Source organism: Sceloporus occidentalis, unplaced genomic scaffold (genome assembly GCF_023333645.1).
Source record: "Sceloporus occidentalis isolate IW3139 unplaced genomic scaffold, rSceOcc1.0.p SCAF_224, whole genome shotgun sequence".
Classification (NCBI taxonomy): domain Eukaryota; kingdom Metazoa; phylum Chordata; class Lepidosauria; order Squamata; family Phrynosomatidae; genus Sceloporus; species Sceloporus occidentalis.
This window is the reverse complement of record NW_028317204.1, coordinates 54,959-127,047: the sequence shown is the minus strand read 5'-3', so window position 1 is coordinate 127,047 and position 72,089 is coordinate 54,959. Positions and strand designations below refer to the sequence as shown.

General features: G+C 44.2%; 4 protein-coding genes across 4 annotated transcripts; 2 read left to right on the top strand and 2 right to left on the bottom strand.

Annotated features, from left to right (window-relative positions):
• Positions 1-11,083: 11,083 nt before the first annotated feature.
• Positions 11,084-12,619, bottom strand: CYP8B1 (cytochrome P450 family 8 subfamily B member 1). The gene has a single exon (XM_089503269.1). The coding sequence runs from the start codon at positions 12,617-12,619 to the stop codon at positions 11,084-11,086; it is 1,536 nt and encodes a 511-aa protein (XP_089359395.1).
• A 21,355-nt stretch (positions 12,620-33,974) lies between these two features.
• On the top strand, positions 33,975-38,391 carry LOC149276795 (HIG1 domain family member 1A, mitochondrial-like). Its single transcript, XM_089503250.1, has 4 exons — positions 33,975-33,993; positions 37,223-37,330; positions 37,661-37,795; positions 38,342-38,391. Exons 2-4 carry the CDS (start codon positions 37,228-37,230, stop codon positions 38,389-38,391), a joined length of 288 nt encoding a protein of 95 aa, XP_089359376.1. The 5' UTR covers positions 33,975-33,993; positions 37,223-37,227.
• A 4,080-nt stretch (positions 38,392-42,471) lies between these two features.
• LOC149276794 (coiled-coil domain-containing protein 13-like) lies at positions 42,472-54,163 on the top strand. The gene is made up of 14 exons (XM_089503248.1): positions 42,472-42,680; positions 45,923-46,071; positions 46,474-46,616; positions 47,121-47,183; positions 47,776-47,886; positions 48,095-48,199; positions 48,665-48,829; positions 49,415-49,591; positions 50,216-50,436; positions 50,695-50,822; positions 52,057-52,207; positions 53,190-53,344; positions 53,428-53,533; positions 53,998-54,163. Exons 1-14 carry the CDS (start codon positions 42,472-42,474, stop codon positions 54,161-54,163), a joined length of 2,049 nt encoding a protein of 682 aa, XP_089359374.1.
• A 4,594-nt stretch (positions 54,164-58,757) lies between these two features.
• LOC149276793 (cryptochrome DASH) lies at positions 58,758-69,118 on the bottom strand. The gene is made up of 14 exons (XM_089503270.1): positions 69,053-69,118; positions 67,685-67,857; positions 67,110-67,203; positions 66,157-66,287; positions 65,105-65,253; positions 64,672-64,760; positions 64,168-64,241; positions 61,682-61,771; positions 61,035-61,114; positions 60,827-60,886; positions 60,142-60,299; positions 59,733-59,852; positions 59,215-59,391; positions 58,758-58,865 (listed from the first exon to the last, which is right to left on the bottom strand). Exons 1-14 carry the CDS (start codon positions 69,116-69,118, stop codon positions 58,758-58,760), a joined length of 1,569 nt encoding a protein of 522 aa, XP_089359396.1.
• Positions 69,119-72,089: the final 2,971 nt, after the last annotated feature.

The window sequence follows — 72,089 nt, the reverse complement described above, 5'->3', positions numbered from 1 at the left end:
CTCCTCTTCTTCCAAGGTCAACGTCCCAAGGACAATAAAAGGAGCTAAGCACCTTTAAGAAACGGAGCACCGGGCTATGACATCATATTATATTTAATATGTTTATAATATATTTTTATTAATGTATATATTATAAATATGTCTGTAGTGTATATCTGCCAGGTGGGCGCTGATACAGATGAGCCCCTCGACTTTAGAAACAAGCCACCATCAGCATTTAGGAAAAGAGACCTGAGAGCCTCCTGATCCAGTGGCACCTCGCGGTCTGACAACATCTGGAGCCTGGGAAAGGCAGAACAGGAGGGGGTGGTTTGTGGCACTTGGACTCTCTATTAAAGGGCAAATAAAATATGCAGAAATAGCACTTTATATTGTGGTTTTGGTTTTTAGGAATGACGGCAACAAAGTAACCCAGAGCCACAGAAACGCAGACTCTGCCGGCAGATCGGCCCCATCCGGCCCCCGTCTAGTCGCCCGTTTCTCCTGCTGTAAAGACTCAAACCTTATTCAGTCGTTTCAGGAGCCGTATGTCTATCCCATGCATGTTTAATCCCCTCACTGTATTACCCTCTACCACTTCTGCTGAGAGGCTGTTCCACTTATCTACCACCCTCTCAGTAAAGTAAAATGTATTTCTTTACCATCTTGTGAATCCAGTAACTGTAATACTGATACTTTTTATATAAACTTTGTATATTTATCTCTCAAGAGTTTGGCCGGCTCGCTGGTGTGACTATACATTATGCAGGGCATCTCACTGATTTAACTATACATTATGCAGGGCATCTCACTGATTTAACTATACATTATGCAGGGCATCTCACTGATTTAACTATACATTATGCAGGGCATCTCACTGATTTAACTATACATTATGTAGGGACAGCCGGGCCTTTGCTGAATCAGTTCTGACTCCACTTCCAGACGGGGCATTAGTGTTATGGAGGCCATGCAGAGGGAGCTGCTGCGAGGGGTAAATTGGCTGATTTTTAGGACATGCGTTTGGCCTCCTGGAAGCACCTGGTGCCGCAGAGGGTGACGGGCGGCCGCTGACAATCCCAGTTCCTCCCCGGGGGCTAATAACCAACGAGTGACCCTGAAACGGCCCACATGCACTAAGCAGAGGGTCACTTCCTGCAACTGCCCTGCGTCTGGAAAACGGGTTTCATGTCGGATCCTCTGCATTAACCGTTTCAGTCACTGCCCGGCGTGTGTAAAATCGCTGCTATGTGATTTATATTAAGTGTTACAATAAAGTAATGACACATCCTGACCAGTTTATCCCTATTATAGCATGACGGTAAAAGTGGGTCCTGTACCTTTAACTATACAGTGACATCATTAGTGTTGCCGTATCAGCCATTTTTTCAGCTGTATGTAAAGTGCTGCCCCCCGCAGTGTGTGCGGTGTATGAACTCGCAGACACTGATCAGTCGCTATTATTATTTATTGATCATATTCTGCGAATAAACATCTAAAATATGACAAAAGTCAACGGTCCTCGTATTTATATCATGACATCATAGCCTTTCCATTCCTTCATCATTCCAACGGCAACAAATACTGAACATCGCATCATTGTAATAAATTAATAAAATCCATAAGAGGAAAAAGCCTCATCTTAGATTCAGGAGCCGTATGTCTATCCCATGCATGTTTAATACCCTCACTGTATTACTCTCTACCACTTCTGCTGGGAGGCTGCTCCACTTATCTACCACCCTCTCAGTAAATTAAAACGTCCTTACATGAAAGCGGTATAATTTGACTCTTTTTGATCCGGCCACTGTGTTGGGAAAATGGGGCAAATCTGGTTAATCTAAAATTACAAACGTTTGTAGAACCCACAATTTTGATAAAATAAAGGGTTTTAGAATTTCAATCCCTGCTCAGTAATCAAACCAGATAATTCAAGATTTTTATGCTACAAATTGAATTTAAACTGCGTGTGATAATAAGTACGATAAATTGTTCCTTATATTCTGACACCCTGGATCGCCTCATCAAAGAATGTATATTAAAGCACTTTATGTGCACTTTTTATGCATTATTTCAAATATATTATTATTATTAATAATAATAAATTAATTATTATTAATAATAATAACAATAATAATAATGTATTATCTTAGGGAGAAGCTGCAGTTTGGCAACTAGTTGGGGAGGTGGAGGGGCAAATGCATATGTAGAATCCCCCCCCCCCACGCATTTACAAAGGAGACAGGATGGAAATTTAAAGGGACCTCTCAGCTACGAAATGCATTAAAGTGCGTATGACGGCTGGACTGTCCCTTTAAGAAGACGTCGCACCGAACAGCTGATCTCCAAGCTTTAAACCAGGGAGTATCATGGGAAATGTAGTCCAAACAAGGAGCAAGGGATGGGGAGCTTCTGATACTCCCGGCACTGTGAACTACAACACCGATGATGCTCAGCCAGCCACCAGTGCCATACTAAATGAGCGTCTTTAAATATTAACCATTTAATAACCTATGGCAAGGACTCGCTAATGGCGGCAGCTAAATGGTTCTAATAATGGTCGTTACAGAAACGGTGACTTGTCCAGAGGTAAAGATATTCTGAATGGGGTCACCTGTGTGCAAGCAGGAATTCCAGATGTGATGTAGCAGGGAGAAAAGCTCCAATCGGGACGCTCAGATATCATTAAATCAGAGGAGAATGTGAAGGAATCAACTCCGCACTGTGTGACCCCAGAATCTGCCCTATTCACCCCAAAGACCCTGACACTGGGGTAAAGACCCTGAGAATCTGCCCACTTACCCTGAGATTGGGGTAAAACCCTTGAGATCTGGGGCAAACCAAAATAGTTGCCGGGAATGAACACAACCAATCTATATTCTTGCCCAGGATGCACAATTCTTAAATAAATATTTAAAACATTGTCAAAACTTTGCAGAATTTAAAGTTCCAACATTAACCCTCGAGCACCAGAACGTAAATGCTGCGCTCGCAATAACCGCAAAACAATCAAATGTGGAATTATCTTACAAATCAATAAATCTCTAAATATTCCAAGAAAAAAACAAAACTCATACATTATGAAAATACCAAATATATAACAAATCAAATATTTGCAAGCAGATTGTGTTCAAAATAACAAAGTAATTTAAGTTTAAAAAAGATCAAAGCCAATCAAGTTCAACCCTGCTATGATCCTGCTTTTCATCCAAAACAAGGCAGAAAAAAATAAATGGGAAAAAAACAATTAACCAATTTTGCCACTTTGGGGTGAAAAAATCCTTCTTGACTCCAAAAGGCGATCAGGTTTCTCCTCGGATGGAGAAGCTCTAAAATATTACTGTTTATTCTGTCATTTATACCCCGGAATGTTCTGCGCGTGATATAAACGTTATTATATTTATAATTATATTTATTTTTTATTTTATATAATGATTTTTTTATTTATGTATTTAGTTATTTTTAGAAATAGATTATTTTCTATTCATTTTTTAAATCTATTTAAACGACGTGCTGAGGGTTATTTTGCGTTGCTGGGCGAGTCGGGGCCGTGAATATTCGTTGGTACTTACGCGTCGGAGCCGAGCAGGACCCGCGTGTGATGTGAGGACGCCAGGCAGCCTACTCCGGGTTTAAATGCCGTCGCCTCCTGGCTCTGTTCCACTCTCCACACCCCTGTGATCATCCTGTTTCAAGAGGAAAGACCCTTCATCCATTCCCCACCTCTCCCTCCTCACTACCAGACGCCTCTCGGGGGTACCCTACCCAGGTCATTTCATTTTGTGATGCCACCCAAAACCGTGTGGACCTAAGGTCCCGTAAACTGTATGATGTAACAAGGTGTGTGATGTCATCATGTCACCTAATGGCTATTATGGAAAGGCGTTGATGTCCTTCTGCTCTGAAAAGTACTGGAACATCGTCATCCTCCTACACCCCTCCCCAAAATCAGCACTCGCTGCGCTGAGCTCAGCATTATTTTGTTAATAAAATAAAACAAACATTTTTGGTGGGGGGTTACCAAAAATCAGCAGTTACCACCTATTGTTTATACAGTAATAACCCCCCCAGTAATAAAACCCCCAGCGCTGTATACAGTAATATAACCCCCCAGTGCGGTATACAGTAATATAACCCCCAGTGCTGTATACAGTAATATAACCCCCAGCACTGTATACAGTAATATAACCCCCAGCGCTGTATACAGTAATAACCCCCCAGCGCTGTATACAGTAATATAACCCCCCAGCACTGTATACAGTAATATAACCCCCAGCGCTGTATACAGTAATATAACCCCCAGCTCTGTATACAGTAATATAACCCCCAGCGCTGTATACAGTAATAACCCCCAACGCTGTATACAGTAATATAACCCCCAGCGCTGTATACAGTAATATAACCCCCCAGCGCTGTATACAGTAATATAACCCCCCCAGCGCTGTATACAGTAACATAACCCCCAGCGCTGTATAACGTAATATAACCCCCAGCGCTGTATACAGTAATATAACCCCCCCAGCACTGTATACAGTAATAACCCCCAGTGCTGTATACAGTAATATAACCCCCAGCCCTGTATACAGTAATATAACCCCCCAGCGCTGTATACAGTAATATAACCCCAGCGCTATATACAGTAATAACCCCCAGCGCTGTATACAGTAATATAACCCCCAGCACTGTATACAGTAATATAACCCCCAGCGCTGTATACAGTAATAACCACCCAACGCTGTATACAGTAATATAACCCCCCAGCACTGTATACAGTAATATAACCCCCAGCGCTGTATACAGTAATATAACCCCCAGCTCTGTATACAGTAATATAACCCCCAGCACTGTATACAGTAATATAACCCCCAGCGCTGTATACAGTAATATAACCCCCCAGCGCTGTATACAGTAATATAAACCCCCAGCGCTGTATACAGTAATATAACTCCCAGCGCTGTATACAGTAATATAACCCCAGCGCTGTATACAGTAATATAACCCCCAGCTCTGTATACAGTAATATAACCCCCAGCGCTGTATACAGTAATAACCCCCAACGCTGTATACAGTAATATAACCCCCCCAGCGCTGTATACAGTAACATAACCCCCAGCGCTGTATAACGTAATATAACCCCCAGCGCTGTATACAGTAATATAACCCCCCCAGCACTGTATACAGTAATAACCCCCAGTGCTGTATACAGTAATATAACCCCCAGCCCTGTATACAGTAATATAACCCCCCAGCGCTGTATACAGTAATATAACCCCAGCGCTATATACAGTAATAACCCCCAGCGCTGTATACAGTAATATAACCCCCAGCACTGTATACAGTAATATAACCCCCAGCGCTGTATACAGTAATATAACCCCCAGCGCTGTATACAGTAATAACCACCCAACGCTGTATACAGTAATATAACCCCCCAGCACTGTATACAGTAATATAACCCCCAGCGCTGTATACAGTAATATAACCCCCAGCTCTGTATACAGTAATATAACCCCCAGCGCTGTATACAGTAATATAACCCCCCAGCGCTGTATACAGTAATATAACCCCCCCAGCGCTGTATACAGTAACATAACCCCCAGCGCTGTATAACGTAATATAACCCCCAGCGCTGTATACAGTAATGTCGGTCGGTGACTATAAACTCCCTTTATCTGCAGACCTGGAGCCGCCGTTGCTGTCAGTCATGTGATATTTTGGGTGACTTTCCCGGCTCAAACACCGCACTGAGCTGATGCTTTATGGCGATGCTAATGAAGAAAGCTGAATAAATGTTTCATATTTTTAGGTATTCGTACAGAACGTTCCTTTTACCGTTTGTTTGAGAGGTTCTAGGTTCTTGGATCGTGGCTGATGATCATGGGAGTTGTGGCAGCTGCAGAAAGTCTTATAATTGTGGCCGGTTTTTATTTTGAATTGAATAAAGCATAAAATTCCAGATGTTAAAACGTTTTCTGCCATCTAGTGGTACTTGCGTGGAACAGCATAAAATACAAATCGGATGGATTTAATAAAACATCAAAATTCAGGGAGAGAAAATCCAGTCTTCAGAGGCATTGATTAATATAAGAAGATTTGAAGTTTATCTAGAAGAGCTTCACCGGCTTTCATATCAATCTTAAAGGAGATCATCTACGTAGAAAAAACAATAATTGCACTCTCGCTATCATTTTATTGTTTCCTCTGAAGGGTTAATCACCATACCTGGGAACTTGTGGGCTCTTCGCTCCCGCGACCCTGAGGAAGCTGCGCTTCTCCTAGAGTTCTCGGGGGCAAAACCCAGAGAGTTCCCAGATATGTTAATCGCATCAAAACAACACAGAGATTATTTTTACCAGCTTCTATGACAACCAATCACTGCTTGCTTTTATTATTATTATTATTATTTATTGTTTTATATAGTGCCATCAAATTCCATAGCGCTGTACAATGCGTTTAGCTCACATGACAGTTTAGCATTTCCTGGGGGGTTACCAAGGTTACATTATATCATTATATACATATACATTTCTAATGCGGACAATGGGCGGTCCCTAAATCCATTGAAAACAATGCATTTTGTCATTAAGGGGTTAAGTTGGAACAGCAGTAAGTGGACAACAGCTTTAATAGCTTCAGTTTCTCCACTAATTGCAATACCCATTGAGTGCCACCAGGTGGAGCCTTCTAGGTTCTGGGTAGGAAATCCTAATTTATAAAATGTATGAAGATTTTCTGGGGTTAGATACAAAACTAAACGCTTACTGCGCATGTCCAAAGGCGTATTCATCAAACACGGAGGTGGGGAAGGGTACGCAGGGTTATTGGACGTTAGCTGGGCTCAGGATTGCGCAGATAACCCACACTGATAAATTGTTACAATGTTTCTATATAGACATCACATATGAACACGTTACTACGATGTTATATGTTACTGGAACACGTGGAAGGTCGATCACCCTCAGACCAATGCCTCCTTTCTGCCTGTTCCAAGGACTACGTAGAGATAAGACTATTCTTTTAATGACTCGCTAATGGCGGCAGCCAAATTGTTCTAATAACGGTCTTTATGGAAACCATGACTCTTCAGGAAGTAAAGATATTCTGAACGAAATCACCTGAATTCAAGCAGGTGAAGAGCCCTGGTCTGAATTGAGCCAGGTAGCTCACAAAAGTGAGGCTGAGTGGGGTCAGGTAATGCAAGTGTATGTGTTAGATTATGGGTGTTAGAATGAGTGTGTGTTAGAGAGTGGCTGTATGAGTGTGTGTGGCTGTATGTCTGCTTGTTTGTTTATAAGTTTATGTGTTTGTTATATACAGTTAGTAGGGTTGGGGTCCACTTGGCTTTAATTTACCTCCCCAGGCCAGAATCTGGCAGCCCTCCCCTGGATGAAGGTAATTAATACCCTTACCAGGTAACTACAAAGATTTGCCCCGTACAGGGACAGTTAGCTCTGATCTTACAAAAAGTAACCCTCCTATATCTGCCCCTCTTCTAATAATTATTCTCAAAGAAAACCAATGTTTCTATAAATATAAAAAATGCTCAAAAAATGCATTTTAATGAATAAAATGGTGATTTAACCCTTGCTGTTCTGCAGAGGCAATGCACTGAGAGTAACCTATAGTTATATAGCTATAGCGAGATAAGCGTGATTGTGGTCTCGTGACCTTTAGCATGCTATGTGTATGTATGTATGTATGTTACAGATAAAGCCCGGTCACTGATTACAGAGCAAACACCAAATCCTTGGGGTAACTGCAGGTCACACATGGCCAGCCTGTGGTGTCGAGCGTCCTAAGGGGGTAATAACATCTCATGCCACCTGCGCCTTCTTAAAGAATCTTATGATGGCAACAAAGAAAGACACAGTATCCATAATTTTATTATTCCATGTAAATGTTACCACAACCAAGGGGATGTTTGGATCACTCTAGTGAATGCGTGCGCCACGGGGGCCCCTAAGGCTCTTTGGAGCCCTTGAATGCTGTTATTAATCAGTAATTTATTATTGGATGATTGCCATGTAGTGTTTATTATCAATTTATTATTCTCATTCATCCACACGCGCCGAGATCCATACCAGGGTACATGCATGAAGAGAGGCTTGCAGGGGGCGCCACTGATGCCAACCACGGGGTAACGCAGCTTTGGGGGGGGGGGGGGCTGGAAAATGTGCAGGAAACATCCAGATTATCATAAATTGTCCAGAACTGTTAACTCTCATGAAATCTGAAGATACTTTTGGTTCGGTCATTTCAGCTAATGCTGGGTGAAAACATAGTAACCTGGTGATTTAGGTAAGAAAAAGACACAAATCCATTACTTACCCCGCCGTATACCGACCCTTCCTGCTTTTGATCCAAAAAAAGGAGCAAAAAAATTTAAATTAAGCTATTTTTCCAAATTGTAACCCTTTGTGCTCCAAAAGGAGATCAGATTTCTCCTCAAATCAAGAAGCTCTAAAATGTTGTTCAATCATTTACACCCCTGTATGTTCTGCTTGTACCCTTGTTGGTGGCATCCGGTGTATCTGATAGAACCTCCTCTCTCGGCAGTGGATTCCGTACCTTTACTGCCCTCGCTGTAAAGAATCCCTTCCTCTGTTGTGTATGAAATCTTCGCTCTTCCCGTCTCAGAGGACGACCTCTTGTTCTTTGTACGTTTCTGTTAATGAACAGGTCACTGAAGAGCTCTTTATTTCGGCCCCGCACATATTTCTACAACGTTATCATATCCCCTCTAAGGCGCCATTTTTCTGGGGTATATAGAGGCAACTTTTTTTTAGTCTGTCTTCGTTACTAAGATCTTCCAAAACATTTAACCACAAAAATGGCAGAAAATTAGACTTTTGCCAAAAAAATGCCTTTAATACCCAGGTCTATTTCTTGCTTTTCCTGATTATCTGTATTTCGTTCCCAAGTGCCTGTTAAGAAGACCAGACCCGGCTTACCGTCTGCTGCTACGTTCATAGTTAAAGTCAATTTACACGCAAAAGGTTGACTTCATCCCATCAACTAAAACCTCGATATCAGGTTATGGAACAGGAGAGGATTCCCCCTTGTACTCATTAGCTGCTTGAAGTAGCCAATCAGTGGCAGAAAAGCACCCAATGGGACAGCTTTCCATGCCAATGTTTATCTCTAATAAAGCCAGCAAAGATTGGTGCTTCCTGTATGAACAAGAAAACACGAGGGGATCAAATGAAAGCAGCCAATAGGCTTTGGATTTCTTGGCAGTAGGTGTTCAGGGTTTGTAGTGTGTCTAGGCTTAGCAGCATCAGCTGATAATAGATGTAAATTCACCGGGGTTTGACCCGGAGTCTCCGGGTGAAGCGCTTCCTCCCCGGGTCTCTGAGTCACTCTGCTCCTTCTCCTGGGAAGGGGAGTGGTGTTAAGCCGCACCCACTCCCCACCAAATCCCTTTCTATTGCCAACCAAGTCAATGCAATCTGGGGTTAGCCCTCTGTCACATGTCTACCACACCCCCTTATTCAAATGTGTGGCTATCCCCGCCCCTTCATGAAGCTACTCCCCCATAAGAGGGAGAGCGTCGAGTAGCCCAAGCCTGTGAAGCGCCGGTTCTCCGGTTCACCATGGGTTTGCAGGTGCGCCGTTGCCCCACTCCCCGCCCACTTCCCCTCCCACCACGTGCAATATAATTATTGCTTATATTTAGATTATACCAAAAAAATCTGAATACAAAACAATACTCCAAATATATTTTTTATGTATTATATATTAATACTCACAAACAACAATTCCATTATAATTACAGATATTACACGGGGCGCGCTGGGTGCTACTTTGAAGATGACACAGAAAGGATACTACATCTGGGATGAAAAATATACTTTGATCTATACATTGTGCACAATCGCTCAGGTGTTAATGCAGGTTAATGTCGGGTTTATCCAACGTGGTCTGACCTACAGCTTTCTTTCAGTCTGGCATACGGACCGCCGCTTAGGGACCTCATTCTTGTCTGTGATCAAAAATAAAAAATAAAATAGTTAAATGAGCAATTTTACAATGTCTGATTTCCAACCAATAAACCAAATGAGCATTTGAACATTTAAAAAAAAAATAATAATAATTCACATCAACCATATGAGTAACAGCAAAACACTAAGCAATAGAATAGCTTGAAATAATAAGTAATAATAATAATAAGTATATCTAGTAGAACAAATGAAAGAAGATGGTGGAGCTGCGACCCCTAGTGGTGTAATACATTGTTGCAGGCGGTGCATCTCCTTGTGGTTTTGTTAGCATGGAGGAAAGCATTCTCATTATATTGCGAGCACGTTTCTACCGCAGGACCATTGGAGTAGGGTGACTACATGGGCCGTTTTATTCCAAGACGCACATATAGTTCACATGTTGCTTTACATATGGACCCCCTGATGGAGTCTCCCTAAGACCACACTCCCTTGACCACAATGTAACAATCTTCACAGTATATCTAAGGATTATTTCCAATGTAACTTTTGTGATTACGTCACATTTAGCTCATAGAAACGTAGAACCTGACGGCAGATCGGCCCCATCCGGCCCCCGTCTAGTCTCCCCGTTTCTCCTGCTGTAAAGCCTCAACCCTTAATCAGTCGTTGGTCTCGTCTTAGATTCAGGAGCCGTATGTCTATCCCATGCATGTTTAATACCCTCCCTTTATTAGCCTCTACCAATTCTGCTGGGAGGGTCTTCCACTTGTCTACCACCCTCTCAGTAGAGTAAAAATAATAATAAAAAAGCTTAGCCTTAATAGTCAAAACCAGAAAACAGAATGAGGTATCTTAAATGAGTGTCTAGATTGATCCCTTAAAATATTATTAATTATTATTTTAATAATCCTATTAATATATTATTATTATTATATTATTTTTGCTCGTAGACCTATATTTTTTTCTTGTATTATTTTATTATTTGGTCCATACATTTTTTAATTTAATTTTTTACTAATTTTTTAACGCTAAATGCTCTTCTTATAAACAGTTTGCTTTTTCCAGAGGCTGTGGAAAGAAAAGGCTCCATAATTTATATTCAAAATAATCTTAAAAAAATTTTTTTTTTAAAAAGAAACCAACCGTAGGTTATTTTTCTCCGGCTAGTAACGAAGTCGGTATTTAAACCGAACATCGCGGGTCGGCTGCATTGATCCAAAACCCCATCTGTTTGGATCGATATCTGGATTCTCCTCATCTGGGTTAAGAAGCTCGAACTCAAAGTAGCTCAACATCAAGAAAACAAACTGTTTCAGTTCGTTTATGGCAAAGAAACGTCCGGGGCATATTGTGGACCCTGCACCCCAGGGCATCGTGAAATATTTCAACCTCTTGCCGTTCTTGTAGAACTCGTTTTTCTTGGTTCCGTCTTCATTAAGGAAGCGATCGTACTTAAACTTCTCTGGTTCGGGGTGGACCTCTGGGTCCATCTGAACAGCAATGTATGGAAAAAGGGCCACCCTATCTCCTTTCCTCATGGCGTATTCCTTTCCGTTTGCCATCTTGATGTTCATGTTCTCCTTGACGGCTCTAATGAGGACGGGAGCGGCCGTCAACCTCAAGGTCTCTTCCACCGCACTGTCCAGAGTGGGAGTCTTGAGGAGCATGTCTCTGGTCAGGTTCAGAAGAGGGCCTCCAGCCTTTATTTCTTGCCCTGTTTCCTTAATAATGCTTTGAACCTCGGCGTACACTGCTTTCATGGCTTTGGGATCCTTCATTAGGTAAAGCAGAAGCCAAAAACAAGCCGGCCCTGTGTTGCCTTGAGACGCCCAGAGAAGAAGGAACATAAACCTATCTTGCATCTGCTCCGAGACCCCGTTTTCTTTATGGTGTTGATATTGGTCGGTGATCCACCCACTGATATTCTCTTTCTGCAAGGTGTTCTTTACAGACAACATGTTCCAGAAGAGCCTCTTTAGTCTCTCAGCTTCTAGTTTGTCTTTTGGAGGAAGAACAGCATAGGCCAGACGCGGGAACAAGCGGTCATACTTCCTGAACTCGTGAAACAGCTCCTCGGAATGATCACGATCAAATTTCTTGGCCAGTTCTGGATTTCCCTTACTTTTCGCAGGCTCGTTGCCAAATAACGCTAGGTAACCAGCCCTGAAGACAATGTTGTAGCTGTAGTTAAATAGACCATCTTCGTGCCACTTCCTTTCACCGTTTCCAGACCCGACATCGTGGAGCATGAGGTTCTGCAAATTTTCCATCATGGCTTGAGTCATAACTACTAATCCGTCGCCCATGAGATGCTTTGTGCTGGTTTTTTCTAGCACCTTGTGGTCGTTATTAATGGAATGGTAGCCAAAAACTCTGGCCACCAGTTCCTGGGCAAATTGTTCAAAGTCCAGCTTTGACCGGGCCTCCTTGACAATTGGTGCAAAAGATAGCGGATCCATTATGAATGTGAAATAGTAGCCGGCAATCTGGACCGTGAATATGTCTCCGTGTTTTTTCTGCATTTTCTGTAAAAATACCGCGCTATTGTTTCGGAAATCTAAGGCGTATCCAAGCCACGGGATGGTGCCTTTATCCAATGGTGGCTCATTGGGTCTTCTTTTACGGAACATCCCCAACATGTAAAGACCGGTGATGGCACAAATGACCAACGCCGCGAGGATGGAAAAAAGCAGAGCCATTTTGGATACTGGAAAAAAAAAACAAAAAAAAACATGTAAATGTAATATTACAGCGTTAATTTAATATTCATTTTACACCCAGATCAACCCTGCGGTCATCTAATGGGGGTCCTAGGGTAGGTGATAAGCATAGGACAGGATTATTAGGGTCAAAAGCATCATGACAAACGCCTGTGATGTCATAACACAAGACTAATGGGGAAAAAAAAATGGTGGTTTCTGCTGGACTTCACTCTTATCAACACTCCCACATGAGCGTTTTCCAAAGTTTTTTTTATAGCTCCAGTCTTGATGGAATCCCCTCAGATCTCCAGCTGATCGGTGGGCAGCGAGAGAGACTGCTCTGTATCTCATTCTTTTTTTTTTTTTTGTATGGCATTTCACCCATCGGGGATCTCTTAAGGTTCACCCAAAGTGTAAAGGCGAGTCCAGACGTGGTCCTCCCTGATGTTTTGTGCCTTGAGAGATACCAACCGTGCCCCACCGACCAGGCCAGCGAAGGCTGAAACTACGTCTGGCGTTGTTGGTTCCCTCGTGCAGAGAACATTTGCTTCACATTTTGGTTCTGGGCTGCCAAAGATTTTTCCTCTCTAACAGCACAAGATCTAAAACTAGAGACGCTCCCAAGAGGGGGACGCACCGTAGGACAGGCTATGAAACGGCCGTCAGTTCTTGGTGAGCGTCTAATGCCCTTTTTGTACGGCATCTCAAAAGATATACCTTATTTTATTGATAATTAACATAGCAAGGTGGACACAGGTCCACCAACATTAACCTTGCTGTTGATCTCGAAGAAAGCAATTCAAAGCATCTTAAGAGAAACTTTGGCTTCTTCTTCCCAGGTTTTATCCAAAAACTTTAATAATTATTTCACCTACGTATTTGTATCTATTTATATAGCTTAAAACGATGCCCGTTGGTGGGCTATGAATGCAGCCACGGTATACTATCCACAGGGCTTTATCGGTGGGAATGTCATCTCATCCGAAGGGATAAAAGTTTTTAATAATCCACCACGGTCAGGACTGCTAAATACCCAGAATCTACAGCCCTGACTGCCTATAATATCCGATACAAACCATAAACACCTATATGATCAGTATTTGTCTTAATAATGGCTGATGAAGTGGGTAATATTATGGATAATAAAGCGGGTGATAAGAGAATTCTATAGATATATATATATTCTCCCGGCGGAAAATGGACTCTAAACTTTAAAAGTACGGACTAATCTTTAGGTTGGAAAATGATTAACAACATGATTTAGTAAGGAAACATAGCAGGTAATATTAGGGGGGCAGTTATTTGCCCCATACAGCCGCCAGTCGGAAGAGTGCCCACGGTGCTCAAAGCCTCATAAGCAGAAGGTGGAAATCTTTATTGCCAATATCTTAGTTTGTGTGAAGATCCTAATTAACGTTTGGGTGCAGAGAGGATTTCGCTGTCAGATTCACTAAACAGTTGTGTAATATTTTTGGTTTTTTCTGCACACCCCGCCAAGTGTTGCTTCATCCCCTCGTTTTGGGTACACGTGTTTTTTTGGGGTGGGGGGGGTTTGGGTTGTAATTATTATTTATTGTTTTATATAGCGCCGTCATATTCCATAGCGCTGTAATAGACCGTTCCTCCACCCTCACATATTTAGACCGAATCTTAGTGCCTGGGTGTAGGAACAGGTCACTGCGCATGTACGAAATGAATAATCTCCACTAGACTCTGGATTTTACTACAGTTCTGTTAATAAACACGGAAATATAACTAATTTATGAATGTGTTGTGGCAAAAATATCAACATTTCAGTAACATATCAAAACAACAGAACTTTATTTTCTTGTTTTTTTAATAGTTACAATATTTATTAATTATTTCAAAATGAACCATTTTTAATATATGAATATAATATTAAATATTTATAATTTATGTGTAATTATAATTGAAAAGTAATGGCTATTAATTTTTTTTCTTTTAAAAATGTCTAAGTAATAAGACAGATATAAACCAGATTATCAGATCTGAACATATTTAAAATAATACTCAGTCAATGAGGGAATCTAAACATGCAGAGGATAAGCATAGGAATATATACAGGGTGGTAGTTAAATGGAACAGACTCCCAGCAGAAGTGGTAGAGGGTAATACAGTGAGGGTATTAAACATGCGCGGGATAGACATACGGCTCCTGAATCTAAGACGAGACCAACGACTGATTAAGGTTTGAGTCTTTACAGCAGGAGAAACGGGCGACTAGACGGGGGCCGGATGGGGCCGATCTGACGACAAATTTTATGTTTCTATTCCATTTTTTCAAAACAAACTAGACTAGACGGGGCAATTGGGGCAGATTGTGTATTGCTATGCTACAAAACCAGATATTAAAGATTCTGTGTAATGCATCTCTTGAGTATAGAAGAACATCAGAAAATGACTAAACAACATAAGTGATTTTCCAGAATTTAGGTTTTCAGTATTTTTAGGCTGTTTGATATTGTCCTCCAAAATTAAAATTATACATATATATATATAAATAATAAAATGAAATAATAATTATAATACATTTACTTTTCTAATAGTTGTTCTTCTGCGTCAGAACCTCTGTGCGGATTCAGAACAGGGTTTTTTGGCTTAAGGCAAGAATTTGGGATAAAATTGTCAGTATAGGCGATTGGTCGCTTATATGTTATAGGTGGCGGCGGGGGGCTCTGCACTTACCCGCTCTGCTCGGTAGAAGCTGCAGCTTAGAGAGCCCGGCGTCTCTGACGGTCTCGTGGACAGAGTGCTTATTATTGACATCTGGATGTCTCCACCTTCTGGGCTGCTCGAGCTTATCGCTGCTTTTAACCCATACTCAGCTGTTTTGTCGAATGATACGAATTACTGTAAAAAAAGCTCACAGCCACGGAATTCCACCAAGAAACATATCACGTTCCGTTTATTAATAGAGCGTCACGGGATTCCGCTATTACAACATGGGGGGGGTCTGCGAAAACTAACAATAACGTGAAAACGGCCAATAGAAAATTGGAAAAAACATGTTAGTGTTGGTAGGGAAGGAGAGGATAGCTCTAGTTTTGGGAGCTTGCAATCTATTAGGACTGTTTGGGCGAGGATGAATTGATAGTACCGAGGTGGGATGTGAAGCAGTTTTGTACATCGCCACTGCTCGTGTTTCTAGCTACTGTAAGAACGCAAACCTTCCTTAGTCCTCCGATCAGGATGGTCCTGAAACCATCACAGCCCTTAACGGCTCCTTTAAGCGCCACCAGAAATTTGCCCTCCAAGTCCCAGCTTCCCCCCCCCCCATCCTTTCTTGTTCTTTACACCTTTAATCTTTTTTTCTTTTGTAACCTCCACACCGTACCATCTCATACTTTTCTCCCCGATCTCCGGATCATTGTTCTCCCCGCACCCCAAACCTTTTCGCCATCACCATTTTTACGCCTCTTCCCATCTTCACACTCAGGTTTCCCCCCCCCCCCATCTCCTACAATAATGTAGCAAGCAGAAAGCCTCATCGGGCTCCGGTATCCATCGCAACTACGCCGCCAGAGTATCTGCCAGAATGTGGGTCAACATAATATACATTAAAAATACAACTTCCACTTTTCCAAATCCTATATTTTACTAAATAAACCAGCCCCGTGTTGTTTTGCAGATTAAAATAAAATTTTTATAGTAAACGGCGTATGTGTATAACAGGGTCTGCATGATTATTCCTCCCCATTAAGTTATCTCTCCCTATTGTTATGTTACTGGTTGTGGTTGATTGGCTCAGGCAGCCTTTGAAAGGTTTGGGGTAAAATTATTATTTATTTTTATGTCGAATAACCAGACAATTATTTTTACTCCTCTTACCAATTATTAGCAAAGTGGGATCTCTAGACTAATAAAGAAGAAAGTAACAAGTTTAAGATAAAAAGTGTTCCAGTTGATTTCAATGGCAGCGCTTTCCTGCTGGACCATAGAGGGGATGGGAAGCTGCAGCTTCTCCACAAGTTCATTTTTTTGAAATTACTCATATCATGAATAAAGTAAGAATATTGTCATATATTGCAGAATGCCAAAAGACAGCGCATGCTGAAAGCCATGTGGAACCCTGACCTATGGACTCGGGCTTATGCCACGGAGCGTGTATACAGACACAGATCCCTAGAATGCAGATCTATGGCTCCTATAATCTTCATTTATTTCCTTATCCTTTAGGTTTTTTTAGACCTGCTATTTAGGAGATTCCCATTTGGGTTCTTTGCTGGCCATTACAGAATAATGGTAGCCACCTGCAGCACATCCACGTAGAGACACCCTGCCGACCAGCCCGCTTTCCCGGCAGCTGCCTCCTGACATCGCTGTACGTGTTCCTGTGTAACAATAAGAGCCTCGCCAACCTAGACCTCGATCTGGTAAACCTGGACCAAATCTACGTAAATGAGGGATGAACACGACCTGCGCGGAGACAGCAGACAAGTTCTTCCTCCTATGAGACATCCGTGTGACGCCGGAACCCTACGGACCTACCCATTCTCTACAGAACCCAGAGGTCCTGAACAGACCAAAGGTGTTATTGGACTGGACGAGATTCATTTCAGATTTGGTTCAACATCAGCTGATTGGCTGTTCCTAATTAACAAAAATAAGCACGCAGGTTTTTCCCCTAAACCCTGAGATTCTGTGATTTTTCTTAAACACACCGACAGATAATTCACAGACATATTGGAGACCTTAAAAAATGATGCCTATGCGAGTGCTCTGATGTGCTTTCTTTAAATCTGCCAAAAATCATAAAAAAATATCCTCGGGAGAAGCTGCAGCTCCACGGCTCACTGAGCCAGTGCTGCAGCTGATTAACTCTAAGTCTGTGTGTTCAGCGCTCCAAATAGCTGAGGGGAAAGGGGCAGATTTATCTTTTCAGGGGGGGGATTCTGCAGAATCCCCCATGTATTTGCAGGGGGGGGGCACCATAAAAATTTAAAGGGACCCCGCAGCTGTCATATGCATCAAAGTACCTATGTTGGTTGGAGTCCCTTTAAATGTCTCATTTTACAAAAACTCCAGGCTTGCTAAAGAAATTACAAATATTTCAAACTCCGTCTATAATCTTTTTTTACGATCTGAGTTATTCAGGCAAAATCCATTAGAAAAAAAAGCCCCTTGTTAATAGTTAACCCCCCCCAGGGTTTAGTTTTCAAGTTTCTGTCCTTGACCGCAAGTAAATACTGGAACGGCATTGAACCTTCATCCCGAGTTGGATTTAGTTATCCCCGAGCTTCCCATAATGCCCCGGGGCGGGTAACTACTGGCCGTCTGATAACGCATGGAATCATTACACCTTATAGCCCCATAAAACCAAGGCTTGCTCTCCGACCTTCATACCGTCGCTGCGAAGTAAACGTAAATATTCTGATTGCTAAATTGACAAGGAACACCAGAAATACATAGTATATATATATATATATATATATGATGGCGCTATATAAAAAAGACATAAGTAATAACGTTGTGTTAAGAAGCAAGTAAATATTTAAAAAAATGTCCTCTCTGAATTTTCAGATGAGGTTCGTTCGCCATCACATACACTCTATGGACAAAAAGAGTCTGTAACCTCCTGACCATCACACCTATAAGAGCTTGTTGGACATCCTATTCCAAAACCATGGACATTAATCTGGAGTGGCCCCCCCCCCTCTTCACGGAGGAAACGGCCTCCACTCTTCTGGGAAGGATTTCCACGAGATTTTGGGGAGTTTCTGTGGGATTTTTGCCCGTTCATCCAGTAGAGCGTCTGTGAGGTCAGGCGCTGATGTTGGACGAGACGCCCGGCTCGCAATCTCCGTTCCGGTTCATCCCAAAGGTGTTGGATGGGGTTGAGGTCGGGGCTCTGTGCGGCCGGCCAAGTTCTTCCGCCCCAAACACAGTCACGCTGGAATAGAAAAGGTTCTTCCCCAAACTGTTCCCACAAAGCTGGAAGCCGAGCATCGTCCAAAATGTCTCTGTATGCTGAAGCATTAAGGTTACCATTCACTGGTACTAATGTGCCCAAACCCTGGAAAACAGTCCCGACCATTATCCCCCCCCTCCACCAAATGCAGTTTGGCGCTATGCACCGTGGTACATAGTGTTATGCTGGGTCACGGCAAACCCAGATGGATGGGCACTCGGCCTCCCCTCTCCGTGAGTGTGCGTGGTCTACTGCTGAGCTCCTAGATGCTGCCACTTCACAATAATACCACTTACAGCGGGCCAGGGCAGATGTAGAAGGGAAGGGACTTCACAAACTGACTCGTGGCAAAGGTGGCGTCCTAGGACAGCGCCACGTGATGGCAGAGAACTCTCTGGTATGACCGGTTTTATGGGATGCGGCTGAAAACACCGGAACTCCACATACTTTTGGTCATATTGAGTATCTAAAGTGTAAACAGAATAGGTAGCTCGACAGTATAGAGGGTAGGACCAAATGAGAACTGGTACTGGGATGAGGTTGTGTACCCCGTACAACCCAAAGTATAAAGACCATTCCTGTTCTCTGAGGTCCCGGCATGGTGCGTTGGAATACAGCCGGTGTTCTGTGTGATGATACAGAATGTCTAAAAGTCTCCAATCAGTAGAGCCGTGTGCAGTGGTTTAGAAACACAGATACATTTATTACAACAAATACAAAAAATAAGCGATATCGCCTACAAACTGTGAATAACATGAAATGCGCTCTCCGCAGAGGACTATATCTGAAGTACTTTACATAACAAACAGCAGCACTATTGCGTCATCCACTCGGTCTCTGATATATTTATAGAAACCAACTATATGAAATATTTCACATGAGAAAGATATTACCTCTTGATGCAATAATCACCTGCCTTGAGCGTATTGCGTCATTCCAATAACCAGTTTTTCCCCATTTTATACCTATTTTTCAATGCTTATAACGAGATACCCTACCTTATAGGAAAGTTTATTTTATGCAATTTATTTTAGGGCCCTGCAGCTGACCCTAATTTTTGTATTTATTATTTTTTGTATTTGTTGTAATAAATGTATCTGCACACGGTTCTACTGATTGGAGACTTTTAAACATTCTGTATCATCACACACAACACCGGCTGTATTCCAACGCACCTCATTAGAGAACAGGAATGGTCTTTATACTCATATTGAGTATCTGCAGGATTGACACGGATTAAGCGATGAACACTCGTTGCTCCCGTGGGGAGGATCTCTTATTTTGGCTCCCAGGTGTTAGAAGTGCTCCTTATCGGTCGCTTGCTGCGAGCTCACAGTACTGATCACCCCAAGAGAGCAGCCTGCAACGTCTAAAGTACAAGCTACTTTCTTCACATCTTTCAGGAGGATAGCAACACTAACAGCGATAGCTGCTGCTTTAACAACATAATTTAATCCTTTATCGAGGATGTTAAAATTAACAATCCAACACCAACACACACCCTATAACACATACACTAACAAACACACTGTAACACACACTTACACATATACACTCACTCTGAAACACAGCCACTCCTCTATCACACTCCTACCTTTCGTCTGTTTTTGCTTATTTGTCACATTTAAATGTTTCAGATCATCCACCCAATTCTTATATAAGATAATGGGAGTCGATCATTTAGTTTATTGAAGGTAAAGAGATAAAATCAAACTTATATCACCCGTGTGAAAAAAAAGTAATTACACCCTACACCCAATAACCGGTTGTCCCACCCTTGGCGGCAACAACTGCAATCACTGAGACTTTTCCATCGCTGTGGAGGCATTTGGGAATTAGGTCATGATGCAGAATCTCAGATTCAAGTCAAGACTTTGACTCGGCCTCCAAAACCTTCATTTTGTTTCTTTTATGCCATTCAGCGGTGGACTTGCTCGTGTTCTTCGGATCATCGTCCTGCTGCAGAACCCAACTGCGCTTGAGATTTAGGTCACGAATTGACGGCCGGAAGTTCTTCTTCGGGATTTTCTGGTAGAGAGCAGAATTCATGGTTCCATCATTTATGTCGCCCAGATCCTGAAGCAGCAAAGAAGCACCAGACCATCACACGACCACCACCGCGTCTGACTGTTGGTATGATGTTCTTCTTGTGGAATGCTGCGTTAGCATCACGCCAGATGTAACGGGACTCAGGACTTCCAAAAAGTTCCACTTTTGGCTCATCAGTTCACAGAATATTACCCCAAAAGTCTTGGGGGGGGGGTCATCAAGATGTTTTCTGGAAAGTGTGAGACGAGCCTTGGCGGCAGCAGTGGTTTTCTTCCTTGTAATTCTCCTGCGGATGCAATTTTTGCGCAGTCTTTCTTACTATGGAACCGTGAACACTGATCTCAGCCGAGGCGAGCGAGGCCGGCAGCTCTTCACGCGTTAGTCCGGTTTCTTTTGTGGCCTCTTGGATGAGTTTTTTTCTAATATTTTTTTCTAATATTAAAATTAGTTGGATGATCTGAAACATTTAAGTCAAATGTGGAGGAAAAATAAATTGGGAAAGGGGCAAATACGTTTTCACAACACTAGATTGGTCATTACAGCAGAACCCCGGAATCTGAATTTATTGAATGCTTTTTAGGGTGCGATTCCCTTTTAGTATTTTTTTGTAGGGATATCAGACATTGTGGGGGGTTTTCCTGCTGTTTCAACGCATTTTATTGCAACTTTTAGAGCTGTAGAAGACTGTGATATACGCATACCCAGTAAAGGCTGCCACCAATCCTGATTTTTGTAGCACAGTCCCTAATGTAATTGGTTGCTTTAGTACAGACAGTTCTCCTAAAAAGACGTTCATCTGCATCATCTGACAGCAGCCAGGCAAAAGCAGCAGCTTGGGACACGTACCTTGTGTGCGTGCTAACGTAGTGGTGAATTTACACATACTCACCACTCTCAGCCACACACACACACATTACATCTGACTGCAGCCAGGCAAAAGCAGCAGATCAAAGAATGAATCAGCTAGGCAAGTGCAGCGGTTTATTAGCCAGACATAAGCAGCTGATCACACGGTAAATCGGCCAGACATAAGCAGCTGATCACACGTTAAATCAGCCAGACATGAGCAGCTGATCAAACTGCCCAGTGAAGGAGCCCTGGCTTTCCCAGCAGCTTTCGGACACGTACCTTGTGTGCTAACGTAGTGAATTTATACCCACTCACCACTCTCAGCCACACACATGACACTCAGCTGTTTAAATATATATATATATATATTGCACTATTATACAATAACAAACATATAAAAAGGGGATTGTATAAATAGTATGTAAAAATCTGGCAAATTTGTGTATATATATATAGACACGATGCCAAAAAATCAGAGTATTGCAGAGTATGCGGTGATACCTTTTTTATTGGACTATAAAGACAAGCTTTCGGGAGTTATCCTCTCTTCATCAGGTCTGAAGCGATACTGATCAACATGATAGAGGTTACAACTTTAAAACAAGTGATGGTATAAGAGGGGGGATGGGGGGGGTTGAATGGGGTGTCATAAATAATAGGTCTGGAGGAGAAGAATGCAGAGAGCTAGAGAGATAACCAAAGGACAGAACAAATAAACCTAGGAAACCAATAAACACAGTAACACATCAGAGACAATAAACGGCAATCAGACACATGTTGGACATTAAGATGAAGTTCATATGAAGTTCTGCTGGTATGTCAGGAAACCAGAATCCACATTAATTCCCTCTTTTATGATGTTGAAAAATGTTATTTTCATCTCAAATGTTTTCCTTTCCTAAAGTTGTAACCTCTATCATGTTGATCAGTATTGCTTCAGACCTGATGTAGAGAGGATAACTCCCGAAAGCTTGTCTTTATAGTCCAATAAAAAAGGTATCACCGCATACTCTGCAATACTCTGTTTTTTTTATATCATCTCTACTGGACTAATACGGCTTAAACCATTTACAATATTATATATATATATATATATATATATATATATATACTGTGGCAACTGCAGAGGCATTTGGATACCAAAGAGGGACTGTCTCAGACACTTGGTAGGTATACATGGCATTTTAATAGCATACAGTTTTGGCTACACTTACAATTAGAAGTTAATTATTTAGGAATGCAGGTTACCGATGGCCACTTGGACAGACGCAGCCCCCTCGCCTTAAGATGGCTTCATCCTTTGCAGGATGCAGGATTTCCTTCGCGGCCCCCCTCTCTTCATCTTTCACTAAAACATACCCTATAGCAGCACTTGATAAATTCCTTACTCCCCATTGGTGGAAAGAAACCACATGCTTCATAAGTCCTACATATACAGAGTCCATGTTATACAGAGCATACACTAAGCCAGAGGCATTCTAAGAAATTTGACCCTTTGAGCGCCAGTGAATATTTGCCTTTCTTGGCGCCTGGGCCAATTTTGTTAGTTTTTCTTTTGTTATATTTATTTGGAAACTTTATTATCATTTTACACATTACCTACGGAAACTTAAGTCAAGCTATACATAGATACCTAGTATCCGCTGCATTCCATGACATGATATAATGACATATAATGTTAAAAAATACAAAAACAATGCAGATTTCCCCCCTATACGATTTCTTAAGAACCCCATTCATCCTCAGTAAATGTGCCCATTACACCTGCTTGTATATACACCAATCAGCCATAACACATAGAGATTATATATATATATATACACAGTGGCGGAACTACCGGGGTCGCAGGGGTCACGACTGCGACCGGGCCCCAGCGGCAGGGGGGCCCAAGCCAAGGGCCCGCCCGAAATATTTTTTAAGTTTTTTTTTTTTTTTTTTTTAAATAAGGCAGGGCCGTCCAACATTTGGCCCGCGAGACCTCGAGGTGCGGCCAGCGTAAGATCGGCAGCCAGGGCAACCGATCTTACACGAGCCGCACCTCAAGCCCTGCTACTTACTTGTGGGAGGGTCTTCTGGACTGCACAGAGGAAGTGGAGTTCACGTGACATCCTACTTCCTCTGTGCTTTAGCAGAGAAGGCAGAGGGAGGCCGCGCCCCCTGCTGAAGTCTGTGAGCGGCATCGAGGAGCTGCAGTGCAGGTAAGGGGGTGGGGAGGGTGTTTGAATCAGTGTGTGTGATTGAGGGAATTAATCTGTGAATTAATGATTATATGAGTGTGTGTGATAGCATGGATGTGTAAGTGCTGGAACCTAGGCATGATGGGACTGTGATTGCTGTTAGCAATCACACTCCTATCATGCCAAGTCAGCCAGTACATGCTGAAACCTGGCCAGCTGCCCCCCTTGTGTAGTGATGCTGCCAGCAGTATGGGGTCTGCACATCACTTACAGCCATCCTGTACCAGCGTGTATTGGCTGACTTGGCATGATAGGAGTGTGATTGCTAACAGCAATCACAGTCCCATCATGCCTAGGTTCCAGCATTTACTGGATGGATGTGTAAGTGCTGGAACCTAGGCATGATGGGACTGTGACTACTGTCAGCAATCACACTCCTATCATGCCAAGTCAGCCAGTACATGCTGAAACCTAGCTAGCTGCCCCCCTTGTGTAGTGATGCTGCCAGCAGTATGGGGTCTGCACATCACTTACAGCCACCCTGTACCAGCATGTACTGGCTGACTTGGCATGATAGGAGTGTGATTGCTAACAGCAATCACAGCGAGCACAGTCCCATCATGCCTAGGTACCAGCATTTACTGGTTGCCTGGGTATGATAGGAGTGTGATTGCTGTTAGCAATCACACTCCTATCATGCCAAGTCATATTGCTAATTTTGTCCAATTGTGTGTTACCTACTTTTATTAAACATGTGAGTTTTTATTATTATTTTTAAAGGTGGGGGTCATTTTCAGTTTTGGCTAAGTGAACCCGGAATGTTTTGGTCCAGAATTTTCATTTTAGTTCATCCCTAGAATAAATCTAGGGAATCCTGAATTTGTAGTCGCAAAACTTTCAAGGCCCAGAAATCAGTGAGAGGAAGAGTAAAGGTTTTGTGTCATTTTACTTTATTTTAATCTGCATATTTTATTAAAGGCCATATTTTTTGTCACAGTGAAAAATGAGTACGGCCCGCGCATGTATACAATTCTGATGAAGTGGCCCACTGCAGAAAAAACTTGGACACCCCTGGATTATGCCCTTTGTACATGCGCCCCTTTTTCTTTGATTTTTTTACAGATATGATTCAATATGTAAATTGAATTTGTTGAATTAGTTGAAAAAAAATTGTTGGGTAAAAATCATGTTTTTTTGGGGGGGGTGAGGGGGCCCTTAACAGATTCTCGCACCCGGGCCCTGAGGCGTCTAGTTACGCCCCTGTGTATACATACACACCGATAAGCCATAACTAAATATATATATACACACACACACACAGCGCTGTTACAGTCAGAAGAACAATTTAGAAACACACACAATAACAAACTGATGCAAAGGAGTGTAATATATATATATATATATATATATATATATATATATATATATATATACCGTATTGGCTCGTATATACGCCGCACCCGAATATAGGTTGCACCCTAAAAGTTAGGTGCTTTTTTAAAGAAAAAAATTCTTAGTAAAAAAACCACTTACATATGCTGCCACTCCCCCCCCCAGACTTACCGGTGCAGACTCCCCAGGGTCTTGCAGGGCCGGCGGGGGACAGCTACGCAGTACGCGTACTCAACTTCCGGTGCTGGCACTTCCGCCGTGGGAAGTGCTGGCAAGGAAGATTGTTAGTGTACATCGGGCAGACGTTCACCGGCTGCGGCGATGCAAGCGTTAACAACCTCCGCTGCCGGCACGTCTGCACGATGCGCTTTAACAATCTCCCGTGTCGGGACTTCCCCCCCCCCGTGGGAAGTGCTGGCAGGGGAGGCTGTCTGAGCGTATCGGGGAGTAGGATGCGGGTCCCCTGCACCGCTGCGGGGGATCTGTATCCTAACCCCGCTGCCTGCCCAGCGCCCGGAACTGCATGTCCCGGCCGTCGGGCGCTAGACCCCGAATATAGGCAGCACCCCCACTTTAAAGACTTAAAGTGGGGGGAAAAAGTGCGGCCTATATTCGAGCCAATACGGTATATATATATATATATATATCACCTCCTGCTGTTACCCCTGTTTTCCACCCGGTATGTCTTCATTCCCTGCTGCTCTCAAAGGGTTAAATTTGGTGCCCTCTAGTCTAGCTTAATTGCATTTGTTAGCCAAGGTGTGAGACATCTGCCTCCTGTATGCAATCACCTTATCTGAGCACGCGTGAGGCAGCCCGATAAATTCCTAGGCCTCACCCAGAAACGTAGCTGCAGCCAGGTGGACTCTTCATAAGTGGGCAGTTAAGAGTTAAACCGGAGTTACCCTGGAGGGAAACCATATACCAAGTACCACTGCAGAAAGCAGGATTTGCCCCGCGCCGCTCCCCTCCTGTGGAGTTCCCTTCCCCGTTCCGTCAGACTTTCTGCCTCGTACGCGACTTTCAAAACCTCTCTGAAAACCACCTGTTCAGGGAAGCGTACAACAATCCTTCCCATCACTCCCAGCCATCATCATAATCAAGCCCTCTGAACAAACAGCTTCAACACATCATCGGAACCGGATCAACTCATCCCCATCCAAGCCGTCCTCTCCTATTGTCTCACTTCCCTCAACCACCGACTAGATTGTAAGCTCCCGGGAGCAGGGCCCTCCTCTCCTTTGCACCAGTTTGTTATTGTATGTGTTTATAAATTGTTCTACTGACTGTTCTCTCTCTCTCACTGATGCTGTAGTGTTACACAAACCGTCGCTTCAGCCCTCACACGCACTTTATTGTATATCATACATTTCAAATACATCAGAATCCCTTTACACGGAAACCTGGAACCCCCCAGCAGATCGGCCCCCGTCTAGTCTGCCTGTTTCTTCTGCTGTAAAGACCTTAAATCAGTCGTTGGTCTCGTCTTACATTCAGGATCCATACGCCTATCCCATACATGTTTAATCCCCTCACTATATTACCCTCTACCACTTCTGCTGGAAGGCTAATCCGCTAATAGCAAAACTATTTTTTACGTATTTTATGGATTTAAATGTTATTACATTTAAATCTTAGCCAGCTGTCTGCTTTGGAGGTGATACATTTAGTGGTTTAGTTGCTTGCCCACCGCCAGCCAGGTATAGCGCTTGCTCATGTGAGGTTTCCACTTACGAAGTACATTAATCCTGATTCCTCGTTGCGGATTCTGTATGGGACGTTCAATTCGCTCTTTACAATACATTACACAGGGCTGGTCAAGCATTTCTGTGGAAGAAGCTCACTGGGTTCTGCCCTTCATAATGCATAGTGATATCAGGGGGCTAATTTCCATACCTCCTGCAAGCTACCTGTTTAGTGAATAGACCCCAAGAGTGCAGAGGTAACACCGCGCTGTAAAAAAGTGACCTTGGCGCCCAATCCCTATAGACTGTGACGTCTAGAGACTATTGATTAGACAGCTGTACTGATGGCCGGGTAAATACGTTCCTATGTGCCGCTCTGTGTCCAACTAAACAGCCAAAGGACCTTGACGTTGCATGTGAAGCCTGACAATCCAATAAATACTCAGGACAGACGTTATCTTCATATTCAAGGCCAAATACGGTACTACGAATGCTGACGGCCCCACATGTGGACAGCGGATGGCACCACGCCACCGTTTAGTTACTTTGCTTGTTACATCAAGTCCAGCACAGAACAGGAATCTGTAACGCAAGTCAACTCAGCAGCGACATCTACAGTCTGCTGTCAGTATTACACCACCGTTACCAACAGGCACCCAAAACAAGCTAAAAAATACTTATTGTACAACTTTTAAAAAAAATTATTGTCACGAATGGGGTCTATACAGACTGTGATGACCCACAGCAACCAATGATGGAATTTCAGGAGTCACCGTGCAAGAGCGGAGATACAGGAGAAGATGTAGGGTAACCATAGCATGCTTAGCCCACCACTATGCCAAAGTACTCCAAAATGTATCAGTGGGTCCTAGCACTAAACCCTGCCTACTGAATTACTAATAAACAAACTAAACATTGAATCTAAACACATATGAGAGAAAGACATACCTGCAGACTGAGACAAACATGACGGGTTCCTTATAAAGGGAACAGAAGCTGAAGCTAAGGGCAGGACTGGAATCGAAGAATCAGAAGTTCAGGACAGAGCATAAGGAAATCCAGGAATGGATTATAGCGAGACAGGGTTTAGTGTTAGGAAACAGGGGAACCAGAGACATGCAGCTCCGCGGGTTGGATGGGGCACGACAATTATTATTATTGACTACCTTTCGCAGAGTTATAATATCGGCTTGCGCCCGAAATAGGGGGAGGAAAGAAAATAAAAAAGTGTATTTTATTTTTAATAAAAAAAAAATATTTTATGTTACTTTTTATGTTAGTATATTTTAAAAATTTCATTGTCATAAAATAAGTTTTATACTTGTGATCATTTACCCTACGATTCAAGGAATGCCCGATCACGGGATCACTTTCTAGACCCTGCTGGGCACTCCCATTGCTCCCCCTGCTGGTAGCGCTGTTACAACAGAGTCTCTAAAATTATTTTAAATCACACACAATAACAAACTGGTACAAAAGGAGAAGAGGGCCGTGCGCTTACAAGCTTGCAATCTAGTGGTGGTGGGGGGTAAAAACAGTAGGAACTAGTTTCTCCCCCTTCCAAAAATTAAAATAAAAAAATAAATTAAAAAAATAAAGAAAAAAATAAATGGAAATCAAATGACATCACCATGACATCACTGGCATTAAAAATGTATGAGATCCCCAAAATACTTTAGTATGTGTTCTTGTCTGGCGAGGCTGTCCTGACATGAATAAGAGTGAAAAACACAAAAAAAAACAGAATGTAAACGAAAAATCCGAGCTCTATGCTTTGCTTTTGTTTGGGTCATTGGCGTCTCTCTTCCTTTTGGGAAATTTGTATTCCTGTCTTAGGATGAGTCCATTTAATATAAAAAAGAAGTGTGGATCCGTGTTCTTTAGCGCATTAACTCTGGGGAAACCGAAAAACCGAGAAAAACCATAGTGTAGTACCGTCTATCAGATAACAGAGCGAGAACTACAAACATCTAATATGCAGCTGCCTGAAAACGTTATATTATGGGGCAAAAACTACAACTGGGGTAAAAAAGCAACAGAGGAATATTTTTGAAACCTTATGTTTAATCTGATTAATCCTCCTTAATAATGCCAGTAAACTTTTGCTACACGTGTACAGTATGTAGCGTGCTCTGTATGGGCTCCGGCCGGCTGTGATTGCTGAGTCATGAAGATGCAGCAGAAAGGGGATCCTCGTAAACAACAAATTTCAGATCACAGATAATGACCCGGACCGGCGGCTCGTACATCCTTTGTGTTACCGTCAAAGGGACGGCGGAACGTGCATCACACCTACATTCCAGACGGAACCCAGCGGCATGGAAACAAATATATAATAATGATTACCGGGCGACATGAAAACAAGTGAGACTTAATGCAGTGAGGGGATTTAAACATGCATGGAGCTCCTGAATCTACATAAGTGGAACAGCCTCCCAGCAGAAGTGGTAGAGGGTAATACAGTGAGGGTATTAAACATGCATGGGATAAACATACGGCTCCTGACGGGCCGCACTTGGCATGGGTAGGATGTTGTAAAAAAAAATGAAAAAAAGATGCTGCTTGGTTTCCTGTATCCTTTATTATATACCTTAATGTCACATAAAATGAGTGGCTTATATTAGCGCTAATGCCACTTGGCATGTGTTCTTCTGCTGCACACATTTGCCCCCGAGGCATTGGGTATACTGTGGGTATGGCAGCTGATTAGCAGGCTCTGATTGGGATGGTATCTCCGTCTGCGCCCCAAATCGTTTCATCCACTGCCCACAAATTGAAGGAAGACTCGGGCAATATGTACATTCAGTGTGCATTCCCACTCTCATCATGCTGAGCCGGACCTTGGCCTAGTTCAGCTGCAGCTGCTGAGTGTTGAGTACGGCAATAATCCACTAGCAGCCAGAAGAGATTCGGGGTACGGTAATGTACACCCATTTGGTTTTTAAAGGGTTAAAGGGGAACGTATGGAAATGCAGGTAAGCGGGGGTCAATTGGGTTCATAAAACGCCTTTTATGGCGGAGAAAAAGATCTCGTTACTTGTGACAGGGCCAGGCTAGCTGGCTCATGTGTCATATGAAGTTTAGCCGGGTCACGGAGCACTTTTGTGTCCGGTTCTGTATACCGTGACCCGGTAATATATTATATTGTGTTTATTGTGTAACCGGCCCAGAGACTGATGTGGATTCAGCCCCAGCCTTCTAAGAGACGATCCTATAATCTGGCTGGGGCTCTTAATCAGCCAACACAGTCCTGTCTGCCCAGACGGCCCCCGCACTACAGGGGGGATAACACAGGTGGGGGAACCCATTGTATTCTGTAATCCCCTCACCTGATACATCCCCTGTATATTGATGGGATTTGTGATGGGATGTGAGTGATGGGATTGGGGGTTGGGTTCGGTACACATTGCATTGAGATTGTATATAAATTCTGTGTGTTTGTAATAAAGAGAGTTCTTCTTGGTTTACTACGAATGGTGGTCTGGATGATCCGTGGATAGCTGAGTGCGATCCGTATGAGGGACTGACTGGTGATTCCTCAGCCCTCAAACAGGGGTACCCAGCCTTGGGTACGGTGACCCTGTAACATTACTGAGCCACGTCCGGGACTCGTGATCCACGTTGTAATTGGGCAGATTAACTGCCACGCTGCAGCTTTTACTAATAAAAGCCCCGGAGCGGCCGGATCAGCGCATGGAGCTGCTGCGGATTCCGATGCTGCGCAGACCAACACTGTGCACGGCAACGCTGTTCGGATCATTATTTCAAAGTATAAATATTAATGTCCAAAAATCCAGTAATGACCAAAAAACTGCTCAATTGAAAGGAGGATTCTCTCATACTGATGACTACAAATTGTCGAGGCTTTCTTATTTTACATATGTCTATCCCATGCATGTTTAAATTCCCAACTGCATTAACTTCTACCACTTCTGCTGGGAGGCTGTTCCACTTATCTACCACCCACTCAGTCAAGTGAAACGTACTTACGTTATTTGACCAATGTGCTCGTAAATGTGGGTAGCTCCATTGCTGCTACAAAAAAGATACAGTAAAATTTATCCATCCAAAATTAACAAGAAGTGCTTAAAATTTGCAACTATATTAATCCCCCCCCCCATAAATCCATTTTCTTCAGTCTGACAGCAGTCCATGACCGGGGTAAACCCGACGCGTTTTGCCCCTTTGGTCATGGGATGTGTGGCGGGTCCCCTGCACTATATGTCGACTTTTATTTACGTCGAAGGTCCAGCCGGCAGCCGACTCCATTAAACTCATAAAGATGCTGACGATGTGAATCGTCGCCGCCGGTTACTGTGTTTGTGAAGTTTACGTGGGCAATAAAGCTTTATTACAAAGTAATTAAACAGTTAAAGGTCCATAAAGGCCTTTTACCCCAGTAACAGGGTATTGGCACTGGTACTAACTGGGTGAGATAGGCGTCCCAGCGACACGGAGCCGGGGAACCTGCAGCTCGGAAATTTTTGACACTGCTGTCCCTTTAAATAAAATAAAATGCCCCCTATATGTTGCTGTAACCAAATTTCTAGAAATGTATAGATCAAAAGGCAATTTCCTTCATATCACGATTTGGAGTTGGATAGAAGCGCTTCATGGCGTCCAGTTATCAGAAGAAATAGACCGTGCAGAAAGGTGCCTTTTACATGGCGAGTTTAACACAGCCCTGTAAGATGTATTTATATATAATGAAGATCTAGTCGCCCAAAACAGCCATATAATGGGGCTTATTTAGCAAAGTTGGAGTTGGCAAGAGAGTCGCTCGTATTTATCCCGCTTTCAGACTGTATCGTCGGGGGTGAGGGGTCTCCGGGGCAGATACGGCAGGGCTGGGGGGTCCGCTGGGAGAGGCTTGCCCGAGAGCCCCGACTACCAGCTCTCATCAGATAGGGGGACTGTTTGGTAAATTACGGGAGAGAAACAGCCTCGGGGTAAACGTATGTTGATGAAACCGGCTTTGTAAACCTTTCCGGTCAGATCACTCCCTGCTCCGATGCGGGGGTCGGAAGCCAACAATTACCATGAGCGCATAGCTGCCAACAGTCCCGATTTCGTTCCTACCAACAGGGTTGCCGGCTCACTTGGGTCACTGAAATTGCGATGAAATGCCTTCCGGGTTTTTTCCAAAGCGTCTGGGAGATTTACTAAACGTTTTCTAATTTTAGCCAGAATAATAAAGAGAAGTGACTCCGGATTACTGGCACCAACAGGCGCTCCGGTACACAGGAGGTTACTTTTCTGCGGCGTTGGAAAGCGATAGAACCCTCCTGCTGCGATATTAGCAGATTTTTGCCGCAGCTTCTCCTTAAACCAGCTGCCGGTACATGGACCATCTTGGCAGATGTTGGGCCGGTGGACGCTGCTGCTCCGGCGGCAGAACAGGTTCTATGGCGCAGGTCCGCTGGCTGGATACGTAAGGCTTGGCCGTGTGTCATTTGGTGGCCACCGGCCTTAAAGTCCCGGAGCCGCTTGGTTATCGCCAGTCCAGCATCGACCACGTCCCGGACCCATCTTACCAGTCCGGCCCGCTGCGGCACGAGCACATGCGATACCTATTACATCATAGCCACTTCCTGCCCATCATGGGGTTTCAAGCATTTTCTTCTGCTCCCCCACACTGTGAAGACTCCACCGGCTCCCTATTACCTCAAGGGTTAAACTCTAAATCTCCCTACCAACAAATAACCCCTTAACCCTTTATTGCTATATTATATACTTTGCTGTTTACCCATTGTACAGCGCCATGGAATCTGACAGTGCTATATAGAATAATAAAGCCCTCCATGATACTCTTCCCCCATACGTTTCTACCTCCCTGCTCGATCTTTACGTATTTTCTCGTGGGACAAGGCTTTCCTCCTCCGTTATCACCCCTCCCTCTGGAAGTCACGTCCGCCGGACCCCCAACTTTTATCCCCCGTCCCAATTTAGGACCTCAAACCCCCCCCCCTCTTAAGAGACACATGAATGTTATCCCATACGACGTGCACAGTCACCTACGGCACCACCTGCCCCTCTCCATACTCTATGTTCTTCTACACCACATCCCCACTAGATTGTAAGCTCTTGTGAGCCGGACCCTCTATGCTTAATGTATGAGGTCGTCTTAGTTCTACTTTTGTCAGACCCTTTGAAGGTAGGGACTGTGAGAAGCGCTGCAGGGATTGTTGGCGCCATTTAAATAAAATATCGCCATGATATGGAGAGCTGGATTTGCCAGCCCTTACACTTCTCCTGGAGGTAGCTGACCAGTTGCCATCTCATGGAGGGCAACTGCCACCCTAACAGTGGCCAACAGGGGTAGGCAATGTGTCTGTCCCCCAGGTGACAAGTGGGGCATTTAGTGAAACGCCATCCCCAAACAATGTTGCCACCTGCCCCGGGTGGGCACCGCTCTCTATGAGAGGATTCATTACATTGAAATAGTGAGCAAAAATACCACACAAAAAAACCCAAAACGTTTAATAATTTGATTAATCGCTGAAAATATGCTTCATCACAGCTAAATTTTCGTCATCGCTCTAAATAGCGCCTTGTAAAGCCTTCTGACGCCACTGTTTTATTCCTGGGATTATTCTATACACAGCAGGAGGTTTTTCCCGGTTTTAACCCTTCATGTTATACTGCCACGCTGCCCTACTGCCCCAGATACCCCGGTTGTCAGGGGGAGGCTGGAGGCGTGAGGGGGGCGCACAAACCCGGCAGGAACTGGCGTCAAAACCAAAAGTCAGGATGACAAGATAAGAAAAGAGTGGGCGCGGCAGTAACGTGACACTGTCTGGTCTCCAGGGTTACCGCGCCGTGACGTCACGTTTCCTTGCCTGAGGCCTCGCGTGGATTCCCATTTCCCAACATGGACACGATATAGTGCAGCGCAGCACGTAGCAAACCGCGCATCGACTCCGCCCACCGACAGCAGCAGCAGCTAATCAGGATTTCCGTAGCGCTACACCTCGCGCGGGCTCACGGGAGTTGTAGTCCGCGAGCGGTGCCGGCTTTCCCGCTGCGTGTAATTAGAAGGTGAGTGTTCATAAAGTGTTTTCAGCCAGCGGAGCCGGTAAATGAAGCCGTAGGCGGCACCACGCGGTATTTTTTAAGAGTAAAGACAACAAGACTTATTTTCGGGAAGGTCACAATGGGCTCCGAGGTAACCTTGGTGACGTGTAGACCCCACCCCCTTACGTCACATGACGGTTAGCCTGTATTAGAGCCTGCCGAACGCGCGGAGGAAGTGACAGTTTTGTACTATCGCGGAGAGAGGAACACGAACAGGTGAGAGACTGGAGACCGGGGGCCGGTGGGGCGAACTCAGCGGGTTAATGCGAGGTGCCTTGTTTTGGTGTATGGCTGCCTAGAGGTTTGTAAACGGTTAATAGCGAATAATTTGGTTGGTTCTGGTCTGTTGCATTGTCCAATGGTGATGATGCTCACCACTCTTTAACCTAAGGGGTTAATCCTGCCCCAGGGGCGAGGGGCTGTGCTCTGTGGGTATTGAAGGTTTGCGCCTGATTGTAAGCTCTTGTGGGTCGCATGGGGGTGGACAGGTTCGGAGAATGACAGCCTGGGCCGGACGGTGTGAGAGGCCCACCTGGAGGCGTGTGACAGTGACGTCATGGCTTTGGGGAGAAGTGAGTGTAGGAAAGGGTTAACCAGAACTATGTACTTTTGTTTAGTGGAATCTATGATTTGATTTTTTTTTTTTGTTATGTTTGATAAATAGCCCGATATCTGGATCAGCCCGGGGGAGATGGAGCCTTTAATTGGGCCAACCTTGGGACCTCTGAGGTTTTCTTCAGAGATGGGATTCCTTGTTTCCACAAATGAGGCGATAACATCTGAAGAAGAGACCTCTGAGGTCTGGATAGCCGATGTCACCCTTACATTATTTTCTATGTTTGCTGAATGAGAGGTTTCGTCGTCTCGTGGAGGCGCTTTTATTTAAATGGGATAGTAAAGTGGTCCTTGGCGTCTAAACGCAGAGTAAAGAACCCCTGAGCCAGGTGGCATCGTGGACCACAACTCCCTTGAGTCTCGGCCAACGCTTGGGGTGCTGAGGAGTATAAATCCCATTCTGCTGACATGTCATTTATTACCTTTTTTGTGGCAGATAAAGGGTTTAGATTTCCTCCCTAGTTTCGGGGTCCAGCAGGTCCCCCGAGACCTCTTCTCCCGTCTGCAGGTAACGGGCGAGCTGGTTCTACGCCGGGTGATAATACCCAATATTGTCGTTCTGGTTATAAATGTGGCTTTTTGGTTAAAAGACTGATGTTCTGGATACGTTGCGTCGCTCCCGGTGAAGCTGTTATCTGTAGGCGCTGCCGGCTTCCTGCTCTGTCGCGTCCTGTCCTTGTGTAACCCGCGGGGCTGATGACATCATCCGGTGAGCCTGGCCGGGATAAAATGTCCCAAACTCTGTAATCTTTAGATCAGGTGACTTGGACTGTTTTATGTTTCTTGTGAAATCTAATGATTGACCTCATTCTGAGCCTCGGCTGCCAAAATGCCCGAGCCCCCCTCGTAAAGACAAAACCCCTCATCTAGGGCTGATCAATCTTTATTAACCCTTTGATGCTTCACGGAAACCCCTGGTCTCTGATGGCACCGAGCACTCAGATCCAACTCTATGGACAAGAAAATTTTCCGACCTGTGACTATTTAACTGTGCGTTCTCATAATACCCCCTGAAACCAGACTGGTGAGACAGTAAGACTTCTGTCCCCACTGAACTGGTTTTATTGGTTTAAGCGTTCCGCAGGAAACGGGCCATCAGATCGGCCCCCGTCTAGTCGCCCGTTTCTCCTGCTGTAAAGACTCAAACCTTAATCAGTCGTTGGTCTCGTCTTAGATTCAGGAGCCGTATGTCTATCCCCTGCATGTTTAATACCCTCACTGTATTACCCTCTACCACCTCTGCTGGGAGGCTGTTCCACTTGTAACATAAAACTTCCTTAAATACCATGAAACTTCCTTTACATTGCTCAACCACAATCATCTTTATGATATCATAATACCTCTAAAAAAAAAAAAAAATTCTCTTCCTAGATCCTCTGCTCCTTTATGCAGGGAATGCACCCTGAAATCCCCTGTTTCATTGCCCTTATAATACACTGCGGCCGTACCATTATACTAAATGGGGGGGGGGGGGGGTTATGGTTCTATTGGGCAATTAGACAATTTCTATCAGGCTATGGCTGGACACTGTACAAAAACACATGTATGAGGATTCTGTACTTTATTTCTTGGTGGGATTTACCATTATTTTATTATTTTAAATGATTCTGATGTGCCCCCCCCCCATTTATAAATCGGGGGGCCAGAGTATTCAAACTGGCCATTTAGACCTGTGCATTTTCATGTAGCACTAACAAAAGTAGATGGAATGTTACAGTATAATAAGGGGGTACAGTAGCTAGAAAAGGGTGTCCCTGCCCCAAGAGCTTACAGTCTAAGTGATCTCTTAAAGGTGGAGAGCCCTCTTTTCATTCAGGTGCAGCCTCACTGGATATACTGGAGGCTGTTACTGGTTGCGGGGCCCTCTGGGTTAACATCCGTATCCCCTGTATGGATAATTTAATGGGATCCCCTTCTGCCTCTTACCCGGTTTATTCCCATAGAACTAATTTGACATCATAGCAGCTTCCTGCGACCTTCAAGCAGTTATTTAAAATATGACTTTTTTTGGTGGAATCTGTATTTTATTTCTTGAAATCCTCGTATTGGGGGCTGTTAATTGTTAATAACCCGTAGTAAAGGTAACTGATCTTGTGTAGCGTGTGACACGTCGGTGTACAGTCTGTTCCAGGAGTGCTTGTCACATAGGGGGGAGGGGGTCTGGTGTCACAGGACTGTCCTCTGTGTTTGTGTCAGGGTCACCGCGGTTACGGCCCCCTGTCACCCGGGCTGGGGCAGTTATTTTGACGTTTTTGTCCGGCTCCGTGTCCCGGCCGCTCTGCGATCAAAGCTTTTATTATTATTTCAGCTGGTATTTAAAGATTTGGTTTCATGTTTGGACCCGACTTACGAGACTGGTGTAAAAATCCAGCCATGGGGCGAATGCCGCGCAGTATGGGTTATAAAACGTGGAATGTGGTGATTATTGTGAAGCAATAAGAAATTTTAAGAAAGACACCATCGAAACATAGAATCTGACAGCAGATCGGCCCCCGTCTGGTCGCCCGTTTCTTCTCTGTAAAAACTCAAACCTTAATCAGTCGTTGGTCTCGTCTTAGATTCAGGAGCCGTATGTCTATCCCATGCATGTCTAATACCCTCTACCACTTCTGCTGGAAAGCTGTTCAATTTATTTACCACCCCCTTGGTAAAGAGGGGATCAGTGCTGGTGTGGGTCACAAAGTGGGTTAATCGACCTACTACAGATTACAGTGGTTTCCACTCCGCACAGGACTGTATCCAACGCCTAACGCTTTGCTTCAGGGATTCGGGCAGCGTTTTCATATCCGTCTGTAAATTTATTCATCCGGTTTTGCTGTTTCTTTATCAGACACGATGGCTTCCAGCTCGGGAGACGTTCTGCCAACATACGAATTAACCGACACCCAGGGGTCGAAACTGTTGAGAAAGTCCCGGGAGTCTCCGTTCGTTCCAGTCGGTAAGAGGTTACAATTGTAAATGGAAAATGAAACTTCACGTGCAGTGCCTCTAAAGGCCAGCAGAGGGCAGGTGTTGGTTCCTCTCCTCCTCTCATTTGATTTATGTAGCACCAACGTATTCCGCAGCGCTGTACGCTGCTGATTAGAAGGGGGGGTGACGCTCGGGTCCTTGTGAACGTCACCGTAGATACTTGTTATAGAGAGGCCCGTGGCAGGGATTGGCAGGCGATCGTGACTCTGTTGCCAGGGTTTCCAGCCTTTTTGTTTTCTCTGTGATCTCTCCGCCTGTCGCCGGATTCATTCATCGTTATTTCACGTTTCTGTTACAGGGGTCGCCGGATTCCTCGCTGTTGTGGGTTATGGGCTTTACAGACTGAGGCACAGGGGAGACACGAAAATGTCCGTGCATCTGATCCACATGCGTGTCGGGGCGCAGGGATTCGTCGTGGGAGCGATGACTTGTGGTATGTAGTTTGTGGTCTTAATTCAGATCAGTCGCTGGTGAATACAAAACGTGGCAGTGGATTATGGGATTCTTATCATTGAGTCTGCCGGCTGATCAGCCCTATCTAGTCTACCTATTTCTCCTGCTGTAAAGACGCAAACCTAAATCAGGAGCCTTGCTGCTTCTGCTGGGAGGCTATTCCACTTATCTACCACCCTCTCTGTAAAGGAAAACTTCCTTACGTTACAACTGAGGGTTAGAAAATATATCTTTTTTTAAATGGGTTTAAAATCAATGTAGGTTTGAAATATTTTAGAAATTAAAGTAAACCTAGCAGTTGGTTCGACTTTGTAATATCCATAAAAGAAAAATAGACAGGTGCCCCTATTCTGTAACATCAATAAACTTTATTACACGTCCACACAGTAAGTCTTCTGTGTCTGAACAATAAAGTTTTAGATATTATGGATCGGGATCAGAACCTCTCTCTACGCTTCCGTTATTTAATTTATTAAATATTTTCTTTTAAATTTAAACTTTTTTTTTTTTTTTTTGTTTCCCCCAGGTGTGTTATACTCCATGTACCGCGAATATCTGGCGAAACCCAAAGAGTAAATCGAAGACTAAGACCGAAGAAAAACCCCCTCTTTTACCCACACGGACCTCACATTGGGGTGTCACGTTTATTTTACGGCTGTTAGAATGTTTTCGGGGTGCGACCTGCGGATCGTTGCGGAGCTCTCTGGAAGTCTAGAGGTTTTTCCGCTCTTCTTTTTAGTTTCACGAGACTTTCCTCTGCGTTCTGTAGCAGATACAGTACGGGATGGGAACGCCGGATACCGAGGTCCTATCAAGAAACTATTTATTTTTGTATGCGTTGCGTGAACAAAGCGAATCTATAATCTGGATTTTTATTATTTTTTGGTGCTGTGGAGAGTTTCTTTTAACCCTTTATTCCTCGCCTCCGCTCTCTCGTTACCAGACGTCCCTTCAGTATTTTGTACACTCGGATACAAATAAACCGATTTAAAGATATTTTATGAAACGCGTCCGTGGGGTTGAAACCCTGCATATATAATTTATTTTTTTTATTTGAGGTTTTTAAAACCACTCCTTACAGGAAACACAGGTCTGACTTAATAGGCGGTCCCTAAACCCATTGAAAACAATGCACCCCTTTCTCATTAAGGGGTTAACGAAGGGGCGTCTGGTAAAATAAGCGCAGAGCTATTTATTTATTATGATCTATTTTATTTCTTGTATCTGTCCTTTCTCTTTTTAACCCTCTCTCGTCTGTACATTAGCTGATGTTGACTATTGGCTTACCCGTCTCATCCGCGCGGCACAGGAACCCGCGTCCGAATAATCCTGTTACGGATTGTAGAATTCTGTACATTCCGTGTGCTTTCACGGCAAAGTATACAATACCAATAAATACACCTGGGACGTAACGCGTTGAGTTGTTGTTGCTATGAGGACGCATCTCCATCATGGTGAAATATTTGGATATTTGATTTATATAGCGCCATCAAATTCCATAGCGCTGTACAATAGGTGGACAGGACAAAACAAGTAGTAACAATTTGACTTACAGAAACAGGTGAGGAGGGCCCTGCTCAGAGGAGCTTACAATCTATAGTTCTGCCCGTAGCTTTGATTATCTGGTAAATATTCTGAATCTCTGTTCCTTGTTAATTTAACATTTTGTCACGTGACCTGCTTGTGCTTTAGATCTGTATTCAACACATAGCAACCACATGGTAACAGACATCTCCACCCCCTTGTTGTGAAACGCGTGGGTAAGGCTGTGTTGGATGATGGGTGGAAGAGTATCTACGTGAAACGTACCAAGTTCACAATTTCTAATTAGGGACAAATAGACAAACTTTTTTCAACCACAAGACGATGGCAAAAAAATATAAATGTATGGGGAGAGTTTCCATTTAATCACCCAAAGCGACCCTTTGTCTATGGAGTATCGGACTTCGTTAGCATCGCCATAAAGCATCAGCTCGGTGTGGTGTTTGAGCTGGGAAAGTCACCCGAAATATCCCATGACTGACAGCAAAGGCGGCTCCTGGTCTGCAGATAATGGGAGTTTATTGGGACAAAATGAGATAAAACCAGGTTTTTGTCACTGACCGACATTACTCTATACAGTGCTGGGGGTGGTATTACTGTATACAGCATGGGGGGGTATTACTGTATACAGCATGGGGGGGTATTACTGTATAGCTTCCCTATATGTCTCCTTACTGATCAAGCTATACACTAACCAGAAGGCTTTTAGGGTCACACAGTCTGGAGCTTCATATACAATCCTGTGATCATTTCTAAGACTCTAAAATGGAGCTACCCAGTGTTAAGGGTGATATCCCTTCTTGAAAGCAGGTGATTCTTTAAATAATAAGTCAAGGTTTCCTTAAGGGCCAATTTAGGAGCCATTTGGTAAATCCCTGCATAGACTCCCAACCCCAGGCTGTTACGGGTTACTGTTTTAAGGGTCTCGGGGTCGGCTCAGCTCCCGGATGCGTTCTTGGGCTTCTGTTTGCTGCGTGATTCAAAAGCCTCGTCCTTCAGCTGTTATTAGCAGCAGATCCAGAAAAAGAACAAGGAAGGACTTTCGGGTCCTTCTGACACTAAAGGCGTTTGCCGGTTCTGACCTTTGTATGAGCTGCCAGAATACCGCCCAACGTTTCACAGGCATAGACGCGGGGTAGGGGCTTTAACAAGTCCGGGGTATCGTGTTTCTGGTCCTCCGTGAAAACCCACAACATATCCCGGAACTCTCAGGATCCCTGCCCCGATCTCAGGGTGAAGGGGCAGATTCTTGGGGTCACACACTCTGGAGCCTCCTTTTTATTCACCTCTGCCATGATGATCTACCTATATGACTCCTAATTAAGGTTTTTGACCTCTGTAGGGAATGGCTGCTATTCCTGCTTGAATGCAGTTTGGTTTATCTTTATTTAATGACAAGTCAAAGTTTCCATGAGGGCCGGTATGTGAACCAGTTGGGCAATGAGTGGTGAGTGACTACATCTTCGCAATGGGTTATTAAAGGGTTAATAGCAGATTATTTAGAAAGTTCCCAGGTAGGGTCCCCAAAAAGAAGGCACCCGGTTCTATTCTTCATTTCCAGTACAGCTCGTTTCACCTGCACACAAAAAACCGCAACAACCAAATACAACGGACGGGTATTTATGACCTTTAGAAGAATAATGGGGTTTATTTACCCCGTTTAATTTATAAAGCCGTTCCCTGCTGTTTCTATACACATTATCGGGGCTTTTAGGGCTGTAGAACCCTGCGATCCCCTCATACCCAGCAAACATTCTGACCTCCTAGAACAGGGGAGGAAAAAGGGGCTTGTGTCCCAAAGAGATGCTATCTCTCCTAAAGAGGGAAATGAAAGGTGTTCCTGATGACATCACTGGAATAATTTTGTGGATAACTACCAGCCTGAGTTTATTTGCCCCATGATACACAGCAATTGGGCTCCAAAAATAGCATGCAGATGGAGAGTGGCCCCTGGGCCGAGTGTGCACGGACTTCCCAGCATTATTTTAAGCCATTAAATAGGAACCGGGGTCACCAAAGCCCTGACCTTGCCGGAAACCAGCACCGATTACAGCTGCCAAAAAAATTTACCCCTTCTGCCCCTGCCCCTGTGGGACTAAATTCGCCTTTACACATAACTGACACACGTGGTGGTTTTCACTCAAAGTTAAGTTACCACTAAGGACAAATGATGCCCCGCCCCGCCTGCGGTCAACTACGTGTAGAGAGTAAGAAGGGAGGGCGCTCTGTGATGACGCCATCGCGCGGTTTCCTCGGAGACGGTTGCCACGGAGACGCGTCCGCCTTGATCTATAGTTTTGAGTACCGGAAGCAGCGGGTGAGGGTTGAGGTGAGTTATAACACCCCGGGGCCCAGGGGTAATACCCGCTCCTGAGTATTAATATGAGTGTGAATGGGGTATTTACTCCTGTTATATAACAATAATCCACATTAAATGTGTCCGTCCCCCCGTACAGAACCGGGAGCTCCGTTACGGCCCCGCCCTGAGCACTAAAGGCTAAAGTTTACCCCCCAACCCAGAGCGAGTGGTAAAGGTGCTGTTCAACGTAGATAAATCATTCATTGCCCTCTCTAGTACCCTAAGCAAATAAACCACAGCAGATCTCTCTGGCTAAAGAGACACCGGAATGGATCTAACAACAGTTGTAATAAAAAAACACAATTTCAAGGTATTCTGAATGAGGATACCTGTGTTCAAGCAGGATATTAAAGCCATGAAATAGCAGGGAGAAAAGCATCAGTAAGAGGTCAGCTCCGTACTTTGTGCCCCTAAGAATTTTCCCATCTGTATAAGGAAAACGGTCCCACCCACTATATTATTTCAATCAATACATTAATGGAACTGCCTCTCAGCAGAAGTGGTAGAGGCTCATACTTTGAAGGAGTTTAAACATGCGTGGGATAGACATACGGCTCCTGGATCTATGAGTTCTATATTTCTATCAATGGTGAAACTTCTAATGTTCTGAAGCTTAAAATAACTGGGGTTCTTGAAAGGGTTAACCGGAGGTGCTTATTATAAAGCTGTATACCGTGGGGTGCGTTATATGCCGGTTTAAAGGACCATCTGCCCCCCACGGATCTAACGGGGTCTCTTTCTTCATCCAGTTCTCCATGGAGTCCGACGAGGCAGTGAATGAAAACCTTCGGCTCCAGTTCAGGGCTCTTCAGGAGCAGCAGCAGAAACGTCTGCAGAGGATGATGGAGAGAAAGAAAGAGAAAGACAGAGAGCGGAGCAAACGAGACGGGGATCCGGGCGAGAGAGAGGACGAGAGCAACCCCTTTACTAACGCAGGAGATCCTCCACGTGATATAAACAGACAGTACGGTCAGCAGGGATAAAAACAACCCCAGTGCTGTATACAGTAATATACCCCCCAGCGCTGTATACAGTAATATAACCCCCCAGCGCTGTATACAGTAATATAACCCCCCAGCGCTGTATACAGTAATATAACCCCCAGCGCTGTATACAGTAATATAACCCCCCCAGCGCTGTATGCAGTAATATAACCCCCCAGCGCTGTATACAGTAATATAACCCCCCAGCGCTGTATACAGTAATATAACCCCCCCAGCGCTGTATACAGTAATATAACCCCCCAGCGCTGTATACAGTAATATAACCCCCCAGCGCTGTATACAGTAATATAACCCCCAGCGCTGTATACAGTAATATAACCCCCCAGCGCTGTATACAGTAATATAACCCCCAGCACTGTATACAGTAATATAACCCCCAGCGCTGTATACAGTAATATAACCCCCCAGCGCTGTATACAGTAATATAACCCCCAGCGCTGTATACAGTAATATAACCCCCCAGCGCTGTATACAGTAATATAACCCCCCAGCGCTGTATACAGTAATATAACCCCCCCAGCGCTGTATACAGTAATATAACCCCCAGCACTGTATACGGTAATATAACCCCCCAGCGCTGTATACAGTAATTTAACCCCCCAGCGCTGTATACAGTAATATAACCCCCCAGCACTGTATACAATAATATAACCCCCAGCGCTGTATACAGTAATATAACCCCCCAGCGCTGTATACAGTAATATAACCCCCGAGCGCTGTATACAGTAATATAACCCCCCCAGCGCTGTATACAGTAATAACCCCCCAGCGCTGTATACAGTAATATAACCCCAGCACTGTATACAGTAATATAACCCCCCAGCGCTGTATACAGTAATATAACCCCCGGCACTGTATACAATAATTTAACCCCCCAGCGCTGTATACAGTAATATAACCCCCAGCACTGTATACAATAATTTAACCCCCCAGCGCTGTATACAGTAATTTAACCCCCCCAGCGCTGTATACAGTAATATAACCCCAGCGCTGTATACAGTAATATAACCCCCCAGTGCTGTATACAGTAATATAACCCCCCAGCACTGTATACAATAATATAACCCCCAGCGCTGTATACAGTAATATAACCCCCAGCGCTGTATACAGTAATATAACCCCCAGCACTGTATACAGTAATATAACCCCCAGCGCTGTATACAGTAATATAACCCCCAGCGCTGTATACAGTAATATAACCCCCAGCGCTGTATACAGTAATATAACCCCCAGCGCTGTATACAGTAATATAACCCCCAGCGCTGTATACAGTAATATAACCCCCCAGCGCTGTATACAGTAATATAACCCCCCCAGCGCTGTATACAGTAATAACCCCCCAGCGCTGTATACAGTAATATAACCCCCAGCGCTGTATACAGTAATATAACCCCAGCACTGTATACAGTAATATAACCCCCCAGCGCTGTATACAGTAATATAACCCCCGGCACTGTATACAATAATTTAACCCCCCAGCGCTGTATACAGTAATATAACCCCCAGCACTGTATACAATAATTTAACCCCCCAGCACTGTATACAGTAATTTAACCCCCCCAGCGCTGTATACAGTAATATAACCCCAGCGCTGTATACAGTAATATAACCCCCCAGTGCTGTATACAGTAATATAACCCCCCAGCACTGTATACAATAATATAACCCCCAGCGCTGTATACAGTAATATAACCCCCAGCACTGTATACAGTAATATAACCCCCAGCACTGTATACAGTAATATAACCCCCAGCGCTGTATACAGTAATATAACCCCCAGCGCTGTATACAGTAATATAACCCCCAGCGCTGTATACAGTAATATAACCCCCAGCGCTGTATACAGTAATATATCCCCCAGCGCTGTATACAGTAATATAACCCCAGCACTGTATACAGTAATATAACCCCAGCACTGTATACAGTAATATAACCCCCCAGCGCTGTATACAGTAATATAACCTCCAGCACTGTATACAATAATTTAACCCCCCAGCGCTGTATACAGTAATATAACCCCCAGCACTGTATACAATAATTTAACCCCCCAGCGCTGTATACAGTAATTTAACCCCCCAGCGCTGTATACAGTAATATAACCCCAGCGCTGTATACAGTAATATAACCCCCCAGCACTGTATACAATAATATAACCCCCAGCGCTGTATACAGTAATATAACCCCCAGCGCTGTATACAGTAATATAACCCCCCAGCGCTGTATACAGTAATATAACCCCCAGCGCTGTATACAGTAATATAACCCCCCCAGCGCTGTATACAGTAATATAACCCCCCAGCGCTGTATACAGTAATATAACCCTAGCGCTGTATACAGTAATATAACCCCCCAGCGCTGTATACAGTAATATAACCCCCCAGCGCTGTATACAGTAATATAACCCCCCCAGCGCTGTATACAGTAATATAACCCCCCAGCGCTGTATACAGTAATTTAACCCGATGATTTCCCCTCTTTTGGAAACTAAAATGTGGCTATTTACTGCCATCTTGTGGCTAGATATGGAAATCCCTCTAGCTCTGGATCAATAAACCTCTGCTGGATCCCCGGCTGAGATATTTAGTTATATATAGCGCCGTCATACTGCGCTGCGCTGTACAAAGCGTTTTAAGTCGTGTTGTAAACTAACATATTTACAGCTATCCTTGAGTAATTCGCACACGGTGCTAAATGTGGAATAGTTGGTAAGAGTAGGCCGCCTGTTTCCATGGTTATCACAGAATTGCTGCGATAACCAATAACCGAGCCTCGTGTTCAGGGAGAAGATTGATCATTATTGATTATTGATTGATTATTGACTCCATGCATATACTTCTATTTTAATAAATAGGATCTACAGCCTTAATATGTGAGTTTCATCTTCTGTTGAAGTATAAGCAGCAGTCTAGGACCACGAGGCCAGCAAAATGGGGGGGGGGGGCAAGTGGCCCTTTTGGGTGATCAGGCTCCTCTGGGTGGAGCTGCTGAAGATCTCTTATATCCCCAACTATGGAGGAAGATGTTAAGCCGACGCGCGGCCTCCATAGCACGCCGTACCGGCACCGCAGATCCGTAGGAGGCAGGGGTATGATGTCAGCAGTAATGACGCGGGCTGCGGATGGGGGGCCCTGGGGTCCTGTCCATGAGCGCTCTGTGCCCGAATTAGCTGCATGTTGGTAAGAAAATGTATGCCCATCCGCAGGCTTCTGGAAGATGAAAACGAGCAGCTCCAGAACCAGCTGCGGGAGGTGAAGGACGAGAACGGGAGGCTCCACAAACTCCTGAGGGAGAAAGAGTTTGAGATCAAACATCTCCGCAGGAAGATTGAGGACAACAAACTAGCGTTCTCAGGTAATCCACTGCATTAAATGTACACGGGGGGTGATTAAAGATGCCATAATACCCACATTGTTGGCATCTCAAGCCCACCTGTGCCCTCATTTTAGCGCATGCCCAATACTTTCTCACCTAGCAGCAGCGTGTAGGATAAGCAGGCTAGCGGGCCACGGGTCATAGGAGCTTTGTGTGTCTATGATGGGGTAGGAGGACACGGTGGGTCTCCTAAACACTCAAGGTAAGAGGTCTCCTCGAATCAAAGCTCCTTCCAAGAAGGTAAGATGACGGTTGGGACCTGTGTGTCCAAGGTGGTCCCCACGCGTTTTGTAGGCATATACAGCACCGGTCACGTCTCTACGTGCTGTCCCCGTGTATATCCGTGCAACGCCGCTATCCAATAACCAGTCTGGATTTCAGGGACAGCGACTGTTGCCGGGGACGTCGCGGCTACAAAAATTGTCGAGTTATCCAAAAGAAACCGGGAGCTCACGGCAGAAATGGAGAGCGAGAGGACGAGAGCGAAGCAGCTGAGCAGCAAGATGAAGGAGATGGAGAAGGAGGCAAGTAACATAAAGCCATTAAACCCTTAAAACATCTTCGCATTACCCACGAAGGTTCTTTGTGTATTTTCACTAATATTTTTCTAATTGTTTTTAAGATATTTTTTATTTAACATAGAACCTGTCGGCAGATCGGCCCCACTCGGCCCCCGTCTAGTCTGCCCGTTTCTCCTGCTGTAAAGACTCAGACCTTAATCAGTCGTTGGTCTCGTCTTAGATTCAGGGGCCGTATGTCTATCCCGTGCATGTTTAATCCCCTCGCTGTATTACCCTCTACCACTTCTGCTGGGAAGCTGTCCCAATTATCCACCACCCACTCCATAAATTCAAACTTCCTTACGTTACATCTAAGCCTCTGACCAGCTAATTTTAGATTATATGTACTTAGCACATTGGGATCGCAGTATTTTCTGCCCCTCCAGTAACATTTCCCCCCCAGTGGATACAACATTAAAATTGATGCCTTTGGGTTTTTCTTTTTCTTCTTTTTTTTTACTTTTCCAGCTCCAGAACACAATAGCAAAACTTCAGAGCCCCTCCGGTAAAGGCTCTATAAACGGGCAGACAGCGACTCGCATAGCGGAGCCAAATCCGGTGAGTTTAATGGTTAAATTCAGCTTCGTATCTCTTTAACCCCTTCATGACACCGGTGGCTTTAAAGGCTTGGTTCCAAAACGTTTATTTGCCGTCTCTAGTAGGTTAAGCAAAATAGATCTCGGCAGGTTTTTCGTGAAGGGTTAACCACATAGTAACAAACACAGAAACACAGCCTATGAGGGCTTACCTATGTGTCACATGACACGTGTTCCCGGCACAAATTATGAATGAAGCCAACATTCCCATGGTTAAAGAATTATTTCTGGGAAGGGTTTGGACAGAACGAGGAATTCTGCTTCCGACGCCAAATGTTATTAGGAATCCAGTAGTATTTTTAAAGACCCGAGCTGGACCAGAAGTCAGCATCACTCTGGCTGCGCATGATTGGAGTTATAGTCCATAGTAAGATGATGGCATGCGGAGACCTTTCTTTAAAGCAATGAAGGGTTTCTTTCGCAGTTTAGTACACGTCGCGCATGGCTGAGAGTCGGGATGGAGAGCGTTTCTATGAAGAACTCATCTGTATTTTCACTTTTTTTCCTTCTTTTTCTTGCAGGTCGAGAATCCGGAGACGAAAGCCCTGCAAGAAAAGCTGGCGGCAGCCAACGTAAAGATGACGGATTATCGCAACCAAATCCAGACCTTAAAACAGGAGCTGAAAATGGCTCACAAGGTAATAGCCAACACCAAGCCGTGCTTATCGAAGGGCTTAAAGATTATCACCTGCCATGGGCTGTCCTCACTAGCCTGTTAATGGCCTAACGTGCCCCCGTCAGAAGGGGTAGTCGTCATACCGAGCTGCGGACTGTTTCACAAAGAGATACTCTGCAAGGAATTTGTCAATTTTAACTTATAACACGTGATTTTTAATATTTCTGTAGGTTCTAGCGAATGAAGTCGGGGAAGAAGTGAATATATCGCAGCTGGTGGGCTCCTCTGGGGGCTGGAGAGGACGGGCACAACAGATTCTTGCCCTGCAGGGCCGGGTAAGTGAAAATCCACTGGGGTGGTGTAAGGAAGCCCAAATGGCTCTAATACCGGCCCTCATGGAAGCCTTGACTTGTCATTATTTAAAGATACAGTTTATTGAGTCACCTGCATTCAAGCAGGAAAATCAACCATAACATACTGGGAGTCTTAGATATAATCACAGAGATGTAGAATGGGTAGGAGCCAGCTTCAAAATCTGTGCCCCTGAGATTGGGGCAAATCCTGGTGCTATTGAATGCCCAAACCCTTCCCAGAAATAAATATTACATCACTTCCATGATTTATGCTTAATTATCATGTGACACAGAAGCTGGCACTGATTGGCTACCGCAATACAAACCGAAGATGGCTTCTCAAAATCTGCAGAGGAAAAAAAAATAAAATGACAGATCCGCAATGAACGTTTTAAGTGGAACAGCAGCTTTAAACATGGCATTTTATTAACGGCTCGTTTTCTGCAGGTCCGTGAGCTGGAGGGCCAGTTGGGCCGGGGGCGCGGTCCGGTGTCCGAGCTCAGCGTGGAGGAGGAGATGTGGGGCATCTCCGTACCCAAAAAACTGGCAGCTCAGGAGAAGAACGTCTTCCGGATCCGTGCCCTGGAAAAGGAGAAGAGGGAGGCGCTGGAGGTGAGATTTTGGTAAATTTTAAGTTAAATTATCATGTTACATACTACTTTTTATGTCCTGTTTACCCGTTGTACAGCGCTGCGGAATATGATGGCGATATATGCATTTCTTTCTTTGGGCAACCAGATGGAGGCGGCTAATAAGCTATAATTCTATAAAAATAATGATAGTAATGATGAAGGCAGCTGAAATACCGCGTGGCTTCACGTGGTAAATATTGGGGGCTTTTACAAAATCCCTGATGTTCTATAAAATGATCCGCTGCTGGTATTTACTGAGCACAATGGGCCCAGCGAGTTCTCTGGTGGTGGATTTGTGGGTCAGCCTCCCAGCAGAAGAGGTAGAGGCATAGATAGGCATATGGCTCCTGAATCTAAGACGAGACCAACAACTGATTGGGATTTGAGCCTTTACAGCGGGAGAAACGGGCGACTAGACGGGGGCCGGATGGGGCCGATCTGCCGACGGATCTGTGTTTCTTCAATGGCACTCCCAGCCGAATATCCTCCACCACCCTCCAGTCTTCGTTTCCCTTCTCTTCGTGACGCTTTTTTAAAATAATTTCTATTGATTTATTTAATACAGAAGCTGACGAGCGAACACGAAGCCGTCAAGAAGGAGAACGAGGAGCTGAGAAAGAAGTCGGAAGCCTCAAAAGCCAGGAATAAAGTCCTTTCCAGCGAAGCGAAGACACTGAAGGCGCAGATGACAACGCTGATAGAAAAAGGAAAACACGACAACGAGCTCATCGACGCCTTACTGGTACCGACGCGACGATACCCCCCAACAGTCCCAAACAGTCCCCACTCACTGACCGAAACCAGATCACCCAACTCCCTGCACCTCCCGCGTTCCTCCAAGTACTTCCGAGATTAGGTTATAATGTAGACAGCGTCCCGTCCCAAAACACATGATCGTGGAATTAAAGGTGTGATGAACCAGGAATCAGATGCTGGGTGGTGACCACTCCTCTATTAGGCCATTAATAGTCCATGGTGCATGTGAGGACAAGAGTCTTTTTTATGGTAGATAAGTGGAACAGCCTCCCAGCAGAAGTGGTAGATGGTAATACAGTGAGGGGATTGAACATGCGCAGGATAGACATACGGCTCCTGAATCTAAGACGAGACCAACGGCTGATTAAGGTTTGAGTCTTTACAGCAGGAGAAACGGGCGACTAGATGGGGGCCGAATGGGGCCGATCCAACGGCAGATAGGAGGTTTCTATGTCTCCTTTATGTGGAGCACTTTTTATACAGCGTTACGTAATTTACATTAATTATTACCAGCCAACTTTTAGGGGTTTTTAACGCTGGGATGTTTTTACGCCGTGATTCGCCGCGTCCTTTTCTATACCGCGTTAATTTAATGTATATTTTCCCTCAGAGCCAGCAGAGGAGCATGCAGGAGGTGCTGAGCCGGCTGAGCCAGCAGGAGAGGCAGGGAAAGGATTCCCAGCAGACCCTGAACATGCATTTAAACAGCGAGACTCAGAAGCAGAACGCGTTGGTCACTCAGCTGAAGCACATGGTGGCCGAGAGAGAGGCGAAGCTCAAACAGCTGGAGGAGGAGGTGAAACGGTTAAAGGTAAGGAGGATAGAAACGCGGTTTTACATTTTAAATGCGGCTTTGAATCGCTGTATTTAGTGTTCACGGAATAAACCTACCATGGCTTCCTGCCGCTGCTTTGGTGTTCATTTTTGGCCACAAGTGGGCGGTTGGCTAATGGTTGGCGGAAAGCCCACCCTGTAGCTTTTAACCAAAATCATAAACCCGGCGCGACCCCGCGGGGAAACTCTGATCTTCGCTTCTAACGATCCGTTTGGGCCGGACATAAAGAAAACGTTATGTTTCGATTCCTACAGAATAATCCAAAAACACCGCAGAGCTCTGAGAGCCATAAACCAGCAGACGATTTGGGACCTGAAAGATTGGGTCCCGTCAGACCTTCGTCAGACGGCGGGGACATCAGTGCGAGGCGAGGGTCCAGCAGGTACGGAATAACCGCCCCCCACCATGCAGGGGCCGGCACTCTGTATACCGACACGCTTTGCCGCCTGTCCCGGGCCCCTGTGCCTCACCCGTCGGGTCAGCGTGGATGACGGAAGGGTCCCTTGGGTCATCAGAGGCTGAGCTTCAACTCCCATGGTCCTCAGCCGGCCTCCGACCTGCTTTCTGGATATGCCGAGGCTTTTTTTTTTATTATTGTGTTTCAATGCCGTGGAGATCCGGCCGGCTTCTCCTACCAGAAAGAATTAAATAAAAACCAACAACGTTTACGTTAGACGTTTACTCGAGCCGAGATCAGGATGGATATAGACACTACGTAGCCACGTTTAACCCGTACGTGGCAGGTTCCGGTTGGGTGCTAGGGGTTCTTCAACTATAATGTCATTTATTTTTTCCTTTTGGAGTTTATGGAGTTAAATTGATGTTTTATGATTTGAAACGAACCAGTTGTAGTTTTTATTAAAAAATTTTTCCCCCTCCTAAGCAGGTCGGTTTCCGGAGCAGGACATGAACTCGTGGAGAGCGCGGCCCCTCTGCCCACATCTGGGAACAGCAGAGTTTCCCCTCCGAGGTGCGTTTTCTGCTTTACAGGCGTTTATTCCACTAAATAAACTTTCTGCCGCTAACATTTTCCCGTGGCAAAGGGCTGTGATTTTTACCTTTCTGACACTAAAGGGTTAAAAGCCGTTCAGAGGTCTAGAACTTGCTCCAGCAATCCACAGGTTAAAAAAAATCCAGAGCCAAATTTTAAAAGTATTATTGGGTTGACCAGTAACACTTTTCCTTCTTCTTCAGCAGATCGGCCCAATCTGGCCCCCGTCTACCCCCCCCCTTTTCTCCCGCTGTAAAGACTCAAAATTTAATCGTTGGCCTCATCTTAGATTCAAGAGCCGTACGTCTATCCCATGCATGTTTAAGTTCCCCTCAATGTATTAACCTCTGCCACTTCTGCTGGGGGGCTGTTCCATTTATCTACCACCCTCTCAGTAAAGTAATACTTCCTTATATTATATCTAAGCCTTCCAAAGGTTAGAAAAATGTAGGTTAAAGTATATATGTTATGATGTGAAGGTACAACTCAAGAGGAAGAAGCCGCTGGTGTGTTTATATATTTGTTGTACAGCGCTGCGGAATATGATGGCGCTTTTTAAACCAATAAATGATAATAATATTCTCATTACATCTAGGTTTTGGGGGTTTTTATATACATTTTATAGATGGAGATTTCAACCTCAGTCTCTTGTTTTTCTCTGACAGTCCGGATGTTCGGGGGCTTCAGACGCAGAACACAGAATTTAGGGCGCTTTGCAAAGCAGCCGAGGTGGAGCGAGACCGACTTCTGGAGCTGGTGTCCGTCCTGCAGAGAAGGTAATTCACCGAGCTGGAAACATTTCCTGAAAGAATATAGAAGCCCAAAAACACAGCATTTTGGGAAAACATTTTTGGTTTTTACATAATTTTGCATCCAGACACCAACATTTATACTGATCCAGAAAACGAGGAAAAGCCAGCGATATGCTCTAAAAACAAACCAGAATCCCATGTCACTTACAGTCATAATACCGTATTCGCTGGAATATAAGACAGGGTATTTTCAGAGCAAATGCTGGTCTTATATTCGAGGTCATTTTATAATCTGACCTCACATAGAGGTCTGACTACAAGACTAAGATCCCCCGCAGCGCTGCAGGGACCCGGATCCTCCTCTCTGTACACGACCTTCCGGTGCTCCATCATAGAAGCCCCGGCAGAAGTGCTGATGTCCACCCGCAGAGTGGCATATCAGGGGGCTATAAGGTATATCGGCGGGGGGCAGAGTGGTATATAGGGGAGTATAAGGCATATCTGGGGGGGCAGAGTGGTACATAGGGGAGTATAAGGCATATCGGGGGCAGAGTGGCATATAGGGGGTATAAGGCATATCTAGGGGGCAGATGTGCATCACTGGGGGGCAGGTTAGCAAATAAAAGGAAATAAAAACAAGACGATTGTTTTTCATATTTAATACAAACAAATGTTTACATGAATTAATATTTACTGGTAAAACTTTTTTCCTATAGTGTAGTGTAAGAAAAAAAGAAAAAGCCTGGATAATAAATAATTATTCAAATTTTAGAGCAGTAATCAAACAAAGACGGTAAATCTAATGGTTTTAGTGATTCATAAGCATTCTGGTACGCAGACATTTATTTTGTTCGAGTTTGGACCTCCCAGGTACCCATACAATATAGTGAATTAGCGCACGCTTCCCGGGGAGATAGAATCCTTTTCCCCTCGGCCTCGCCGTGCGACGTTCCTGGTATAGATAAGGCGTAGTGTATCAGAGTCGTGACGTATTCTGTCGCTCCAGGATTGAGGAGACCAGCGACAAAGCCCTGCAAGCCGAGAAGAAGCTCCAGGAAGAGAGGAGAAGATCCGTCCTACTGGAACAGCAACTCGAAAAGCTGAAGATAGACCCGTCCAGAAACGGAGCCGCGCAGAAACTGTCTGCTCGCGGGAAAGCGGGTAAGCTTACGGCCCAGACGGGGGCCGCTACAGAGCAACGAATCCCCCTAAACCCCGCAATAAATCTCCCCTTGGATCCGCAGGGCAGTCTCTGACCAACTCCAGACACTTCAGCGAAAGAACAGATTTGTCGCTCGTTCGGCCCTCGGATCTCCCCCTGGAGACTCAGATCGAGGAGCTCAGCGCAACGTGAGCATTACTTTTATAATTGAGTTACCTGTAATGATGTTCCTCAGATAATATTGTAAGTTTGATAACTGGATCTTGGGGAGAACATCCAGCCTGATCCTTTTCAGAAAGAAAACCTCCGGCCCCTGGACTCCTCCAGAATGTGTCCCACCTTATGGGCCGTGTATCCCCAACCCGTGTTCTGCTTCCGTAACGTTCCCGTGTTCTCATATGCCTGGAGCTCGTGGGTACTGCCAACACTTTGGCATTCAATGGGGTTAAGCACGAGCCTTAAAGGTCACGGTCTGACCTCTGTTCCACGCACAGGGGGGGGGGGTAACTTAAATGAGTTGGTTTGGCCAATTCTTTATATTTTCTACTTATAGTAAAAGCCCCGGAAAATCCGGACCCGCTGACCTAAATGACATTCTATTTAATACGCCTTGAAGGGTAATGTCTGATCTGTTTATCTGTTGCATGCGCAGGCTCGCTATACAGATGGATGAAAACGAATCCCTGAAAACTGCCCTAAAAAGTACACTGAAGACCAAAGAGGACGACCTCCGGCTGTACCAGGACATGATCGGGGAGGTGAAAGCGATCTTCCTGCAGGCTCTCCGCCAACACAAGCAGCAGAAGAGCACCGCTTAGTCTGAGGAGTCAGAAGGCCGGCGGTCAGAGCCGGGTCTGGATTAGGGAACAGAAGGGAAAAAAACGATGGCGGGCCAGATTATCCAAAAATCCCCTTTCTCCAGAGAATGAACGGAATCTTTGGCGTTCGGGGCAGAGCGGTGGGACACCAAACCGAATAAGTCGAATAAGTCATTTTAAGCACTTTAACTTAATATTTAAGTTTTGGCCTAAATTAGTTAATTGTTAGGTAACGTTAATAAAGTCTGACTTTCCTGCCGGTGGAGAGAACAGGATTTCTGGCAGCTTTTAGGAGCAAAAATTCAGTCAAAGTTCTTCTTTCTGTAATAGCGAATATGGTCGTTATTTCTAAGCGTGCGGTACATGTGACGAGTGTGCGCTGCTCGACTTTCTAGCCATACGATGTCATGGGAAGACGTACGTTCTGTGTGGCTTTATAACCGTATGAGGTCACGAGGAAAGGTGTGGCTTTATAGCTATATGATGTCACCCGGATGGACTCATGCTGTGTGACTTTGCTGCCGTGTGATGTCACATGGTACAGAGTCTCCTCGCTGACCGCGTATGAGACGTACAGCCCTGGATACAGAATTACGTTATTTGGGGGCAGTTCTAGATTTTCCTTAATAGTTTGGGGCTGGATCTCTCTGAGTGAACGAGGATCCGTGGATCGGCCAAGTAGGTCCTTAGTCTGAGTGTATGAAATCATGGTGTGTAAAGGGACAGCGATGTCCTTTTTTTCCAGACCTCTCTCAAAAGTCAAGGTGAGGTGGTCTGAGCTGCAGAGGCATCCAACTCTCCCCCTGAACCGTATCGGGGGGGCGTGTTAAAGACACACCGGGGGTCCATTCACTAAAGGAAGAGTTGGAAGGAGAGCTGTGCTATTCATTAAGAAGGGCCAACACTAGCATGTTTCTCCAGCTAGCAAGACTGGGCTGGCCCCGTATAATGTATAATTCAATGAGTGAAGAGACTTTGGAGAAACCTCACAGATTAAATTATACATTATACAGGAGCTGGCTCGCTGATTTAACTATACATTATCCAGAGCGGCGGTTCGCTGATTTAACTATACATTATACAGGGGCCGGCTCACTGATGTATCTTTACATTATACAGGGCCGCTCGAGCTCTTCTTCCAGCGGATGGCTCTTCATTATGAAAGTGAAGTCAAGGAGATGAATCCGCGACTCTCCTGTATATCAGAACATTTACAGTTTGATCCTTTGGCTTCGACCTTTAATATATTTACTGTGTTCAAAAAATCTAAATTACTACTTTGCTAAAATCTGTAGAAATCCTGGGTCAGAATATTAATCTTTCTTTCTGACGTTGCGGAAAAGACTCTGCCGAAGCGTCCCAAATGGATCCAATATATGTTTATATTACAGCTCAGAACCGGCGTAAACCGTATTTAATAAAATACGTAAAAAAAACGAGCAAAATTACCCGGCTCCGGTTCACAAACTTTTTCCTTCTTTTTAACCCCTGAGTTTTGAAATAAAGGTTTTTGGTGACATCCGAAGCGCTACAAAGAATAAATCCCACTGATTATTCTTTATTTGTTAGGCATCTTGTAGGTAAAAATATTGAACTGATAATTTTTTATTTTTTTAAATGTATTTTTAAAATAAAATAGAAATGATTTATGAAATCCACGACGTGCGGCTCATTTAAAGTTTATTTTTTATAATTTTTTTTACTGAAGTTCAGTGATAGTTATTGGGGGTTATCGATATAAACTCATTCTGGAGCAAAGTTTTAAAAGCGTTCTTATATATATATATATTTATATATATTTTTATATATATTTTAACTCTATTTTCTGTATAGTCTAGTAGATTGGGCTCAGATAAATGAGCGAGAACTCATAATGCCTTCAGGCAGCTGCATATTAACCATTTGTATATTATGGGGCAAAACTACAACTGGTTTAAGAAACAAAACAGCAAAATATATATTTAGAAAAAAGAAACATTTTAAAAAGTGGAAAGTGCAATATTTTGAAAATGTAATTTTGAGGTGATACGACTCCCAAAATACAAATCCCAAGTCACCGTTGGCTCCTATAACTGTTGGGTTACCGTTTTTTCCGTTGGAGTCACATTTGGCTGGAAAGCAGCTGCTCCCAACGCATTCTGCCCTCGCGGCTCACAAGTCACGTATAATCATGTAAGATGTTTTATTAAATGTTAGAATTGATCCGTCTTATCTCAGATATGGCAGTTCCCCATCAAAGGGAAAGTGTCAGAGGCTTAGATCTAATGTAATGGTTTTACTTTACTGAGAGTTGTAGATATATGGAACTGGCTCCAAGCAGGGGTGGTAGAGGCTTATACAGTGAGGGTATTTAAACATGCATGGGATAGGCATACGGCTCCTGACAAGACCAACAACTTTCAGTCACCCAGAAATTGTTGCCATCTAAAATGTATTTGCTGTTCTATCACTTCAGTATCAGACGTTAATAACTGAAGAATCGCTGCCCTGTGAAGATGGTAATGTGTGAATAATGTGATCCCCGCAAAATGCTGCTTACAGAAGACCCTTCAGGGGTTAAATCAATTTTAATCAGTTAGTTGGAGAATGACAGTAGAAAGCAAATAAGCGGTTTTACTATTTGGAAGAAAAATTCAGACAATGAGTTCGAGAATAATAAAACTTTATTATATAATCATTTTTTCTATTTAATCGACCTTAAAGCAGGTCGACGCGGGGGCCACCTCTGGACTCACAAAGAGTCATTCTCCAGCACTCAGGATAGGAAAAACCTCTTTGGAGGAAACCTCTGAGAGAACCATGGCTGGAAGAATTGCCCTTCCCTCTGGGCATTAAGAGGTTAATTCTATCTAGCAGATAGGACAACATTAAATTAAAAATTAAATGTAAATATATGATCACAAACGTTGATCTGCGGGTTACAATCTTCGGATCTCTGCTGGGATCCCGACACTCTGCGGATCTCTTTGCCGGAGAGCCGACACTCCGCAGATCTCTTTGTCAGGCAGCCAGCAGATTTTACATGGTTCTTCAGGCTTCTTTACTGCTGTAGATGAAGATCCTCCAGAGTGACGACTGCTCTCGTGTGTGGAGATCTGTGCACCTTCTGTTATGACATCACAATGGGGGCATAAACATTTTTTTTTTTTTAAACTTTATTTAAACACATATTTACACAAAAAACTTTACAGAATTTATAACTGGAACTGGGCATGGCTGAAAATGGTTGATGTGGGAAAAAAGTTATCAATAACCTACAGCCTGCTCAATGTACAAGAGAGAAGCTTACTACCGATAGAATGGTAGAAGGTGGAAGAGCCACCCAGCAGAAGTGGTAAAGGCTAATACTAGCAGATGTTAACTAAAATATCGATGCCCTGTGTTGATGGTAATGTGTGGAAAATGTGTCCCCCACAAAATGCTGGTTACATAAGACCCTTCAATGGCAAAATTCATTTATTTCTCTTCTGTTAATTGGAAAATGACAATTAAAAGCAAATAAGGAGTGGAACTATTTGGAAGAAAAAAAAACCACAGACAAATGTGAGATTATTTAATAAGCTTTATTATATAATACATTTTTTTCTGTTTAATCGACCCTAAAGCAGGTCCAGGAGGGGGCCACCTCTGGACTCACAAAGAGTCATTCTCCAGCACGCAGGAGAGGAAAAACCCTTTGGAGGAAACCTAAAGCGAAGATACATTTTATGTGACTCGGTGACTGACAGTTGCTGGTCTCATTAGCAGCCATATGTGTAACCCACGCATGTTTAAATTCCCCTACTGTATAAGCCTTTACCACCCCTGCTTGGAGGCAGTTCCATATTTCTACCACTCTCTCAGTAAAGTAAAACCTCCACACACTACACCTAAACCTCTGACTCTCTAGCTTTTGATCATGACCGCTTGTTCTAACATTTCTCCTCCTTTGCATAGATAAACCAGACATCTTTTTTTTTTATAAAGAAACAATAGATTTATAAAGAAATAAAATAATTTGTTTTGGGGGGGGGGGGGGTTTTACAAACTCCACATGTTCTAAAAGTGTTTTTCGCTCCCAGCACTTCTTCCCATCATTATCTCCGCTGGTCGGCGAGTTCCCACAGAAACCTCCTAGGCTCTGCCCTCGGCCCGGTCTCCCTTACAGTAATAACCCTGATTCGGAGGTTTGTGCGCAGCCAGGGGCCGGACTGGTGCTGATGGGACGTTGCTGGCCCTTTAAGGCCGGCGGCCGCCTGAGGATCTGTCGCTGGAGCGGCGGATTGGGAGTGCGAGGGGCCGACGGTCTAAATTATTTAGCATTAAAAGAAAAAAAATGTAACAGTCCAAAAACATTTTATAACAAAAATAAAAACAAACAACATTTTACAGTCATTTCCGGTCTGAAGAGGAAGATTCTCAGCCCAATTCCTACCAAACAGAAATAAATACTAATGTAAAACTTAAAATCCTGGGTTGGGGGGGGGGGGTCGCTTGCATGTGGAGTGGACCCCCTGCGCGTTTCTTGGGGGGGGGGGGATACAGTCACTGAAGCCCGGCTTTCCCACCGGTCCGGTCTGGTGGTGGAGCGGTCGGGGGGGGATTGCTGCCGGATTTAGACATCTTTATTGCGTGAGAAGTAGAAGTCTATCCCCCGGTTCTTGTGTTGTTTAGGTGGGTGTGACGGACCCTTTCCTCTCCTTGATGATGTCATAACACCAGCCTGCAGGAGAGTGACACTTTGTATCATTTTATAGCATTAAAGGGAATCTGCAGCGCCCCGTGCAGCCTCAGCAACAAAGAATAAATATAGATTGATTTATATAGCGCCCTCACATTCCCCAGCGCAGTACAATGTGGGGCTGTGCGAGTGTCGTTAGTCGTTCAGGAGCCGTATGTCTATCCCATGCATGTTTAATCCCCTCACTGTATTACCCTCTACCATCTCTGCTGGGAGACTGTTCCATTTATCTACCACCCCACTTCCCTCCAACAATCTTTCCCGTTGCTTTGTTTAGCTGGAGCTCGGGACGCCATCGGATATTTAACGGTTTAATGACGGTGTAACTCACGGGCTTCTGGTTGATGTGTCTGCTCCATTCTGGTGCCGTTACAACTGGAAGCGGATAGGTCTCCCCCAGAGACACCTCAGCATGCGCAAGAGACGCGTCGCTCAGCGCCCAGGGAGTGTGAGCATCGCCAGCCCTTATCTTCTGCAGCTCGGGAACCCAAAGCCGGATGTAGTCCCCCTATAGAATAAACACGATATGAACATCGCTATGTAACGGACAATGTGATTGGCCGATCCTGTAACAGCCTGTAAAAGGTAACGTACCCCCTCGGGGCAACGTGGCCGCTGTGATTGCGCAACACGGAGCTTCATTTATTTATTAACCCGACGTTTGGTTATTCTTCACTTCTTCCACCATTTAAGGGTTAAACCCCCAAAACATAGCTGCCAACAGTCCCATTTATTAGATAAAAGAATTATTCTGCTTCTAAATATCTCACCCGGTTACATAAGTAACCCCCAACTACACCCTCTAAAATAAAAGTCCCCCTGCTGATGAAACGGGGAGGAATTACTCACATTGCCGTCATAGTCCAGTCCTTGCTTGATCATGTTGAACTTGCGGTTCTCCCGTGGGTCGTTTCCGATCCCCGCGCTGTACAGCCAGTTCCCGTAATTACTGCAAACATCGTAGTCCACCTAACGGAGAACACAGCAAATGCGGGGGGGGGGGGGGGGGGGCTCAAAACCGGCAGAGGCCACCTACGGGATTCCCAAATACTTTGCCAGCAGATCGGCCCCATCCGGCCCCCGCCTCTCCTGCAGAACCTTAATCAGTCGTTGGTCTCGTCTTAGATTCAGGAGCCGTATGTCTATCCCATGCATGTTTAATCCCCTCGCTGTATTACCCTCTACCACTTCTGCTGGGAGGCTGTTCCCCTTATCTACCACCCTCTCACTAGAATTAATGTGCATAGCTGTTCCTTACCAGTAAATACTCAAACCACTCTGCTCCCATCCTCCAGTCAATCCCCAGGTCTTTGGTGAGGAAACTGGCCACGTTCTGCCGACCCCTGTTGGACATGAATCCGGTCATCGCCAGCTCGCGCATGTTGGCATCAACAAAGGGAACCCCGGTGCGCCCCTCTGTAACAGAGAGCATCGTTCATATCATTTGTGATCTAGAACCCCGTCGGCTCGGGAACCTGCAGAGGCTAAAATACTACTAATAGTAAAAGATAATGCTATACTAACTATACTAAATACCTAATAAATAATAAAATACCACTTTTAATAAAAAATACTAAAAAATGAAAATAAAAATACTAATACTACTTAACAATACAAATACCAAAAGATAAAACATAATAACACTAATAAAAATAATAATTCTGGGGGTCTTCATATGAAATAATGGGGAGACGCCCCGGCTCAAACACCACACTGAGCTGATGCTTTATGGCGATGCTAATGAAGTCCGTTCCTCCATAGACTTTCATTAGTCAGAGTCCGACTGGGTGATTAAGACTGAGCCATTCTATTGTCCCCCACAGGCAGTATGATAAGGAGTCGGGGGGGGTTTAGTAGATCGGGGATCAGATAACAGAGCGAGAATCATACAAACGGCTGATATGCAGCTGCCTGAACGAATATCATGAAGGATAAACACAAACCTTTCCACGCGTCGAAGAGCTTCGCGTCTTTCTTCCACGGAACGGATTTCTGCTGCAGCCCTGACCGGTCATGGAATAAGAAGGGTTAAAACAGAGAACGCCGGGTAATACGCACTGCGCATGTTCATAGTCCCGTTTCACAGCCCGCTTCCATAACCCGGTAACACCCACCTCGCGGTTACCCCGCTGTCTGCGCCGGGCGACTCACCTCTAAGAAAGAAAATCCTCCTCCCGTACTTCAGCGCTACGAAGCGAAAATAATCCCTCCACAGAAGCTCGAAAATAACCCTGAAACAGCCAAAAAAAAAAAAAAAAAAAAAAAAAATGTACTACTTATACAAAATGACGAAAAATGAAAGCACGGATCCCGAAGCCCGGCTCCTTTTCTTGGACGCTGCACTTTAAGTATCAGGTTATTACAAAAACTGGTTGAAACAGCCACAAAGGAAGACTGAATTCACAATATGGTCTCCCGGCATATCGGCCCTATCCGGCCCCCGTTTCTCCTGCTGTAACGACTCAAACCTTAATCAGTCGTTGGTCTCGTCTTAGATTCAGGAGCCGTATGCCTATCCCACGCATGTTTAAATCCCCTCACTGTATTACCCTCTACCACTTCTGCTGGGAGGCTGTTCCACTTACCTACCACCCTCTCAGTAATGTTATGGTGTTTACAGCAGGGCCTTTCACATTGAACCCCTCCCCCGATGCATAATGCTTACAGAAGCGCCAGTTTTATGAACACAAAACTTACTGATTGGTCACATGAAGGGTTTTTAGGATGAAAGGGATTAGAGAATCAGAGTCCAACTACAATTCCTGAAATCCAGCGGAATAAGGCGACGTTTCACGTACCAGTAGGTGCTCTGATTGGCCGTTCGCTCGCGTTCATATTTCTGAATCTGTTCGTGAACGTATCTCGGGGAGACGCAGCCCAACGCGAGCCTGCGGGGGGGGGAGAGACGAGGGTCAGACGCAGAGATAAACAACCGGAGCCCGGATCTTGGGGCCCGGGGCAAGCAGAGCTGGACTGGCCTGCCATGAAACCAAAGACTGAGGAATCTGAGCTCAGAATCTACTACTCCTCACAAGCTGGGCCAACATTGGGCTTCACACACACACGTGTAACATGCATACACGCACTATATACATCTATATTATAGTATATATATATACACACACACACACACACACAAAGGGCCATTGGAACCCAGGAGTGATGGGAGTGATAAAGGGCCATTGGATCACAGGAGTGATGGGAGTGATAAAGGGCCATTGGAACCCAGGAGTGATAAAGGGTTATTGGAGCACAGGAGCGATGGGAGTGATAAAGGGCCATTGGAACACAGGAGTGATAGGAGTGATAAAGGGCCATTGGAACACAGGAGTGATGGGAGTGATAAAGGGCCATTGGAACACAGGAGCGATGGGAGTGATAAAGGGCCATTGGAACACAGGAGTGATGGGAGTGATAAAGGGCCATTGGAACACAGGAGTGATGGGAGTGATAAAGGGCCATTGGAACACAGGAGTGATGGGAGTGATAAAGGGCCATTGGAACACAGGAGTGATGGGAGTGATAAAGGGCCATTGGAACACAGGAGCGATGGGAGTGATAAAGGGCCATTGGAACACAGGAGTGATGGGAGTGATAAAGGGCCATTGGAACACAGGAGCGATGGGAGTGATAAAGGGACTCTGTACGCCTATGAAGATTTCTGGATTTCTGATCCATTTCAAAATTTCTAAGTGACCCTAAACGTTTGCGCGGTAGCGCGTGTGATTATTATTATTTTTGGGTTTTTTTAGCGCGTGTGATTATTATAATTTTTTGGGGTTTTTTAGCGCGTGTGATTATTATTATTTTTGGGGTTTTTTTTAGCGCGTGTGATTATTATTATTTTTGGGGTTTTTTTTAGCGCGTGTGATTATTATTATTTTTGGGTTTTTTTTAGCGCGTGTGATTATTATTATTTTTGGGGGGTTTTTTTGCGCGTGTGATTATTATTTTGGGTTTTTTTAGCGCGTGTGATTATTATTATTTTTGGGTTTTTTTTGCGCGTGTGATTATTATTATTATTATTTTTGGGTTTTTTTAGCGCGTGTGATTATTATTTTTGGGGGTTTTTTAGCGCGTGTGATTATTATTTTGGGGTTTTTTAGCGCGTGTGATTATTATTATTTTTGGGGTTTTTTTGCGCGTGTGATTATTATTATTATTATTTTTGGGTTTTTTTAGCGCGTGTGATTATTATTTTTGGGGGTTTTTTAGCGCGTGTGATTATTATTTTGGGGTTTTTTAGCGCGTGTGATTATTATTATTTTTTGGGGGTTTTTAGCGCGTGTGATTATTATTATTTTTGTTTTCTTTTAGCGCGTGTGATTATTATTATTTTTGGGGTTTTTTTTAGCGCGTGTGATTATTATTATTTTTGGGGTTTTTTTTAGCGCGTGTGATTATTATTATTTTTGGGGTTTTTTTTAGCGCGTGTGATTATTATTATTTTTGGTTTTTTTTTTAGCGCGTGTGATTATTATTATTTTTGGGTTTTTTTTAGCGCGTGTGATTATTATTATTTTTGGGGGGTTTTTTTGCGCGTGTGATTATTATTTTGGGTTTTTTTAGCGCGTGTGATTATTATTATTTTTGGGGTTTTTTTGCGCGTGTGATTATTATTATTATTTTTGGGTTTTTTTAGCGCGTGTGATTATTATTTTTGGGGGTTTTTTAGCGCGTGTGATTATTATTTTGGGGTTTTTTAGCGCGTGTGATTATTATTATTTTTGGGGTTTTTTTGCGCGTGTGATTATTATTATTATTATTTTTGGGTTTTTTTAGCGCGTGTGATTATTATTTTTGGGGGTTTTTTAGCGCGTGTGATTATTATTTTGGGGTTTTTTAGCGCGTGTGATTATTATTATTTTTTGGGGTTTTTTAGCGCGTGTGATTATTATTATTTTTGTTTTTTTTTAGCGCGTATGATTATTATTATTTTTGGGTTTTTTTAGCGTGTGTAATTATTATATATAACGGACACCAAAGCAATTAATATCGGTGATTGCGTCACATTATATGGCCGTTTATCTCTTTACCGTCACTACGTAGCCCATAGTTTGTATTTTATCAGAGATAGGAGTTTGTAAATATTAGTAGTTATAGGAGTTGTGGCGGACGGGAATTCCTCGCCCCATTTTGGGCATATAATGGTAATTTTAACCCCCAACAAGATCTTTTCTGTATCTCTTGAAATACAAGACTCATATAATCATAAGATCACAATACAGAGAGTTGGGTGCAATAGCATCCAAAACCCAAACATCTTCAGCCGTTTGCCTCTTACCACGGGGCAAATTTAGTAGAATAATCCATCCCGATGAGTCCATTGCGAGTCTCTTTATAGGAAGCCACAAGATTCTGTAGAAAAATATAAAAAACCCAAAAGTATGTTAAAAAAAATAATTTGGAACGCGCTGAAATTGTTCGTTTTATACTCTGCCTCCCTCTAGTGGCTGAGAAAGGGGCTGCAGCTTACACATCACTGTCCATAACAATTCTGTTTCTTTTTTAAGAGAGAAAAAATATAAAAAAAAAAAAAAATCAAATTTAAAAAAAAAAAAATATATATATATTTTCTAGTTTTTGTTTATAGCTAACGCAGGGATGTTATGGATCAGATAAGAGTTGATGAGACAAATGATGTTTAACCGCTTGTATTAAAATTCTGGGGCGACCCTTTTAAAAAAAACAAAAAAAACCTTGCGTAGCCCCAGAGTTACGCAATCTGCCGGCCCATGGGATCTGGGGCAATAAACGCAGCGATTACAGGACTCAAACGATCACTCACCGTATCCCAGAGGTAGTAGCCGAGTCTCTGCAAAGCCTGGGTCTCTCCGCCGCTGCACGAAAACGCCGTCCGAGGGTCTGTCAACGGCTCTGTCAACGACAAATTACATTTATTGGTTTGCTTGTTCTGTCGCAAAAACTAACACAAGGGGGTAACTGCAGAGCCAGGAGCTAATTGCCCCCTGCCACTGGCTTCCTCTTTTGCCCCTATCCCAAAGCGTCAGAGTTTTTGCTCGAGTCGCAGGCCGAACAAACAGATTTCCGGGTCACACATTCTGGAGCCGACTCCTTCGTATTCCACTCTGATTTCAGAGTTCCTGCTTGAACACAGGTGACTTCATTCAGAATATTTTTTACGTTTTGGTCTCCATAGGGACTGGTATTGAGACCATTTTGCCGCCACCTTTTAGTAACAGGAGTTTTGTTTTGTTTACCTTCTTGTCCGAAATCCTGGTGAGTGGGGACGCCTCCTTCCTCCAGGCCAGGGGGCAAAGGCTTCAGGTGGTCCGGCATCTGAAGAGTGGGTCGCACTTTGCTCTGAGCTTCAACCGCCTTTCTGAACTGGGTGTACACGTCGGGCAGCCTGCGAGACCCCAAAACACACGAGAACCCGGTCAGCGAACGAAGACAGCGGGCCAAAGATTCGTATCCGCCGCCAAGTTACAGTTTTGACCCCAGTCCTCGGGGGCTTTCAGCACCCCAGGATTTCCGTGCAGCCCTGCCTGAAATCAGCTAGTTTAAAGAATCTGTTATTCAGATGCCGGGGCTCAAGCTGGGATACCCAAAACCCACAGCCCTCGAGGATTGGAGTCGTGCTTCCCCGCTCTATTTAACCCCTGCACTTAAGGGGTTAATCCCAGAAGATTCTGCACCCCAAACAGTCTGAGAAATGAATGCACGGCTGCTATTTTGTTTGTTTTTGTATAAAAATGGATATAATGCGTAAATAGTAGACTTGTGCACTTGCCAATTTCTTTAAATCGTACAAATGCGTTTCATTATTCTGGCCTCACGGAGTACTTCTGCAAAAGGGGCGGAGCCACAGGGACAGCCTCTTCCCTGTGTGTCCAATCAGAGCAGAGAGTGTGCCCAGAGCTCCACCCTCTTGCAGAAGTGCTCCAGGAGGCCCGATTCATGGAGAAGCGGGGAAAGAAAGAAGACAGAAGAACAAGAAGAGGCAAGAAGCGGAGCCGCGGGAAAGGAGACGGGGACGCAGGAGCCGCGCGCGGAGAAGGCAGGGAGGCATTGAGAGCGAACCAGCTTTTTGGGTGGATTTGCACAAGTCTAGTAAATAGCAGTCAATGCAGCTGTCCGAGCGCTCAGGCTATTCCAGCACCATATTTTGTAAAGTTATATATATAGCACTATCATATTCCACACTCTATATTACCCTCTACCACTTCTGCTGGGAGGCTGTTCCATATACCGACCACCCTCTCAGGATAGTACAGATTCCGGGTAGATGCAGTAAGCGGCAGCGAAGTACCTGGAGATGTGCCGGAACGGAAGGTCATCGCGATGATACAAAGTGGATCCCCAAATGGTTTGAAACTGTATCCCGTGCCGAGCGCAGAGGAGCCTCACGGCGTTCTCTACATCCAGCTCATCCTTAGTCGCCTTCAAACAGAACGTAAAACGAGTCACACGCCGCTCTGTGCGCCGGATACACCTACGCCGACCGGTGCTGCCGAATCTACCGAATCAGCCCCACCGCAAAAGGCGGAAAAACCCAGGAATCCTTAAAACCGACGGTTTATAGAATCAGGAAGCCACGTTTTTTTTTTTTCTTCATGCCATTTATAAATAATCAAAATAAAATTAAAATCATTAAATCACTAAAGGAAAGAAGAAAAAAAAAATAAAAAAACAAAACACAAAACAAATATATTTAATAATCAATAAACCAAATGTTATTTCATTAAAATTAATCATTAAACCGAATAATAAAGATTACGATAAATACATAAATATTTTATTTAATAAATCAAAATGAAAATCAATAAACTAAATAGGAATGAAGAATAAGAATTACAATAAATTTACCTTAATACATTTTCAAAATAAAATCAATAGACCCAATAATTAATTAAAAATAATATTCATAATAAATATACGATAAAAATATTAGCAAATGCTAAATGATGAAGAAGCCTATAAATTACATAAAATGTCAATTGGAATGTAGGCACCGAAATAAGAAATTTTTCATTGTGCATTCTTATTTGATTTATCATTTTTTTTTTAAGTTTAATATATATATATTGCGCCCCCGTTTTCTAGGATTTTCCTCTCAAGTGGAAGCAAATAATAGAATTTAGTTCCTTTCTATCTGTGATAATACGTAAAATCCTTACATTAATAAGTTATATATTTTTTTATACTGGTTATTCATTATCTTGTATTATTTTTGTTAATTTTGGGTCATTTATTTATTTTTACCTCCTCCTGTAACGCAACCGCAGACACCGAGCCCAGCGTCGTCACCAAATCTTCTATGACATCTTCCGGTTTCCCTCTTCTGAGGATCAAATTACTAAAAACAAAAGAAAACAAACAAAAAAAAATTTAATAAAAATCCACAAAGTGGGACAGCAGCTTCACAAAAAAAAAAAAAAAAAAATCCTGTTTAGGAAGGGGCGCAGACTTGGGGGACCCCCGGAAAAATCAGGGTCTGCGTTATACCCTCAGCAGGGTTATGCACTGCATTCTTTAGGAGTTGTGGATATATGAAAGAGACTGCCGGCAGAGCTGGGTAAAGCGGATTTAAAAATAAATTTTCTGGAAAATAAATATTTACAATGTTTTTTTTTGTTGTTATTTTGAAAACAAGATTATCAATCTTAACCCAACAGGAGAATGAACCAAGATTCCAATTTAGAGAGCAAAATAAATTAATCTAATTCTCTCTTTCTATTGGATCTTCTAGAAAGGTTGTAAAGTAAAATATGGTTGGTAGATAAGTGGAACGGCCTTCCAGCAGAAGTGGTAGATGCCTGTAGAAGTTGATTTCCCACCTTCCTATTTTCTTGAGGGTACTGCGTAAATCCCGCACGCTTTCCAGGAGGAACTTCAGCCGGTGGGGACCCGTTTTGGGGAAGTTGTAGTGATGGGTCCCGCCGAAGCTCCGCGGGTCAAAGCAGTAGAGAGGGACGACGCGGTCTGCGTTCCTGTGAGCCCAGAGCAGGACCTACAAACACAAGGGGGGGAGGTTTAGAGACCCCTACAAACACGAATGGGGGGTTAGAGACCCCTACAGTTACACTCCCTATTAAAGAAAAATAAATTATATGACAACAGCCAATCAGTGACTGCTTTTGTGTCACAGGTTAAAAGTGGGTTAAAAAAATGAGGAAAAAACAAAAAACTACATAAGCGGTTAGCCAGCCTGTGCATCCTGAGAGTTGTAGTCCACTTGAGCTGTTGATTTTAAAGTTGCCCATCTGAATAAAAAAAGCTAATTTACAAAGCCGTTTCCTGCTGTTTCTACACACATTATCGGGGCTTTTAGGGCTGTAGAACCCTGCGATCCCCTCATACCCAGCAAACATTCGCCTAGAAAAGAGGGCATCCGGGATTTCAATCTCAAAGAGAGGGACTGTCGCTGCTCATCAGGGTCATTTGGCAGGTATGTTATATATATATATATATATATATATATATATATATATATATATATATATATATATGCAAATCTGCACCATTGCATTATATTATATACATTTGGTATTCGGGGCCCTGCGTGCTGCATACATAACAAAACAAATCCAGCTCAAAACAAACAAGAACCGATATACAAAAGGGGCGTGGTAATGCAGACCCCGCCCACTGTTACACAAGCCTCATTCATTCACGTGGAGAAACATTGTATAAGCAGCACTATATAACATAAACAACACACACACACCGCGTATATAACACACACACACCGCGTATATAACACACACACACCGCGTATATAACACACACACACCGCGTATATAACACACACACACACACACCGCGTATATAACACACACACACCGCGTATATAACACACACACCGCGTATATAACACACACACACCGCGTATATAACACACACACACCGCGTATAACACACACACACACCGCGTATATAACACACACACACACACACCGCGTATATAACACACACACACCGCGTATATAACACACACACACCGCGTATATAACACACACACACCGCGTATATAACACACACACACCGCGTATATAACACACTTTAAAGCATTGGATAAGCCCCTATGACAGACACTCTGTATATAAAGTACCCCAAGTAGTGTATTAACCCCCTAGACCCCGGGGTCAGACATTGAGGCCCCAGCAGCGTTTGCGCCCCCCTCTGCCCCCGGTGCGGGGTAATACCTCGTTATCATGCAGCCGCAGATCGTTCCGCAGGAGGCAGATCGCGATCCTGACGGGAGCGGACATGGTGCACGGATGGCAGCTCTTTCTGCAGCTCCTCCCTCCTAAACTTACCAGGACCCACCCATTCACGACCCCTCCCTGTCTAGGCGGGGGGAGGGGTCTCTAGATCCAGGCTCTGTTATAAATGGCTGGCTGAGCATTGTGGGAGTTGTAGTCCACAGTAGAGGCACATCCGTCAAAGTGACGTCATTGAAAAATAATCCCATCACAGGAGTTCAGCTCCCTGCTGTCACCTGTAACAAAATGCTCCAAATCTAACAAAACAAAATGCCAGCTCAGACCCCAAAAATAAAAAGCAGGGCGGCCCCCGCGGGTGCTCCAGCGAGAAGGAGCGTCCACTCCAACGCTGCACTCAAACTCAACCGAAAAAAGGAACACCGTCGCTCCATGAAGATAGAAGTAGAAAAAAAAGTATTTTATTCGGACGCGTGATCCCATATGTGTAAAAAATATATAGCGAGTCCAAAAGTATGCAAGAAAAGTAACAAAAAATAAAAATATATATACAATGAATACGACACCAGCCGCAGAGAGAGAGAGGCTCTTTATAAAGCACTCCAGGCGCGAAACAGATTGTTTTGGGTTTTTGGTGAAACCTCCTGTTGCCGACATCCGTAACCAAGGCGATCCGCGGCGAGGAACCAGCTCCGCAGGTCCGGCTCTGTTGGAAGCGTGCGGAGGGAGTTGCCCCGATTGTGGATGTCAGGGCTGCAGAGGATGGATCCCATGTCATACGTTATGTGATCCATTAAAGGTGCTGTTCCACCTGAGGTGCCTCACGCTGCATCACCTAAACACGAGTGAAAGAACCCGATCTGCCGCGTTATTCCTCCTCAATGCTGCCTGTCACTAAAAAAATGCATAAAATGGTTTATTGAGATACTAGAGCTGCTTAGCAACAGAGTCTTGTTATTCTTCCATAGCCCCGCCTCCATGTATTACATCACAGCGTTCTGACCTCCGGCAAGCACTCAGTCGCCTTTAAACTAATAGACTAAACCTTGCTCTGCGATGTCAGAAATCGGCAGCTGGAGCAGAGCAGAGGGGGCGGATTAAGAGTATTTTAGGAGAGTTGGGGAAAAAATTCTAAGTGGAACAGCCTCCCAGCAGAAGTGGTAGAGGCTGCTACCGTGCTGGAATTTAGATATGCACGGGATAGGTATATGGCTATGTTGCCATAGGAACCAGAAAGGCTCCTTAATGGTTGATATTTTGTGTATTTGGAACATTTTAATAAAGGAACACCGGCACTCTGTGAAGATAGAAGCATAAAAAAAGTCTATTATTCGGATGCTTGATCCATATGTATAAAAAATAATCAACCCTGGAAAAGGTATAAAAGAAGTTAGAGCAGATTCTGCGCCATTTTTATTACTAGAAGCAGATTAAAATGTTTTCTTTTTAAAAGTAATTGTAGTTTTTGCTCTGTAATATAATGTTTTCAGTTCTCGCTCTGTTATCTGAGCCCCAGTCTACTGGATAAACCCCCCCGACTCCTTATCATACTGCCTGTGGGGAACAATAGAATGGCTCAGTCTTAAACACCCAGATGGACTCTCTGACGAATGAAAGTCTATGGAGGGACGGACTTCATTAGCATCGTCATAAAGCATCAGCTCAGTGCGGTGTTTGAGCCGGGAAAGTCACCCGAAATATCACATGACTGACAGCAACGGCGGCTCCAGGTCTGCAGATACAGCACTGGGGGGTTATATTACTGTATACATTGCTGGGGGTTATATTACTGTATACAGCGCTGGGGGTTATATTACTGTATACAGCGCTGGGCGTTATATTACTGTATACAGCGTTGGGGGGTTATATTACTGTATACAGCGCTGGGGGTTATATTACTGTATACAGCACTGGGCGTTATATTACTGTATACAGCGCTGGGGGGGTTATATTACTGTATACAGCGCTGGGGTTATATTACTGTATACAGCGCTGGGGGTTATATTACTGTATACAGCGCTGGGGTTATTACGGTATACAGAATTTCTTAGGCTACATAATGTGGTTACCTGAATACCTCTTTGCTGCTACATTTTAAATGTAAGACCCCTGTGATTAATAATAATACGGAAATATTTTAAAAATATTTGGTAATATTAAAAAAGTCATATTTTGCGTTGTGTTGCATTACCAGCGCATGGCCACTGGAGGGCGCCCGTGTTCAGCGGCCGGTCTCTGCCCTTTCCGTGGATTTGCTGCTCAGAGTTTCCTGCCTCCCCGGGTGATTTGCTGACATCACACTTCTCCCCCCCTCCGTGTTCCTGCCGTGGGATCCCTGACTACACACTTTGGCTCTCACTTTCTGGAAAGTAAAAGGTTTTTGCCCCGGCTCCTGAAACACTTTTGCAAACAACTCTGAATCCTCCTTTTCTTGGGTGAAAATCTCTCGTGACCGTGGGGCTCTGCTTCACAGCTGTGGAATCTAAGTGGACTTTTTTTGCAGATTTCCTGTTTTGAGGATCCCTCCTTTCCCAGGAACATGGGCTGTCACCTACTTGGATACCCCTGATAATTACCCCACTGGGGACAGGATTACTGGAGGGATTCTGATCTGCCAGAAAGCCACGAGCCTGGGTAAGTAGCCCCCCACCCCCACCCTTCTGCACCCCAAATCTCATGAGATCCCTTCCAGTCCCCCAGACATGTCTCCTGCCTCTCCCTTAAAAGTTGCCCCATCTCCCCAATTCCCTTTATTAACCCTTACAGTGCTGGGCAGATGGTTTCTTGAAGCGCTTTTTTATTGTTGATCAAAACATTTACATTTTGCAACATTGTAACAATCACGGCGCCGTACTCATCGGGGTGCAGGCTAAAGGTTTATTCCGCATGCAGGGCTCGGATACCCTGGGGGGGATTTCGTTGGTATTTGAAAGGGTTAAATGTACCAGATGCAAACCAGATCCTTAGCTTGTATCTGCATTCTGTATACTTTAACCCTTTGAGTGCCGGGGGAGCGCTG

Coding starts and splice junctions, on each gene's coding strand:
- CYP8B1 (XM_089503269.1), bottom strand. CDS start 12,619: ATGGCTCTGCTTTTTTCCATCCTCGCGGCGTTGGTCATTTGTGCCATC.
- LOC149276795 (XM_089503250.1), top strand. CDS start 37,228: ATGGCTTCCAGCTCGGGAGACGTTCTGCCAACATACGAATTAACCGAC. Junction 37,331..37,660: donor GTCTCCGTTCGTTCCAGTCG/GTAAGAGGTTAC, acceptor TTTCTGTTACAG/GGGTCGCCGGATTCCTCGCT. Junction 37,796..38,341: donor CGTGGGAGCGATGACTTGTG/GTATGTAGTTTG, acceptor TGTTTCCCCCAG/GTGTGTTATACTCCATGTAC.
- LOC149276794 (XM_089503248.1), top strand. CDS start 42,472: ATGGAGTCCGACGAGGCAGTGAATGAAAACCTTCGGCTCCAGTTCAGG. Junction 46,072..46,473: donor CAACAAACTAGCGTTCTCAG/GTAATCCACTGC, acceptor TCTGGATTTCAG/GGACAGCGACTGTTGCCGGG. Junction 53,345..53,427: donor GTCTGCTCGCGGGAAAGCGG/GTAAGCTTACGG, acceptor TTGGATCCGCAG/GGCAGTCTCTGACCAACTCC.
- LOC149276793 (XM_089503270.1), bottom strand. CDS start 69,118: ATGTCCGCTCCCGTCAGGATCGCGATCTGCCTCCTGCGGAACGATCTG. Junction 66,288..67,109: donor CGGTTGCGTTACAGGAGGAG/GTAAAAATAAAT, acceptor TTCTGTTTGAAG/GCGACTAAGGATGAGCTGGA. Junction 61,115..61,681: donor GCCAATCAGAGCACCTACTG/GTACGTGAAACG, acceptor TGGCTGTTTCAG/GGTTATTTTCGAGCTTCTGT.